We start from the raw sequence: 70,937 nt of genomic DNA, 5'->3' as shown, positions 1-70,937 counted from the left end.
ACTTGATAAAACCACTGAGGAAAAAACAAATAAGTTAAAGGAACACGTTGCCTTGGATCGGACGAGTTGGTCTAAGCGTTTGTAACCGTTTGTTATGAAATTCATATGGTTGGAAAGATGTTTTAAAAGTAGAATATGCTTTGAAACTGCGTGGTTTTCCTTTTGCTTTGCAAACTAACACGGTCGACAGCCATTTCGAGGCATATTTGTGTGGATCATTATGTTCTACTTTTAAAATATATTTCTCATCATATGCATTCTATGTAACAAACGGTTACAAACGCTTTTTAAAGACCAACTCGACCGATCCAAGGCAACGTGTTCCTTTAATCTTTTCGAAGAGAAGAAGTGATTGTGATCTAGGAATTCTCAATTTTGGAAAAAAATAAAAAATCAGCTGTATTTGTATTTATTTATTTACCTCAAAATGGATTGCAAGGTCTCTCAGGTAGTTGAAAAGGGAAATATAATTATTTAATAATTTCAGAGCTCGATAAATGTTAGTCTTGGACCAAGAAGTTAGTGATCGATAGTGGATAGTGTTATGTACTGCAACAGACTCGACTGGAGAGCCAATCAAGCTGGTTAAATTTTGCCGCAAGAGGGCGCGCTGTAACGATTTACAACCGAGCGCAGTAAGTACAGTGGCCCAAATCAATTACTGAGGTCTTGGGCCAAGACTACTTGTTTGCAGACACGTTTTCGTTCTTTGTAGTTTGTAAACAAGTAGGTGTTGACAACTTTTAGGAGATTCGGTTCTGAGAGAAGGGATGGGACGATAAACAATTCACTCACCACCTCGTCTGGGCAGGGCAACTCTATTTTCTTCGGCTCGTAGCATGCATTCACGCTCAGCGAGTTTCGTACTCATGTTTTCAAGGATTTCTCCATCGTCAAGTCGATTGCCATGCAAACATAAATCACGCAGCTTTTGGAGTTTGTTAAGCTGTTAAAAAATGTGATAAAAAGATGATCACTGTGTCCAAGTTGACAAAAAATACCATTTAGGCTTATAGGTTGGGCCAGAATTTGGTAATATCATACAAAAAGTGTAACTGTATCCGATATTCTATTCAGTAGACGGTAATGGTAACAATAATACCATAATACCCATGAAAATATACGAACATCTCATAATGTAAGAAGTTATATAAAGCAAAGCGAACATCAAGCATCACCCAAGGTTCCTGTAATAATATCTGTTTCGAAACGAAAATTTGCTAAAAGAGAGAACATATTAAACGCACTGGAAACGTTTGGTAAAATAAAATCTCAAATACCAGTATTTTCACTTAGTGTATCCCAACCTGCGAATTCAATTTTAAAAAATGTGACAAACGGGAAAAGAAAACACCCATTATGTGCTTTCAGATGCTCGAGAAAGGCTTCAAGCCTGAAGTCTTTTTCAGAACCAAATTTTTGAGTGAGAAATTACCCCTCTCTCAAAAACTTCAAAGGAAGTTGTTTCTCACAATGTTTCATAGCAATATAGCTCTTCGTTGCTCGTTACCAAATAAATCATATTTTGAGTTACCAAGCGTGTCCAGTGCTTTGAGACAACGTACCTTTTCAAATGGAAAAACCGTGATCATGTTTTGAGCAAAGCATAACGATTCCAAAGATGTTAGGCCACCGATCACACCGGGAACACGTTGCAGTCGATTGGAGCGCATGGTTAGGACCGTCAGATTCTTTTCAAGTGAAAAAACAATGAGGAGGAAGGAGTGCGGCCATAACCCACGAGGTAATAAGTCATTTGCCAGTTAGATTTGAAAATGTCTGGTACAATGACTTGTTTTTAATAGTCACACCTACCGCTACATTTGAATTCCTCAGACTAAAGCAAAATAAGTATGCATTTAAAAATGGTTCCTGGCAAGCTTTTGTATATCAACCTCCAGATGAGCCAACCCTGGTACCATTGTCCAATACACACCCATTCAGAATTGTGTACTGGATCTTCATCGTCTCTTACGTAACTACGCAAATCTTGCACCGAATCGTGTGACATAGCAACTGTCTCTTATACAGTCTGATGAATTCAAGTTTAACCGGGGTGATCAAGCACGTCATTGTACCGGACATTATTCAAATCTAACATGCAAAAAATGTTTCAGGCAATCTCTATGATGAAAAGCCATCCACATTTCAACGTTTTCACATCAATTTTCTGAAGGGATGTATAGAGTTTGCTATCAAAAGTGCTCCTTGTTGATTTTCGTTGCCCTATAAGTTGCCAGCAAATATACGTGCAGCAAATACCTAAACAAAACGTCTGAGTATCGATGGAATAAAAACCAATAATTATTTCAACGAAGGAAAGGTGCGCATATAACTATACCAAATAAACCTCAATTGCGATTTTCTCAGTCGAAAGGTTCAGTGCGTCAAATAAAGTGTACCTTCTCATGACTGAGAATTGTCGAGTGTTCAGTAAACTGGACGACAGTTTTGTTCGGCAAGTTAGCAGGGTTTTGGTTCAAATCCAGATCATGACACTTGTCCAGTACAGCACAATTGCAGGTAACACACTGTACCTTGGCTGAGAGACGGCACGGAATAAAACAGGCTTTTTAATGGCCGAATGATAACCTTGACAATCAAGTGACGCGCACGGAAACTGCAGATCAGTCAAAAAGGGTGCCTCATGGGTTGGTAGGAAACCTGTTTTTGTTTTGTTTTACAGCAAATGCTATGAAAAGGGCTCATCGACGAATACCGGTTTAGTCATACCTTCATTTCCTTGATAGTGGGTGGAACCTCCCTTATCCTATTGCTGGAGAGAGAGAGAAGGCGAATTTCCTTCAATTTGCAGGCTGACTCAGGAAACGTTTTCAGTTGGTTGTTTCCAAGATATAGTTCTTCAAGATTTATCAAATTCTGTAAATGAGGACCTGAAATGCATCAACAAAAATGATACCCTGAAACAAGGCTATTTTAAGAGAACGTTAGATTGGTGGAAAAGTGGCGGCGATAGCGTACCGAATCGACCCTCTCCGCGAATTTCACGACGGTGGTCTCGCGAGACTGCTCTCCGGAGAGATCGCGACTACGGCTCTCTTAACCACGGACACTTTGGGTAATTGTCAAAGACCAGTATACCCTCACTTGGTGTATCCCAACACATGCATTCAAACAACAAACCTGTGAAAATTGTGGCTCAATTAGTCATCGAAGTTGAAGCTGCCTGGTTGCCATTTGTGTATATGCTTCCAGATATCTAAAAAGAGGCTTCAAGCCTTGTAATTTGAGTGAGAAATTACCTTTTCCTCAAAAAACGTTATTTCAGAGGTAGACGTTACTTACAATGTATTATACAATCAACAGCTTTCCATTGCCCGTCCAGTAAGTTTTATGCTAACAATTATTTTGGAAAATTACCAAGTGTCCATTTCCTTTAAATGGGGCAGTAGTTTTCGCACGAGAGCAGTAGTCTTACGAGAGAGAAGTCTCCAAAGACAACGGCAGTATCGCGAGAGTTGCAGAAGAGCTGTTAGAATGCGCTACCACTGCGACAAACACTAGCGATGTGTCCAAAAGGGCACATGTGCACGTCAGTTCAACATTTCAAAAGAGGGCGCCACAGTTTGAGAAAATGTTCATGTTTACACTTATTTATATTAAAGGCAGTGAACACTATTGGTAATTGTCAAAGACTAGCCTTCACAGTTGGTGTATCTCAACATATGCATAAAATAACAAACCTGTGAAAATTTGAGCTCAATCGGTCATCGAACTTGCGAGATAATAGTGAAAGAAAAAACACCCTTGTCAGACGAAGTTGTGTGCGTTTAGATGGTTGATTTCGACACCTCAAGTTCTAAATCTGAGGTCTCGAAATCAAATTCGTGGAAAATTACTTCTTTCTCGAAAACTATGACTTTTCAGAGGGAGCCGTTTCTCACAATGTTTTATACCATCAACCTCTCTCCATTACTCATCACCAAGAAAGGTTTTATGCTAATAATTATTTTGAGTATAATTACCAATAGTGTCCACTGCCTTTAAATCTACATGTATCCCATGTGAATTCGAAAAATGGTGGGGATTTGAGTAAGACCTACAAACAATTCCGTTTTCAGTTTGGTCTCCACGTCCTCACCTACTCCATCAGATGTGATTGAGTTGTTCTTCAAGTACAACACTTTCAGCTCCCTCAACTCAAACACCACATCTGGGATTTCCTTGAATGAATTAAATCCAAGATTCAAGATTTGAAGATTGATCAGGTCAGCGAATTCTTTAGGTAGCTTGGACATATCGTTGTACGTCAGGTAGAGCCGGGTTAGTTGCGTCATGGATGCAACCGCAAGAGGAACTGTCGACAGCTTGCAATCGGACAGAGAGATGTCATGAATTGTCTTGAAGATCTTTATATAAACACAGAGGGAAAAACCTTGTGATAAAGAAATGAAGTGTTTTCACGTCTTCATTCAGTCCCGTTCACTCACAATTCCAAACACCGTTATCACCACAATATTCCCACTACCACAATTAGCCAAATTCATTCTGACGTCATTCCTGACTGGCCGTTTTCGAAACCCAACTTTGGCATGGCTCCGGCTTAAAAACAAAACAAATAACGCCATTTAACACCATTGGACATATTGGACATTATTGTCGAATAATTCGGAATATTATCGTTATGATTTTGTCATTAATGAATGACACAGCTCGACGTGCCAGTGTTTGGCGCAGGCCCTATAACGCCCATTCTTGTTCGTGTCAGCCACGCCCACTTCAAACAAACGGGCCCCCCCATAGAAGAATCCCATAGAATACACAAAAAAAATATGAAAGTCCATAAATAACATGTGAATGGTTTTCAAGGCTCCTGTAAATCACTTGTGCTGTTTACTTGCACATCCATTAAACATTAGTTCACCTTCACTTGCACATTTTGACCAGTGACGGAACCTGATGCACCATCCCATTTAAGTTTCCTTCGAGAACTGCTACAGGGATTACTTGACTCAAGACTCAAGAGTGGTGGTTCACATCCATGTCGTCCCCGGTAGCACAATCGGTTAGCGCGTTGTACTTATAGACAGTAACCAAACGCGTTGCTGTGAGGATATGCAAAGGTTGTGAGTTCGAGCCTCACCTGGGGAAGTATCCGGCAATTTTTTTTATCAAAAAAAAATGAGATAATGTTTTTTTCTTATAATGGACAGCCATCTTCATTCCACCGCTACAGTGCGGTAAGCCTATCACATTCTTCATCAATGACCGCACAACCCAGAAATCGTGTTCACTCCCATCACATTTAACGAGGTTGCTCAACTCTCTACAATAAAATAGTCGACGTTGCCTAGTTAAACAATATAATTTAAAATATACCTCATTTATAGAATCCTCTAATCCGATTGGTTAAAAATGGAGTCTATGCCCGCTTTTCTATTAAGATGACGTCATAGTTGACTATGCCCAAGGCATAGTCAATCGACTATACTATGCCCGCCCTGAAAACAACGGTCGCAAATAGGTTGTTCGTGTGTACTGATAATGATTATGGTACATACGACGTTCCGTGTCACGTCGCGACTCCTTTCTTCGCAGACGACCTTTCACCTTTGTCAGTTTTGTTGATTACAGGAATCTTTATTCGGTATACAAAATAAATATTGACTGCTTAGTAATCGGGGCACAGTTAAAATTATAGGCCCTCGGTGATTTCACAACCATGGCTATTCCCTCAGCTTCGCCCTCATGGTGTTTACATCACCTTGGGCCTATAATTTTAACTGTGCCCCGCATAGCAGTTAATATTTCCATACTAAATTCTAAGAGAGTGCAAACACCTCGCAAAATAAAATCAATCTGTTTTTGTGCGCAACGGCAAGTCTTTTGGGTGTATATCTGATAATAAAAAAATACACTAGGAAAATGCACACGTGGATAGGCTTAAAACACAAACAGTATTATATTTATTTATTTTGATATTACCTCATCGCTTAGACAGTCCCAGTTGGTCTCTTTCGTGACTCTGAACGGTAGATCGGTAGTTGCATAAAAGCCATTTGATCTGACAAAAGCTGAGATGTGTTGGGTTTTGCTCTCCTGCACCGGAGTGCATTCACGAATCTCCCGCCGCGCCATCTTAATTAATATACTGTGTGGATCCCGGAAGCTGCTTTTTCAGTGTCGTCCGTGTAAATGTTTTGGTAGAATGTACGTCATTTTAGGCCCAACGGTTGCTTGGAAACAGGTACAAACAAAAAGAGTATAGGCACTAATTAACAAATGAAATATTCATATCAAATTATCCCATATGAGCCACACATTGAGGAGAACCAGACCCAGTGCTGTAATAATGGTGTTGCAATTTGTGTTGAAATCGTTGTGACAAACCGCATGGCCAACCCATTGTATTTATCCAATTCAAGGGATTCTATGGAAATTCCCTACAGTGGTGGGGTTTCCCCAAGCACCACCGCAGACATAAATAATAGCTCTTTGCGCACGACATAGGATGACACAGGTATATGCAATTTGGCACACAGTGTAAAGAGTGTGGCGGGGAATAGGTATTTGTCCTTTGAACTTAGCATATAATACCAGATGCAAAGTCACGATAAACTAATGGTACTTCCCCAAATATTTCCCAAAACTGCTCCACTATTCGCTTGAACAGATTTGCTGTGTAATGGGTCTCTTTATGTGTACTTAATTCATTGAAATTAAATAATTAATGGTGGTTTCGGTTCACTTGGTTAAGTGTACAGGTACCGACTAGGCCTATACTTTCTAACTGTATTTTCTTATAAATTTGTAATATTTCTTAAATTATATTAATTTTTGGTTTTACCCATATACACTGATGTCCTTTCCCCGAGTCCTGTGAAAAAATCACAGGCATTTTACTCGGGTGGGATTCGAACCCACGACCCTTGCAATTCTAGAGCAGTGTCATACCAACTAGACCACCGAGATTGCCCGGTAGCTAGAGGCAGTTCGAATCCTATTGTTTAGCAGCGGGTACTGCAAACGATAATTTCTTAAATTGTTGTGCGCCCAGGAGCACAGTTTCATGGACGGATCGTCTGCATCTATTGTCAAAACGTTTCTCATTAATTACGAGACATTTTGCTGATAATTTAGAAAACAAATTCATGGCTTATGATTGTAATTATTGATTCACGTAACACCCTTGTCACACGAAGTTGTGTGCTTTCAGATTCTTGATTACCAATTAAGTTTTTATGCTAACAATGGTGAACGTGGACTTTCGTTGAGTAGTTACCAATAGTGTCCTCTGCCTTTAAATTGCAATTTTCCCTTTCATCACTTTTCTCACAATGATAAGATACAAATAAATCAAATAATATTCAATCAGCTTCATGGTTTCATGTGGTTAGCAAGTTCACGGTCACGGTTGAATACTTGATTTGTTTGGGTGAATAGGGTGTTTACCGTCATTGTACGTGTTACCAAGTTACTCTCTTATTGTACTACTGGTTTTTACTACTTATTGCTAAGAAACGGGACTTGTTTACGGCCATGCCACTCGAAGTGAGACAAGTTCAATACCGGTACGCGTACAGACTAAAACCCATACAAAATCAACGTTTTTAAAAGCGGCTCTAGTATAAGGTTTATGGGGGGTATTTTTTGTCTGTGATAAGTTGAATAACAGTACAACACAAAAAGGCATTGCACATTGTTATACGCCGACACCATAAGCGACTAGGCCTAATTGCGGCTGCTGAACTGATGAGAGGATTTCACATTGCGGAACTCCGATAATGGGATGGGTGTCCCTTTTCAAGGCCCTTCTGGCCCGGTCTCTCTTCGCAATCCACGGCATCATCACCGTGTGGCGAGTTACGGACATCAATTTGGACCCCTTGTACTATTTGCTGATCATTCCGGTTTGTCTTCTACCATTGGAGATGATACTGACGCTAAAATTAACGGACGACGGAGAGTGGAAATGGTAAGAACGTTTCTATGTTTACTACCCTTGTCATATATAAATAATAGATGAAGCATGAGATAATGTACAATTTATACAAATTGATTCAATCAAAACATACATTTTGTCATCGTAGTGGTCATGATTTAAATAGTTTCCCAGAACTGTTAAAACAAACTGTAATTGTTCCTCAAAGTTATGCGACTCAGTGACGCGGTATCGTGTATTAATTTTCTCCAAACCCCCAGTAAAACTGTATTGTACGTTTTCTAATTAATGTTCCAAGGTTTTGTCCAAGTGTGTTCCTGTATCTGAGCAGCGTTGTGCCTGGAATTTGGTTTCTGAACTTCGACATTTACGAAAAGAGGATTGAGTATAGAGACTCGATGGGCTGGGAAGATTGTTCAACGGACACCGCTTATAATGAATCTTTAGTCAGTGCTGACGTAGCTGGGGTAAGTTTACATATGGAACTTAAACTTTTTTAGTTCAACAAGAAACCTTTCGTTGCATGTACGGTACTTTAGAAACGTTTAGCAGCGACGAAAGGGCCACAAGGGCGGTCACATTGGGTGCTCCATCCTTTTCTTGGGGTGCACTTTCCTGGCAAATTCAAACCAGTTCCTCTTTGCATTCCCCAAAGTGTATATACGTTTTGACTTACTAATTAAGACACTTAAGCATGAAGTTACCACAGAAAGCTTATCACCGTAACATTGTGTTCTCTATATTTTAAAGGGGAGCACTACTATCCAAGATGTTTTTAAACTTTGTACTTTGAGTTGCGAAGAGAATTATAATTTTAAAATTTACTATATTGAGTACAACAGTGTGAACTGCAATCATATGGATTTTTGTTTTTGACGGTGTATCCTCTCAGTTCCAGGTTGTAGTTCCACTTGCCTTGTCAGACGATTCATGGAGCTTGGCCCTGGAGCAATTCCTTCTTGCTCTTCTTCTCCTGGGAAGATGGCTCCTCCCCAAGGGCGCCCTCACACGTGACCAGCTCTCACAACTCCTCCTTGTGTACATCGGCATGGCGGCTGACATTTTGGAGTTTTCCTTGGAGACATTGAAGGAGCAAGCGGTCATCTGTAACCTTTTCTTGATTATTTTGATCCTGGGTCTATGGAGCTGGAGCTTGCTTCAGTTCACCCTGGTCCTCACCTCTGTGTCTGCCCCGAGAGCCAGGGCAGCTAAGATCTCTGGGGGCAAATCTTGCAAGGGATGCTTGGGATGTTGCGAGAATGAAATCTGGGCTCTATGGATCACCATCTTAATGCAAGACGGGCCGTTCTTGGCTATGAGGCTCTACCTTTTGATTGAGTTCAATATCATCAATCAGATGATGTTGTTCTTTACCCTCAAGAACATCTTAGTAATTATTTTGCAGTTGTATCGAATGATCATCGTACGATGTGGAGACACTAACGCTGTAGAACCACTGCAAAATGAACTTTAATGAGTGTTCAGCTCATGTTTCCCCAATGCATGGAATTCAATTTAAAACTGACGCTCAGTTACCTCCTCACAACTTTACCCAATAGGAGACTTTTGGGACGCTTGGTGGCAGCAGCCCTACCAGGTAAATTCCATTGTTCTCGGTAATGTGCGCATGCTCAGAGCTACGTAAACAATGGAAATTTACCTGGTAGGTCTGCTGCCACCTAGCGTTCCAAAGTCTCCCATTAGATAAAATAAGTGCTGAACACTCACATTGAATGAGGTTAAGTGTTATTCGTATCATTTGAAGTGTTTTCAATCAGTATGAGTGGAAATTAAGTTCACAAGAGGTTTTTAAACAGATTCTAGTTGTAAGAAAAACAATAATTTTAAAAAACTATTTTTTCTGAGCTTTACAGAAAGACTCACGAAAAGCTCTGTTACATTTACGTTATCACTCATGTTACGCAATTCGTTGGAGCTCCATTTTACGGTATAGTCGCTCTGTTGCATCAGCGAGGTGTAACAAAGCAAACGCCCACCAATGACGTCAAATATTAGACTATATTTATATCATTTTGACGCTCGCATCAATGGCATTTAGTGTGTTAGGTTGGGGCTATTTTTTAACGGACATTACGAACAAATCAGACATGTCAAATGATCAATAAATGATAAATACACACATTATAAGCAAGCCAAAATAGAATTTTCTGTTAACAAAGTTTTATCTCAAGTAGCTGTTGAAGACATTACATCACATTGATATTAAAGGGTGTGGGTATTTTTTTTGTTTAATGTGCCTAGTTATAGCATGATTATTTATTTACATACAGCAGAGCACCAGTCTACTTGAAACAGCTTGCTCAACGATGTCACATTAATTCGACAGTTGCTTCGGTTGATTAAACGTATATACACTGACCTAAACAGGTTTTTTGTCTTTTTGTAACGTTTCTTGTTCGTTATATAGGCCTACGTGACATGTTGCTGATAATTTTAAAAAGCAACTTCATTGCACATGATTCTACATCACACAATCACATGCTAAACCGGAATGCTCCTTTAAATAGGGACTTTCCCTTTCATCACAAGCATTTCAATAAATCAAACATCGTTCAGTCAACTTGGATGGGCTTATGGTCTTGGTTGAATGCATGAATTGATTAGTGAATAAGGTGTTTACCGTCAGCGTACGAGTTACCAAGGTACTCTCTAAATGTGCTACTGATCACGTGGCATATGTTGCTAAGAAACGGAACTTGTTTACAGCCAAAGTAGAAATAAGTTCAATATCGGTACGCGATACACAATGAAACCCTTTACAAATCATCATTCACCTCTATAATGTTCACTAAGAAATATTTGTTTTGTCAGAGCTATACTTTCATCATCGACGTATTTGTGCTACGAAGTCCAGGGGGTATTTCGTCTGTGAAATTGAATAACATACGAAAAGGCGGGCATCACATTATACGCCATTCACCATAATGTTGGTATTGCGGCTGAACCCACCAGAAGATGATTGTCTGCATTGGCTGAACGCTAATTGCAAACAAAAAACACACCAAAAACACCGGCCATGGGATGGGCGTCCCTGTTCAAGGCCGTGCTGGTCCGTTTAGTGTTCGCAATACACGGCATCGTCACCGTATTGCGAGTAAGGAACGTCGTCGACCCTTGGAAAAGATTTCTGTTAAACCTTCCGGTCATTCTTCTACCATTTGAGACGATACTGACGCTATGTTTAACGAAGTACGGAGAGTGGAAATGGTAAGACAATACATAGATTCAGCAGTTTATGTGAGGCTACTCTTCTCATAAAATAATTTACCCTAGCTGAAGCACGGAAACAGAATGGAAAAATACATCAAATGTTGGTTTCCTTGTAGGCTTGATAAACAAACAAGAAACATTAATATTTTGTTTACTAATAAACATGATATTAACGTCGAGAACCCTTTTTTGACGACACTTTCCCAAACTATTAAAACTAACTGTGATTAAAAGTGTTCTACGAAGTTAACATTATTTTTTTTCTTCCAAGGTTTTGTCCAAGCGTGTTCCTGTATCTCAGCAGCGTTGTGCCTGGAATTTGGTTTCTGAACATCGACATGTACCAACAGAGGATTGCGTTTAGAGACTCGATGGGCTGGGATAATTGTTCAATGGGCATAGCTGGGGTAAGCTTTACAAACGTAGTTTGTTTAGTTCAACAAGAGAGGGCTGCGTTGCATGTAGGCGAACTTTTATAACATTAAATTTTTGTAAATTTGAACTGAGCAATTTATGGTAGGGTAATGTTTTATGGATCATGATATTGGGTGACTTGTGTGGCCACTGAAAACTGCAGTTTTTGTTTACGCCATTCCCCGTTCTATCCCATTTGTTATGCCACAGTGTCTACATAAAAATAGAAAACATTGAAACTGCCAAATATAAGCTGATAATAAATTGTATTTTTTGTATATCAACAACGGGGGCACTAGGGTGGTGGTGGTGAGAGGGGGGGGGGGGGGGAGTTGGCGGGGGTGTACAGGGTGAAACATTATACATTAATGTGTCGGGCGACATTCAACTTTGTGGCATACATTTTGGTCGGGCGACATTTAGGGCTCGGCTCTATTTAGGTGCCGCACAGGTGACATGTAGGTACAATTTTGGGGGTGCAAATTTGGGCTACATAATTTCAGGGTGGTATTTAGGTACATCTTTGGGTTTTTCATTTAGGTGCCGCACACAAGTGTGATATGTTTCCTTTCTGCTGTTCTAGATTGCACCTCAGTTTAACTATTTTTGGGGCCTAGCCCCGGAGCAAATTCTTCTTATTCTGCTTCTCATGGGAAGATGGATTCTCCCGAAGGGCGCCCTCACACGTGACCAGCTCTCACAACTCCTCCTGGTGTACATCGGTATGGCGACTGACATCTTGGAGTTTTCCTTGGAGACATTGAAGGAGGAAAAAGTCATCTGTAATCTTTTCTTGATCAAATTGATCCTGGGCATATGGAGCTGGAGCTAAGTTCAGTTCACCCTGGTCCTCACATCGGTGTCTGCCCCGAGGGCCAGGGCAGTTAGGAATGATCCAGGGGGCAAACCTGGCGACGGATGTTTTGGATGTTGCGAGAATGAAATCTGGGCGTTATGTGTTACCCTCCTTATGCAAGACGGGCCGTGCTTGGCTATGAGGCTCTATCTGTTAATTAAAATCAAGGTCTTCAATCAGATGATGGTGTTCTTTACTATCAAGAACATCTTAGTACTCATGTTTATGTTTTACCGAATGATCATCGTGCTATTCGGAGACACAAACCGTGTCGCACCTGCATAGAACCATGTTTCAATCCAGTTGGTTTCGATAGCTCTTTTTCTCAAACGAACATAATTCAATTTAAAACTGGCGCTGAGTGCTGACACAGAATACCGCGAAGTTACTATAAAGGCCCAGTGATGATATAACTTCCCAAATTAAACTGAACTCAATGCTTTATTCCAACACATATGTGACTTGACTGTGTCGAGAAAAACTTGTTTTGCCTTGTGAATCATACAATATAACTAGACTTGTTTTCACAAAATAGCCAATGAGATTAAAGTTGTGTTTAACACCTAACATCTTATTAATGCATGTGGGGGGGGGGTAAGTATTTTGTAATTTGTTTTCGTAAATTCGGACTCATTGGTCATCGAAGTTGCAAGAGAACAGTGAAAGAAAAACCACCCTTGTTTCTCAAATTGTATGTGCTTTTAGATGCCTCAAAAAAAGCTTCAGGTCTGAAGTCTTTGATATTTGAGAGAGAACTTTTTCTGATAAACTGTTTCAATTCAGAGGGAGCCGTTTCTCATAAGTTTTATACTGTCATCGGATCTCCATTGCTTGTTTCCAAAATAAGTTATGCCAACAATTATTTTGAGTTATAGTGTTCATTGCCTTATGGTCGACACAATGGAAATTAAGATTTTGCATTAAAATGAAGGAATAAGACAAAACAAGATTTAGAGGCAGTGGACACTATTGGTAATTACTCAAAATACTTATTAGCATAAAACCTTACTTGGTAATGAGTGATGGGGAGCGGTTAATAGTTTAAAACATTGTGAGAAACGGCTCCCTCTGAAGTGACGTAGTTTTCGAGAAAGAAGTAATTTTCTACGAATTTGATTTCGAAACCTCAGAATAAGAGGTCTCGAAATCAAGCATCTGACAGCACACAACTTCGTGTGACAAGGGTGTTTTTTCTTTCACTATTATCTCGCAACTTCGATGGAGTTATGTACACAGGTTTGATATTTCATGCAAAATGTTGAGATACACCAAGATAGAAGACTGGTCTTTGACAATAACCAATAGTGTCCATCATTGTCTTTAACTGGACTGTGTTTTTAAATTTTATTTTTTATTATAATTGGCAGATGGTGACTGTATCCATTGGGACAAAGCTTTCCGTAGTTACAGTGGTATCGCCTTAGGATACCATGTTGTGAAGTGAATTTTTTTCTTTGTATTTTACAATAATAATTATTTTTAGATTTTAGATCTTTTATATTTTAATGTACGCAGTTGGGGGACGTTCTTTGGAACGTTCTCCATGGCATCAGACCTTAGTCGCACGAAATATATCCATAAGTTTTGTGTAAATCGGACTTATGTGTGTTTTATATACAGGCTGGTTTAACATGCCTTGTCAATTATATACAGCAGGGAACCAGAGTGTTGTTACAACATTGCGCAACAAGTTGTACTATTGAAACCGTAAACCTGCGACATCTTGGATTACAAACGCAAAAGTTTCAGATAAGAACGTCCGCCATCTCGGTTTTTGGTGCGCCGACTTCCATTCTTTCTCCGGTGCGGTCCCCTGATGTGATTGCAGACGGTTCCCTGGATTGGTTCACTCCTTGCCCTTTGCCTTCTGACCCGCGACCTTTTGGTCGAGTGACTCCGGTAATGTAGCCCGTAATCGTCGGGTCGATGAGGGTGCTAGAAGTTACAAGAAAACAAAAAAACTAAAACAGAAAACCTCCGCCGAATTGTGTAATTGATGTTTGATGGTAGAATGTGGTGATTTTCCCTCATGGCGCCCTTCAAGTTCGGTGACTCCTCTGTTCTACTTTAATTATGGGGTCGAATATCAAGACAAACAATATAAAGTCACCTGGAAATAGAATTTTTTTCTTTCAAACCTAAGAGTATATGCTTACGAACAATAAAACAATTTTTTTAGTAATTGTTTGTCACGATTTATATGTTTAAAAAATATATAAAGTTGTTTGGGGGGCTGACTCCGCCTACCCCTTTTGTGACGTCAATCGAGGCAGAACAGCGCCCTCTCGGGTCGGGGTCTACTCTTAAATTTGTAAACAACATAAGAACTGATTTTTTAAAACCTTAGTTAACTGTTTATTCACATTCCACTCATCAAAACACATTATATTAGTGACAAAAGCTTTATTTTGAAAAAATACCACTTCCAGGTGACTTTAAATAGGCTCTTACACTCTAATCAAGGAGGAAATAGCAAAACTAGCCTAATACGCCCACAAACAGAGAAACAACAAGACAAAATACACGCCAGAAACACAGAAATAAATATATAAAAAGGCCGAAATATACTGAGAAAGAAATTAAGAGTAGGCCTACAAATTATGCTTCGTATCTGAGAAAAGGGAACAAAAAGGGTGAGGAGGGGGCTACGTTTCGACTCACAACTTTTGCATGCTCAAAAATGTATCATGAGACAAAACAGCATTGCGTTCTAACTTCAACTACCATTACCAAGCACATTTACAATGATTACCTCTGAGTGTCCGTCCAATTACCTATCTCATTACGAAGGAATTTACGTGCAAAAATCGCTCCCAACTAGCGGCTGCCGCGCGAGGCGCGGCATCCCGCTCGTCTCACAATGTCTTCTACCATTGGAGATCATAATGACGCTAAAACTACTAACGGACAATGGAGAGTGGAAATGGTAAGAAAGTTACAGAGTAGACTTAACGGTTTCTATGTATACTACCCTTCTCACAACAGCTGATGAGGCACGAACGCAAAATGAATCGATACAAAGTGATTCAGTAAAAAAAGAAACATACACTTTGTCATCTTGTTCATTTTACTACATGTTAATGTCATATTGTTATCTAATTACTGTTCTTTAACTGGATCAGGTTTTCATTTGTACAAGTTCTTATATGTTTTACGAACAATATTACGATGCTATGTAATGATTGATTTTGACATGAAATAAATGTATCTGAAATGAAATGAAATGAAATAATTGTTGACGTCAGGCAACCAAAACAGATTGTTATTGAAAGAGTTCTTAAAAGTTAACGAGTATAATAATAATAGACTCCAAAATTGACGCGCTTAACAAACAAACAAAAACAAAAAAGTAATTAAACACACTTATAGCAGGAATAGGTTTTGAGATTGCGTTTGAAAGCATCAACTGTTTCCCAAACCCCAGTAAAACTGCAAATACTTTCTCTTATTTCTTCAAAGGTTTTGTCCAAGCGTGTTCCTGTATCTGAGCAGCGTTGTGCCTGGAATTTGGTTTCTGAACTTCGACATTTACGAAAAGAGGATTGAGTATAGAGACTCGATGGGCTGGGAAGATTGTTCAACGGACACCGCTTATAACGAATCTTCACTCAGTGCTGACGTAACTGGGGTAAGTTTACAAATGGAACTTCAACTTTTTTAGTTCAACAATTAAGAGAGCGTTTCGTAGAGGGGGTCACATTGGCTGCGCCATTTTTTTAGGGGTGCACTTGTCTGGCCTTTCTTTAATTTTTCCAGCACTCTTGTTTTCCCATGTTATTTACATTTTCATAAATTTATCAACACCTGTCTGCATATGAGCGTTGAAATTACCACAAAACTGATATTGTGAAGGACTTTGGGTGCCAGGCCGCCCTCTACTCCAAACAGATAACCAATGTGTAGTGTACCACCAAACGGTAAAACTGAAAGTTTAATGCAGAAAGTACAACAACTATAAGTACAGAACAATAAATTTAAGTACAAAATCTGAATAAAGATTAATAGCACAATAACAACATCCGGGATAACAAATAACTAAAAAAGATCACAAAACCCCCACTTATTTAAAGAAATAAAAATTTCCCAAGCATGAAATTATTCTTAAAGAATTGTTCTCTCTGCGGGCTCAAGATGTCCTCAACTATAATAAACCTCTGCTCAAAACACTACTCTTCTCGTCATCTTCAACCAACAAATCTTCATAGTAACTACAACAAGTCCAAAAAAGGCCTACAAGGTGAAAAAGAGGCACTTTCTACGGAGTGGTTTGAAGAAAACTAAACACTTCAGAAAACTTATTGGCGAAGAGCACTAGGGCAACACGAGAGGGCGTTAGACCAAAAAGGCGTAACTTGCGGACAGAGATGAACATAACAGATATTACAGACAAACAAGATTTGTTTTGACAAAGTTGACTGTGTTAAACGAGTACTTGTGTGATCTGCACTAACATTGGTTTGTATTGTTGGCGTTGTGTCCTCTCAGTTCCAGGTTGTAGTTCCATTGGCCTTGTCAGACGATTCTTGGAGCTTGGCCTTGGAGCAATCTCTTCTTGCTCTTCTTCTCCTGGGAAGATGGCTCCTCCCCAATGGATCGCTCACACGTGACCAGCTCTCACAACTCCTCCTGGTGTACATCGGTATGGCGGCTGACATCTTGGAGTTTTCCTTGGAGACATTAAAGGAACAAGCGGCCATCTGTAACCTTTCTTGATTATTTTGATCCTGGGTCTATGGAGCTGGAGCTTGCTTCAGTTCACCTTGGTCCTCACCTCTGTGTCTGCCCCAAGAGCCAGGGCAGCTAAGATCTCTGGGGGCAAATCTTGCAAGGGATGTTTCGGATGTTGCGAGAATGAAACCTGGGCTTTATGGATCACCATCTTAATGCAAGACGGGCCGGTCTTGGCTATGAGGCTCTACCTTTTGATTGAGTTCAATATCATCAGTCAGATGATGTTGTTCTTTACTCTTAAGAACATCTTAGTAATTATCTTGCAGTTGTATCGTATGACCATCGTACGATGTGGAGACACTATTTCTGTCACACGTGATGTAGATCCACTGCAACATGAACTTTAATGTTTTTTTTTTAAATTAATGTTTTCCCAATAAACGGAATTAAATTCCGATAAAGTTCATTTGAAATTGTTCAACCGAAATCAAGCATCTGAAAGCACACCACTTCGTGCGACAAGGGTGTTTTTTCTTTCACTATTCTCTCGCAACCTCAACGGCCAATTGAGTTCAAATTTTTCACAGGTTTGTTATTTTATGCATATGTTAGTTACACCAAGTGAGAGACTGGTCTTTGACAATATTATCAAATGTGTACAGTGTCTTTAATGAGAATGTGCTCTTTTGAAATGCAGTTTCGAGGAGGATAGTACCTAAGCAGCAGCCGCAGCTAAAACAGTGCATTAGACAAAACCTTGGACCCGTGGACGTCCAGCACGGTTGTTTTTATCATTTTTTGTTTGTAGATATTAATGTCGTTTTAAAGGCGCTCTATTAATCTGTTTCTTTTCAGGGCAGTCGCCACGATTGAAAAGTACGAGCTTGAATTAAAGGAACACGTTGCCTTGGATCGGTCGAGTTGGTCTTGTGAGCAGCGTTTGTAAACGTTTGTTATAAAATGCATATGGTTAGAAAGATGTTGTAAAGTAGAATACAATGATCCACACAAACATGCCTCGAAATTGCGTGGTTTTCCTTTTACCTCGTCGACTGAAGCCCGGTTCATACTTCTTGCGAATGCGAATGTGATACGAATGTTAACGTCACAAATTCGCAACGAACAACTCGCAGCAGTTGCCCTCTGCTCGACTCACTTGCGAATATTGCTGCGAAACGATGGTTGTGACGTCAATTCACGTCAAATTCGCTTCGCATTCGCATTCGCATGAAATATGAACCACTCAATTTCGAAGCAAATTTGTGTGGATCATTGTATTCTAATTTTAAAACATCTTTCCAATCATATGCATTTGATAACAAACGGTTACAAACGCTTTTAAAGGCAAAGTGTTCCTGTAAGTGTTGCTTGCATACACCCCGTTTACTAATCGTATTAATGTTATAGAGATATTCTTCTATTGCGATAATCGTATTTTACAGATTAGGGTTATTTGAAAGCGTGCGTCTGCTCTGATCGTTTGAGTGAGCTGGTGGTATCGATGTTTGACTTTAATCGTGAATTTTTGTTGTATATATAAATAATTGTGGTAACCTTCCTGTGCGACAAATCGTCGCCATTTCAAGGTAACTTATTTGTGTTTTAGATTATTGTAAAATTATGTGTACAACAAAAGCAAACCATAATGAATGTACAAACAAATTATTTTTGAACGAAATTGTTGAGAAGGAGGAAAAAAATTGAATTTTTTTTCAGTCCGAAGTTGGGGATTCGTTTTCATTATCAGCACTGGTTATCAGTAAATGAGACAATCACCTTCAAGAAGAGTTTTTTAAAAGAGCAAAACGTAGTAATTTACGGAAAAAAGGTCGTGTAAAATATGCCCTCAATGCGTGCCATTCGACATCGGACCAGTCAAAAAATGGAGCCCATTAGAAAATTGCGTCACCACTCAACACTCGTCCCATGATAACAGGACAACACCACTCTACACTCGTCCCATGATAACAAGACAACACCACTCTACACTCGTCCCATGATAACAGGACAACACCACTCTACACTCGTCCCATGATAACAGGACAACACCAATCTACACTCGTCCCATGATAACAGGACAACACCACCCTACACTCGTCCCATGATAACAGGACAACACCACTCTACACTCGTCCCATGATAACAAGACAACACCACTCTACACTCGTCCCATGATAACATGACAACACCACTCTACACTCGTCCCATGATAACATGACAACACCACTCTACACTCGTCCCATGATAACATGACAACACCACTCTACACTCGTCCCATGATAACATGACAACACCACTCTACACTCGTCCCATGATAACATGACAACACCACTCTACACTCGTCCCTTGATAACAGGACAACACCACTCTACACTCGTCCCATGATAACATGACAACACCAATCTACACTCGTCCCTTGATAACAGGACAACACTGATCCTATGATAACAGGGACAACATTTTGCAATGATCAGATTATCAGCCCCAAAATGGTTTTACTATCGAACTGAAACTTTGAAAGGGTAAGTTGGCCCCAACGGATTTTCTAAAGTGTTGTCTGCTGTCCGCAATGGCATTCTACCTCCATGGGTCAACAAATGGCCCGGGCAGTGGGACGGGCATGCAGTGGTGGGCACTGTCGCATAGCGACCGTATTATTTACCGTTGTTGCCCCTTTATTGTGGAGCGGCCCATTGAAAATCGATTGCAACCCAAAGTGGTCGGACTTTCAATAAAAAACCATAACCTCAATACCAGACTGCTCAATACCTAGAACATGCGTAACTCCATGATCCCTCTCTTACAAAAGACACAATGACGTAATCTCATCCTTCAAACTTAATGCTCTACTGGCTGCCCCGAGGTATTTACTGAACAGACATCAATTTTTCGGATGGAACTTTTAGATGCCTGTGAGTGAAAGTTTGAACCTCTGTTCAAAAGTGGTATCGCAAATAAAACGAGAACTACAACCGGATATACAAATATATACGTAGTAGATCAAGCGTTGACGCCGACGGTTTACAAGGTTGAAAAGCAGAGACTAGCAAACTAAGTTGCAACAGATGTGTGAAGTAGAAGTTGGAGGCGCATTGGTCAATCGATTTTGTTTACTCGTGGTTAGTACAACAAATCAACCACTGACTTAAAATCACACTAAATTATCATACACAACAGACGATCTGCACCACAGCCACCATTTCAGTTATTGGAAAATTGCTTGCAGGATACGTGTTTGAGAACGCGATATTGGAGTTAGTTGCGACCCGACAAGTGCGATGGGGATGATATCTGTCATAAAGGCCATCCTGGCCCGTTCTCTCTTTGCAATCCACGGCATGCTCACCGTGTGGCGAGTTACAGACGTCAACTCGAACCCCTTGTTCTATTTGCTGATCATTCCGATTTGTCTTCTACCATTGGAGATGATACTAACGTTGAAAGTGACGAAAAACGGAGAGTGGAAATGGTAAGATAGCTGGAACAAAGTGTACTCTGTTGGTTTACTACAATGCCCACTTTATTTCTTTGATTATCAAATTTGTAAGACAACGTTCCTGGTGACGAGACTCTGTAAATTGGATAAAACCTCGAATATAAAATCCACAATAATTTCACAATGATTTGTTTTTTTTAACAACCAACCCAATTGGTTTTGGACTAGGTCTTGTTGCTTTTCGGAATTTTTCGAATGCAATCCATTACTTTGATTGCATACGTAATTCAATATGTATACGCCTTTTAGTTTTATAGACAAAATTTTAAGAAAGTCTCAAATTTTTCTGTCTAGCCGTCGTTTGCGTTGGTGTAAAATGTTTGGAAAAAATGAAAGATAGAATACAGATGTATAGATGAACAGAAGATAATCAATAACCATTTAGCCACTGTACCGCCCAGCCGCATATAGCGATACACTGTATGCGGTACGAGGAAACCTCGCTAGCTTGTGTTTGTAGAAAAAAGGAACATCACAAGAAAACTCGATAGTCATTAGTAGGTCTACGCATTTGTTAATATATCTAGTTGTTATAGATCGTTATTAATTCTCCCTTCACAGTTGACTTGTCGAAGCTAATGATGATGAAATAGCTCTTACGAAAAATAAAACGCTCATTAGTAACCAGGAAACTGTTCATCATTTATGATGATATTGTCGAAAATTAACGCCTTCGCATTTAATCAGTATGAGCATCGAGCCAGACAAAAGCCTTAACAAGCTATTGTGTCCATTTTATCCGTGCACAAAAATATTTGCCATAAAAATTATCGTAGCCGTTTAACGAGAGGCATTTATTGTTCCCATGAGAACTTGTACTTTTATACAAATATTACCGAAAGGGTAAAAAATTGTGCATACACATTAAGCCATGGCCATCTTTTAAAATTTGAACTAAGATTCCAGTAATTTACTGCAAGAATCTTGAGAAATTGGATTTCAGCAAACTCGGGCGGTGCAGGGTTTAAAGGGTTATAGACAAAGTTTTAAGAAAGTCTCAAATTTTTCTGTCTAGCCGTCGTTTGCGTTGGTGTAAAATGTTTGTAAAAAATGAAAGATAGAATACAGATGTATAGATGAACAGAAGATAATCAATAAACCTTTATTTGATGGTTGTTCTTTGTTTATCTAGAGAGTGTAAATAAAACTACACGAAGCAAATAAAAGCCTACAATTATACAGAAATCATACGTTGAATGAAATATTTATGGGTTGAACAAGAATATAAACTTTGCCACTCCCGAGCTAGGATGATAGACACGACTCCACGATGACGACGTAACCGGTCTTTCCTTACATAAATTAATTTAAATTCAATTTAAATAATTGTATTTTTCCCCCCATAAAACAAAAATGTAAATCACCATCACGTTATGCAACGCCGGTATACACTTAAAATTGTGCTCCTTTATCTCATAAATAGTTGTCCATGTGTTCAAAATGGAATTAGAATTGTGTAAATTTAGACACATTTTTGAAGATGTAATTCTCAACTCTCCTGGTAGGTTTTGCCCGAGTGTGTTCCTGTACCTCGCCAGTGTTGTGCCCGGGCTGTGGCTCCTCAACTTTGACCTTTATGGAAAACGGATCGACTACCGAGATTCGATGAACCTAGAAGATTGTTCATCTGAAACAGTGTACAATTCATCTTCACTGAGCTCCGACGCTATATCAGGGGTAAGACACAATCATTTATTTTAAATGTACCGTGAAAGATTTTTACCCACATCTTGAGAAAGCCTTCATATATACATGTATATGGCACAGGACAGGGAATAAGATAACATTTCACAAAATCTAAGATTGATTTACCACTTTTAATCGTTGAGTGATGACACAAAGAATTTTACAATGTTGACAGCTCTTCTTGATGTTCAGAATATTTTGAAGATGAGCTTAGGAGGAAAACCTGTATACATTATAAAGACAAGATTGTAAGACGGACGGAGCAAAAACAGACTGGCTCGGCTTGAAAGGGGTGAAGAAAAGGGAAGCGTGGTATTAAACAATAAGATGTCCGGGAAATAGTATAAATAGTAGATCCGGACCAAAAATAACAATTTCAAACTCTCAATTCTGACCGGAGAGTATAGTGTAGGCTATACATTGACCCAGCACGGTGTATAAACTTCTCTAATAATTATTTGTGTATTGTTGTGACTGCAGTTGCAGATAAACATACCAGTTGCTCTGACGGACGATTCTTGGAGCTTGGCCTTGGAGCAATTCCTTCTTGCTCTTCTTCTCCTGGGAAGATGGCTCCTCCCCAAGGGATCGCTCACACGTGACCAGCTCTCACAACTCCTCCTGGTGTACATCGGTATGGCGGCGGACATCTTGGAGTTTTCCTTGGAGACATTGAAGGAGCAAGCGGTCATCTGTAACCTTTTCTTGATTATTTTGATCCTGGGCCTATGGAGCTGGAGCTTGCTTCAGTTCACCCTGGTCCTCACCTCGGTTTCTGCCCCGAGAGCTAGAGCAGCTAAGATCTCTGGGGGCAAATCTTGCAAGGGATGTTTCGGATGTTGCGAGAATGAAATCTGGGCTTTATGGATCACCATCGTAATGCAAGACGGGCCTTTCTTGGCTATGAGGCTCTATCTTTTGATTGACTACAATATCATCAATCAGATGATGTTGTTCTTTACTCTTAAGAACTTCCTGGTCATCATGCTGCAGTTGTACCGCATGGCTATTGTGTGCTGTGCCGACGATAACAAAGTCGGCACCGACGTTGAAGAAATTGTGGGAAAAGACAATAACGAAGAAGATTCCCAGCAAGCTGTCGAAGTAGGCCAACCATAAAATGCATTTTCATTAACTGTCATTTTCTATGAAGAGTCAGTTAAGAGTTGCCCTATTCCCCAAGTAAAGCAATACATTGATAATTTTTTTTTAAATATTAAAATTATTAAATTTTAAGTATCAAATAAGATATTTAACATTGGTTGTTAATGGTTGTGGAATGCAGTGAGATGCTGCCGTTTAGGATGTGTTAGAATTGCATGCATGCACCGACTAGGGCGCCATCTATAGCTGTGATGACGTGATCAACCTCCGTTTCGATTAGATTTTTAAGTATAAGTAGAGAGTCATTTAGACCTTGTCTTTTTTTGTACAATACTTATGGCCAAATCATACTCCTCATCTTTAGTTATTGTAATGTAATGATGTTCACTTCCGACCGATGTTTTAAAGGTGTGTGATACCATTGGGTGTGCGTAAATTCGAACTCATTTGGTCATTGAATTCGAACTCATTTGGTCATTGAACTTGCAAGAGAATATAAAAAGATTAGAAACACCCTTGTTGCATTACGTTGTGTGCGTTCACATGCATAACAAAAGGATTCAGCTGCAGTCTTTCATTATTCGAGTGAGAAATTTTCAGTTTCACAAAAACTATACGTTACTTCAGAGGAAGCCGTTTTCTCAAAATGTTTTACCTACAACAAGTTCTCCATTGCTCATACGAAGTAATTATTTGGAGTACATGTAGTTACCAATGTAGTAGTGTACAGTGCCTTAACTTCCGGGTCCGAATTGATCCGAACTCCGCGTCCCAGATTGACTGAGCCAATTCCGGCCGAGGAAAGTTATAAAAAAGATGTGATTTTAACTCGGGTTCTCGGAGTCACATTACCCATCAGTCAATTCTGACCGGAAGTGTTTTGTACCATCCAGGAAAATTAATGTATTGTCTTTGATAAAGACGATAAGCCCTACCCGGAGTCGATTTCACAAAGGTAGTCCTAACTAGGACTGTAACTTAGGACTAGTCCTAGGAGATATTCAACACTTAAGGCCAATCCTAAGTCAGGACGAGTAACTCGTCCTAATTCGAGATAAGACTAGTCTTCACTCTTTGAAATACACCACTGGGAGTTTAGACTAGTCTGAAATCTTCGTGAAATCGACCCATGGTTTGTAAGCCACCAATGTTGCCGCACGTGCAGTCATGATAGAATGGCACACTATGTACGTCCTGCATTATACGGTGCCTTATATTATTGCAATTTTGTTCAAAATGTTTCTTTTTATCAAACCTTATGTTTATCTTATTTGATTTAGGGTAACACCATTTGTGTATCTACTTGCCAGGTGTATTATGTTGGCACCTTTCTCCATGCACTATAATTATGTTTTATGAGATAAAGACTTTTCGGGCTTAGCCTAGCATTAGCAAGTTTTTAGCCCTCAATATAAAATGGATATTTTCAATTTTTCTGTTTTAAAAAAAAATGAAAACAGTATGGATAATAAATGATTTGCACTTGAACTTGATGTCATCATTCCAGAGAGATTTATTGAGTCCAAATTCACGTAACCCGCATCTTCGACACTAGTGTAATTGTAGCAAGATTCTGACCGAGTTGACTTTGCACCGAGTTGACTTTGGACCGCGTTGACTTCGGACCGAGTTGGCTTCGGACCGAGTTGACTTCAGACCGAGTTGACCGGTACCCTACTGGCTTATATTCTGGATGGGGTATTTAGATGCTAGTGAGTGAAAGTTGGAACCTCTGTACAAAAGTGGGATCGCAAACAAACGATAACTTTAACCGATTATACAGATGTATTAATACCAATACTAGTAGACCAAGCACTGACGACGAGAGTTAAAAGGTTGAAAAGCAGAGATTAACAAATTAAGTTGCAACAGATGTGTGAAGTAGAAGTTGGAGGCGCATTGGTCAATCGATTTGTTTAATCGTGGTTAGTACAACAAATCAACCACCGACTTAAAATCACATTAAATTATCATACACAACAGACGATATACATCACAGCCACCATTTCAATAATTGGAAAACTGTTTGCAGGAGACGTGTCTGAGAACGCAAATTATTGTGTTTTAGAGTTAGTTGCGAGAACCGAATAACCAGCACTTGCGATGGGGCTGGTATCTGTCATAAAGGCCATCCTGGCCCGTTCTCTCTTTGCAATCCACGGCATCCTCACCGTGTGGCGAGTTACAGACGTCAACTCGAACCCCTTGTTCTATTTGCTGATCATTCCGGTTTGTCTTCTACCATTTGAGATGATGCTTACGCTGAAAGTGACGAAAAACGGAGAGTGGAAATGGTAAGAAAGCTGGAACAGAGTGGAACTCTATAATAACCGTTTATTTACTACAATCTTGACTACAATGTCTATTTTCTTTCTTTGATTGTCCAATATTGGTGAGACAAAATTCCTGGTGACGAAACGCCTGTAAACTTGATAAAACCTCAAATATAAAATTCACAATGATTTTTGTTCCCCCTAAAAACAAACCCAGTTGGTTTAGGACTAGGTTTTGTGACTTTGGAGAACTTTTGTTTTGTCGAATGCCGATCTTTATTTTGTATGCATACGATATTCAACATGTACGCCTTTTATTAATAGACCGAATTTTTTTCAAAGAAAGGCTTACATATTTCTGTCCGGCCGTCGATTGCGGTGGTATAAAATGTTTGGACACTAATGAAAGATAAACTACAGATTTATATGTGAAAGGAAGATAATTAATAAATCCTTTATTGATGTTTGTTCCTAGATTGTTTAATTACACCTACATGAAGGAAATAATTATAGCCTACAGATACAAAAATCAAACATTGAATGAAATCATTTGGGGTTGAACAAAGAATTACGTAAATAAATATAAACATTTGCCAGTCCCGAACCAGGATGAGAGAGAAGAATCACAATGACGACGTAACCAGTCTTTCCTTACATCAATTAATTTAAATTCAATTCAATTAATTGCATTTTTTGCATAAAATATAAATGTTAACCTTCATCACGTTATGCTCTTTACCAAGGAGAAAATGCCTTGCTGCCCTTGCCCTTTCAAAAACCAAGCATACAGGCCTGGTTATCTGTCCGTTCAATGCAAATAATTAGACACATTTTTGAAGGTGTAATTCTCAACTCTCCTGGTAGGTTTTGCCCAAGTGTGTTCCTGTACCTCGCCAGTGTTGTGCCCGGGCTGTGGCTTCTCAACTTTGACCTTTATGGAAAACGGATCGACTACCGAGATAACATGAACCTAGAAGATTGTTCATCTGAAACAGTGTACAATTCATCTTCACTGAGTTTCCACGATGTATCAGGGGTAAGACATAGTTATTTTCCTTAAATGTACTGTGAAACATTTGTATCAAAGTCTTGAGAAATCCTACACATAATATTAATAATAACTATAATATCTTTTATAGCGCACGTATCTATCAAACAAGGTACAGGTATTCAATGCGCTGAGTATATACAAACTTTCAGAAGATAGGTTACTGCAATGATGAATTCCGAGACCATAGCACCTGGGCCCAATTTCATGGCTCTGCTTACCGTAAGCACAGAATCGACACGTACGGAAGCATGGAATTCTGTGCTTACGGCAAGCGTATTTCACGGGTTAGCGGCGAATTTTGGCTTCTGCGCGTCCGTACTTCACATTACTAGGCATTCTACGCTTACAAGGCTAGCGCAGAAATTCTGCGCTTGCACGTAAGCAGGGAATCGCGATCGTAAGCGCCAAATTCGGCGGTAAGCAGAGCCATGAAATTGGGCCCTCATAATGTTTTACAAGGTGCTACGGCGTATACAGCAGCCACAGCCAGGAACACCGGGGCGAACCCCCTTCTCTTCGATAAAGTGCACTGGGTTATTTTACATAGGTTACACAACACATGGAACCAAAGGGTTTACGTCCCATCCGAAGGACGAAGCAATGGTTAAAGACACTTGACACTATTGGTAATTGTCAAAAACCAGTCTTCCCACTTGGTGTATTTCAACTTATGCATAAAATAAAAAACCTGTGAAAATTTGTGCTCAATTAGTCGTCAAAGTTGCGAGATAACTATGAAAGAAAAAAACACCCTTGTCACACGAAGTTGTGGGCTTTCAGATACTTGATTTTGAGACATCGAAATCTTATTTTGAGGTCTCGAAATAAAATTCGTGGAAATAACCTCTTTTCTCGAAAACTACGTCACTTCAGAGGGAGCTGTTTCTCACAATGTTTTATACTCGTAATCAAGAAAGGTTTTTATGACAATAATTATTTTGAGTAATTACCAATAGTGACCACTGCCTTTAACTATTACCCGGGCGGATGGTATAGAAATAAGGCTTATAGGATCGATGTACCTTTCAATAATTTTCTGATACTAAGGTGGTTTTCAATATTACGTGGTAATCAAAGAGTGTGATGACACCACGAACATGGCAATGTTGACAGCACAATTTGATGTTCAGAAAATTGCGAAGATGAGCTCAGGAGGAAAACTTTGATACTTTATAATGACAAGGTTGTAGAACGGACGTGGCAAAAACAGACTGGCTCAGCTTGAAAGGGGTGAATAAAAGGGAAGCGTGGTATTAAACAATAAGATGCCAGGGAATGATTTAGAGATCCGGACCAAAAATACACTCAATTACACAACCAATATTCTGACCGGAGAGTTTATAATAAAGTGTAGGATACTTTAACGCAGCACGGTGTGTAAACTTCTCTAATAATTATTTGTGTATTGTTGTGACTGCAGATGCAGATTAACATACCAGTTACTCTAACAGACGACTCTTGGAGCTTGGCCTTGGAGCAATTCCTTCTTGCTGTTCTTCTCCTGGGAAGATGGCTCCTCCCCAAGGGCGCCCTCACACGTGACCAGCTCTCACAACTCCTCCTGGTGTACATCGGTATGGCGGCTGACATCTTGGAGTTCTCCTTTGAGACATTGCTGGAGCAAGCGGTTACCTGTAACCTTTTCTTGATTATTTTGATGCTGGGCATATGGAGCTGGAGCTTGCTTCAGTTCACCCTGGTCCTCACCATGGTGTCTGCCCCGAGAGCCATGCCAGCTAAGATCTCTGGGGGCAAATCTTGCACGGGATGCTTAGGATGTTGCGAGAATGAAATCTGGGCTCTCTGGATCACTATCTTAATGCAAGACGGGCCATTCTTGGCTATGAGACTTTACCTTTTGATTGAGTTCAATATAAGAAACCAGATGATGTTGTTCTTTCTTTTCAAGAACTTCCTGGTCATCATGCTGCAGTTGTACCGCATGGCTATTGTTTGCTGTGCCGATGATAACAAAGTCGGCACGGAAGCTGAAGAAATTTTGGGAAAAGACCATTACGAAGAAGATTTAGGCCAACCATAAAATGCATTTCCATACTGTCAATTTGTACAATAAGAGCCAGTTAAGAACTGGCAATATTCATGTTACAATTAAAAGGATGACATTTTGAGTATAAAATAAGATATTTAACATTGGTTGTTAATAGTTGTGAAAGTGAGATGCTGTCGTTTATGATGTGTAAGGATTACATGCATGCACCGACTAGGGCACCATCTATATATAGCTCTGGTGACAAGATCAACCTCCGTTTCGATTTGATTTTTTGAAGTAAAAGACTTTGTCTTTTTTACAATACCTATACGGCCAAATCATACTCCTCATCTTTAATGATTGGTATGTAATGAAGTTCAATTCCGACCGATGTTTAACGAGTGTGCAATAACATTAGGTAAGAGTAAACAAGTGTTAATGTTCACTGATTTAGGCCTACACAAAACGTATTTATAGGCCCTACATGATATACAGATGGTTATGGTGGCAAACTCCCTTGACATATCACGTTTTGCTTGAAATGCATATAGTTTATAAAACAAATCAGTAAAAAAAAAGTAGATCACGCAACTCCAAAACTCAATGTTTATAAACAGTTAAAACGTTGAAGGGTTTTTCCACTGGTGTTCTCGTGACTACAATGGGCAAAATGTGCTTAAACCTTTAGGCTTGCAGTTCAATAAAAACGTTCTTCGCCTTCTTTCCTTATAAGACTTAAAGTCTTCAACTAGCCATAATAGGTGATATAAGGCTAGTCCTAAAGTCAGGACGAGTTACTCGTACTAACTCGAGATAAGACTAGTCTTACTCTTTGAAACCCACCCCTAGGGGTTAAGACTATGTCTGAACTCTTCGTGAAGTCGACACATGGTTTGTTAGCCACCAATTTTGCTTAACAGTCATGATAAAATGGCACACTATACATGTAGGGGCCTCGTCCTGCCATAACACGGAGCATTAAGGGATTTTAGGCATTGCATGATCTGTATCAATTTTTGTGTGGTTTGCAGTAACACTGTTTGTGTACCTACCTGCTTGGTAGATTATGTTCTTTTGAGAACTTGTCTTGCTTTATTTTCGTAATTCGGGACTCAGTTCTGAAAAGAACTATCTTGCCTTGGTAGACAACCTGCCGGGACTGTGTGGAACTTGTTGTTATCTGTTTAAAACATTCATGCGGTCAAGTTCGTAATGCGGGTACATTTTGTTGTTGTTCCAAAAGTGTGACTTTTTGGTAAGAATATCATTATGATTGTATATAATATAATATTCCGTAAAAATAGACATCAGACACAAGCCTATGTAACGCACCATCTGGTCCGAAACACTAATTGACGGTGAATTTCGGCCGATTTGATTTACATATTAATTTGCATAATAATGAGTTTATTGGGAGATGACACGAAACGGTTAACACGTGCTCATTTTCAGACCTGTTTGTGTTAATTGGGTTAAAGGTTTCCCCTGTTCGCTGACTGAATTATAACTTGTGTACGGTGTGCGCTGCGGCGGCCCCGGCCCGGTCATGAGTTTCTGATATGACACCGACAGCACCATTCGTTATACACGTTGGTGTGAATGCTATTAAAGGCAGTAGACACTAATGGTAGTTACTCAAAATAATTATTAGCATAAAACCTTACTTGGTAACGAGTAACGGGGAGTGGTTGATAGTATAAAACATTGTGAGAAACGGCTCCTTCTGAATTGACGTAAGTTTTCGAGAAAGGAGTAATTTTCTACGAATTTGATTTCGAGACCTCAAGTTTATAATTTGAGGTCTCGAAATCAAGCATCTGAAAGCACACAAATTCGTGTGACAAGGGTGTTTTTTCTTTCACTATTACCTCGCAACTTTGACAACCGATATAGCTCACGTTTTCACAGGTTGGTTATTCTATGTGTATGTTGAGATACACCAAGTGAGAAGACTGGTCTTTGACAATTACCAATAGTGTCCACTGTCTTTAAGGCTATGCTTGATGTACGATACGCACCACTTTACGCACTACTATACTTTTTAATGTGCGATGTCCTTTCAAGGCCACCTTCTTATATGTATCTGTATCGTTGGTAGTTCGTATAGCCTTTTGAAGTACGGTGGCACTATCATGATCAGGAGTGCTATCAGGAGTGCACTGTGTGGTTGCCGGGTACATACAGACATCCTCCATGCATAAACTAAAACCTTAGTGTTGTTGTATTGTGTCCACCATACCTCAAAATGGCTAAGGTTGGTGTTCAGGGGTAATTTTATAAATGTATATGCCGGTCCTGTTAATTTTTTGGTAATCAATATTTCTGAAACCCGGGTGTGGGGCAAAGGTAGATACGGAAGCTGTGGGCCAACGTTATGTCCTATATTATTATTTCGATTCGAATTGTGAAAGCACTCACAGCGCCTAAACAGCTATATGATTATGCTTATACGTATTATCAGTCAATAAGCTTAGCAAATGATTTAGGTGAGAACAATAGAAATGGCTGACTAACGGGTGCCACTGTGACCTATTACAATATGAAATGACATGACATTTTGTCTGATAATCTAATCCTAATTTCTGTGTAACAATATTTTGGTACTAAGCAATTTTGTTTTTGTGCTCACCACCTTGATGACATTTTATTCCGTATTCAATTTTACCTTCACAATTCGTACTTCAACCAATAGTACAAGTGTTAAAAACACAGTTGGTCCAAAAGGGCGGATGAAGTAAATAATTTTTTTTTATGATATTTTGAGAAGAAAGTACAAATGTCACGATTTTGTAGTACTTGCTTCGTTATCTATAAAAACCTTACTTTCATCATTAAATACAGGTTTTACGTTTGTATGGTACACATGTACATGTAGTAGGCTTACACTTTTTTGTATTTGTCTTCGCAGATTGCACACAATTATTAAAAGAGCACATTTATTATTATATGACGGAGAACTTGTGTCATTTTTCAACGATGTTCAACCCCAAATGAAACAAGTTTTAACCTTTTTGTTTTAATACGACAACGGATACGATTTGACCTAATTTACAATGACCCGCTAACGCACTAAAAAAACACCACAATCCACACCATTATCATGCTCCAATGCACACGATTTGGAAGACTCCCCTAAATCAAGTTTGATGAAACATCCCCCTGTACCAACGAACATCTCTTTAAAGTCTTTTCAAGAATCACTCTCCACTTCTGGAGATGATCCGATGAGATGACGTCACAACTTGGTATCCCTGGCGGGCGAACTGTGCTGTCCACAAAGAAGACGATACACACACAGCACACGGAAGGTACAAAACGACTCGGTGAGGCTGGGATAACTAGATTGCTTATCATTTATATTGGAAGATTGCTATCGGATGCTATAGCTTTATTTTCAAGACCACGGTGTGTGGTGGTTATTTTAGCACCAATAAGCTTCAGAATTCACCCATTTGGCCATCGTGTACATTACGTCTGAAATATTAACTTTCTTGTAGACCGGGAATTTGAATTTACCGTGGACGATCTTTGGAGGTACGCGGGAGGAACTGTACCATTTTCACGGCGCTCGTCATGTTCATTCACACGGTCTGCTGCGGAGGCTTTGGGCACTTTCCATTGATGCAGGACGACGTGTAAATATCAATACAGATTGACATTTTAAGATGAGATGAATTTGGCGACTGTTTTTTTGTTTGCGACAAAAGCGAGTTATGGATTGTGTCACTTTATATTAAAGTTTCATCTCTGCAAAAAAGTGTTGACATCACATTTTTGACCAATCCAAATATGTACGTCCCGTTTTAATGAGCAACTGAAGAAACTGAGCCGGACTTCGGATTTAAACGGTGACAGTTTGGGAGTAAATGGTATTTAGACAGTGGTCCGTTTTGGACCCAGGCCCCCAACGTTTGCTGCTTCGACAGTCCCTTGGGAAACGGAAAGTCGTGTCGTCTCAGTTGCATCTATAACATCGTTTTCTATCGTTGGTGTGCTGTAAATTGTGGGTTACAAAACATGACTCTGAAACTGGTTATTTTATCGATGCACTCTAACTTAATCATGGACAGAGAAGTTGACGATTGTATCGAACCGTCCAAAATGCTGCGTTCTTAATGTAGTGAAGGCCGACTTAAGACTTTCCTTGGATGTGTTCGGTTAATCAATGGAAAATACGAATGACAAATGTGAAATTTAAAAGAACAAAGAAACTAAAATACGCGTAAATTTATTTTACATAGGCCATTTTTATTGACTCGAGGAAGTGAACCAAATGAATGCAACTGGAAAATCTACGAAAACCCGACCACCAAGAAAGAAGAGTCTTCAATCTGTGTTGGTCCCATCCAGGAAATCCTGGGTGAATATGGCCTTATTCATGATGTCTATCACGAAGGCCTTAGCGGCCCGGTTACTCTTCGCAATTCACGGTATCGTTACGGTGTGGCGTGTGGCGAGCGTAAAGGGCAGTGCTGCTTACTATCTCATGTTGATGCCGGTGGCCCTGATGCCTGGTGAGATGATATTCACTCTACAGACCACAGATGCAGGGGAATGGAAATGGTAAGCAAAAAACAAACCAAAATACTACTAGTGTCCATTTAATGTCTGTCTGGAAGACAAATCTGGCACAGGAGAGATACAGAAGCAAGTAGGCATAAATAAAGACATCTTGAGTATCTTTGCACGGTGGGGGAGAGACCGACAAGGGGGGGGGGTTACTGGGTTATCACGCTATGTTACTAGTCATTGGTGAGACAGCTCGAATTTTCAATAAGTGATCAGAGCGATTTATCGAAACATCGGATTTTCAGAGCAAACATTTATTTATTTATTTTTTTTTTAGAGTTGTACAATCTAACATATCATGCAAAGTGTTCAAACTAAAACATGCAACCGGAAACTTATTTAATTACGTATATTCAGATATCATGCAAAGTGTTCAAAATTTGCAACCGGAAAACCTTTTAATTGCATGCCGCCGAAGGTATTGTTGGATTGATAATGACTGACCGAGACAGTGACATCCATGCAAAAGAACACTGCCCTCTCTCAGGAAGGATTTCTGGGGACGGTCTTCTGAGGAAACGAGCTGTGACCCGTGGCTTTATTTTTGAATATTACAAATCTTTATTGTGTTTATTTAGTTGTTGCCTTTAATTACCCCAGGGTGACCAAAAATCAGTAAAATAAACTTGTTTCCATTTGGGTCATGCGTGTTACAGTACGATATACGATGTACAAAGCAGAAGTTGGTATTCTACTAATATCTACAACATAAAACTCTAGCAAAAAGGAAACATCAAGATAAGTGAATACATGTCTACTCGTACACATACTATGTGGAAACATGTTATGACAATGTAGAAAGCAGATCGCAGGAGCATTTGGTTGCCTTGGCCTAAATGTGGCCCTTTAGTTGAAATGTTGAATGACACAAAATTAGTTCGACTATACCAATCAAATAAACCTGATTGCTTTCGATTCAAATCTCACACTGTGCTGCAAGCTCATTAAAGGTATTATACAGGGTTGACTGAAACAAATATAAAACTGTGTATTTTTAGTCTGAACGCTTACACTTATGAAGTTCATTATAGAACCATTTTTTCTGTGAAATGTTCCCCTCTGAAATGAAGACATAATTCGGGAACTGTATCTGAACACCGAAGAAACCAGCAACACCTGATTTTGGTTGTTACAACTATCACCAAGAACAATGTGCTTACAAGCTGAAAAGTGTGCTGAACACTTTTCCTCGACTCACACAACAGCTGGAGCCAAATTGTTTGTTTGTTATTTCATGCATTTTTTTTATGGTTGAATCACATCATAACATGAACACTGTCTGGAACTATTTTGTCAGCTCATATACCAATACCTTTAAACGATAATATTTGCGTGCAAAGAGTGTACCCATCGTGACGTGATGAGAGACGGGATTTCAAACTCTGTAGACGAGTCTGAGCTGTCTTAGACGTAATCACGGACTGCCTTCTCGGAAAGGTTTCTCTAAAAGAAACCTCAACCGGAGAACATGTATACATGTATATGCATGCACGCACACAACCTAACGGATCCGGTTTGTGGGGTACATAGGCCTAACTGTCTTGTGGGGTACAGGTTGAACAAATAATTCCCCTGTGGGGTCCATTGCTCGTTCAGTCAGACTTGAGACCGAGTTAAATTGGGATCGAGGACATGACTACGACCGCGATAACTTGGGACAGAGACGAATTCGACCGATATGACTTGGAACTGATTTGACTTGGGACCGAGATAACTGTGGACCGAGATGACTTGGGACCGAGTAATTTGGGACCGAATTAGACCGAGATGACTAGGGACCGATATGACTTGGGACCGAGTAACTTGGGACCGCGTTAACTTGGGACCGAGTAACTTAGGACCGAGATAACTTGGGACCGAGATAACTTGGGACCGAGTAACTTGGGACCGAGTAACTTGGGACCGAGTTGACTTGGGACCGATATGACTTGGGACCGAGATAATATGGACCGAGATGACTTGGGCCGAGATGATTTGGACCGAGATGACTTGGGACCGAGTTGACTTGAGACCGAGATGAATTTGGACCGAGTTGACTTGGGATCGAGACGAATTAGACCGAGATGACTAGGGATCGATATGACTTGGGACCGAGATAATAGGACCGAGATTACTTGGGACAACTTGGGACCGAGTTGACTTGGGACCGAGTAACTTAGGACCGAGATATTTTGGGACCGTGATGACTTGGAACACCGCCTATTGAACATAATTTACATCTATACCACATTGATTTTGTTTTTGAATGACTGAATATCTTTATAGGGACCGCACGTCAAAAAATTTAAATTGCAAGAATTTATGTTCAGTATAAAACATGACAAGTCACGCGTGTGTGCGGCACCTAAATGTAGCCCGGGCCCTACATGTAAAACCGGGTTCCAATCAAATGGCTGTTTAGAAGTAGGCCTAACTATAGATGGCCAAACAAAACCATGACAGTAAAGTCAGCTTGGTATTGGACATTTGACATTCACATGGGTTTATACAGCGAATGTGTACATTTTTGTTTCGACATTGGACATTTGACATTCACATGGGTTTATACAGCGAATGTATACGTTTTGTTTGGACATTGGACATATGTCCATCAAACTTACTTTACCGTCCTATTATTACAAATCATGTATTTTTCTTCCTCCAAGTCCATCTCGAAATACGCAGAAACATAATTGGTCATGGGTTTGGTACCGCAAAGCTCCATTTTGCTCATACTATATTAGATTGTCTGCACTGTTGTGATTTAATATACATTATCGTCTGAGAGAGAAGGATAGGGGGCAATCCTTTTATACAATAAGATTAAAGTCTGTCACATGCAACCTTTGATATAACGTCTCAACTGCACTCCTCCCGAGCCAGGTTTCCCTTTTGGAAAATTATCAGTTTCACGCATTTATCAGACCAATTATTAATACCTCTGAAGTGACACACATACGAGAAGTTCCTGCAGTGGGCCTCATGGCTTTACACTGTATCGTCCATTAGATACATCACCGCCTTTGAGATCCACATTGGAGCATAACTTGTGATCTGCAAATTAACGTACATGTGTTCTTTCAACGTGATTATGATGGCACTAGATGACAGGCTTTGCTTGGAAGCACTTTTCATCGGGTTAATACAAACATGTTCTGGAAGTGTCTCCTCCCATGTGGACACGTAAATGGGTAGATGGGTGAGGCGGGTCTGAAAGTGTGTCTCCCCCCCCCCCCCCCCCCGTGTGGGCACGCTGATGGGGAGATGGGTGAGGAGGGGGTTATTGAGAGAAGTCAAGTCTAAAGATAGGAACCGTGGACAAAGAAAAATAAAAACTACGCGCGGGGTTTCGTGCTAAGTGCTGACGGGCACACCACGCGGAGAGATGCTCGTAAGGAGTGATAACGTAAGCTCTGCTCGGCTTGAACATTTTAAAGGGGTTGCTTTGAGCTAATTCCGAAACCAGTCATTTCGGTCTGAGATATTTTGTCAAAAAATTGTGTTGATAAATGTGAAATTGTGACACACTTGTAGCAGTACATGATTTTCTCGAACGGTAGCCAGAAACTTTGGGTTTGATGTTTAAAATTGTTTCAAACTCCATCAAACTGAGAAATAGGTTTTGTATTATTTGCTGATAATATTTCCTGTGCTTGTTAAAGTATCCTTTTATAGATAAATCACCCTAAAAATAAATGAACTGCAATTTGAATATATTTAGACGGTCGCTCATAATATGATGGTTACTTAGCTCATATCCTATACCAGACTACCACAGTTGATTAAAGGTTTAATATGATGACACGGTATTAACTCAAACCACCACTACTAACTGATCCCAGCCCTCATCGTTTACATTTCACAAACACACTCAGCGTCCAGTTGTATTAATTTACAATAATATTGTAACAACAACGATTTCATAACGGTTGTTATTCGAAATGTATGGCATTTTGACGTGGTGGTAATAAAGGTTGATTCTTTACTCGTGCATTTGACGATTACGTTTATTTGTACGACACTTACACACGTAGAAGGTGAAAGCCTGACCACGACCTGTCAAGATTATGACAAAAGATGGTCACAATCAGACACAGTATGAAAAGGCTATAATTCGCCATGGTCGCCCTACGGGTCATGAGAAGGCAGAGTCAGATGCAGATCCTAATTATTGAAGGAAACTCCCAGATGGTTTCACACGGGAGAGAAATGTAAAGTTGTAAGATGCAGGATAAGTCTTTATATAGTGGGATGCGGTTAATTTAATTTGAGCGCCCGAAGGACGTGATATCTTGGGCAGTGTGTGAACGGCGTGATTAGACAGCAGTGCGGATTCAGTGCAGGGAGACCTGACCCAAGAATTCATTTTTATTTCTCACGTACGTTTTCCTGTAAATACATGTTGGGTTTCGTCCATTTTGTATCCACACTTTTACTAGGATGTAGGACTCAATTTAGATTAACATGTATACTCGAAACCAACTAGTAAAGTTTTCCTCGGTGTCACGGTGATCGGCACGCTAAGGTAACTCGGTTCAACTAAATCGTAAAAAAAACCAACAAAACTAAAGCCCGGTTCATACTTCCTGCGAATGCGAATACAGAGTTTATAGACATAAAATAATTTGAAAATATTCAAATTACCACTATAAAACCTATAAGATGTAACGGTTTACTATGGTCATGTTTAATCTAAAAGGTCTAGATTTCAAATGGGGTGGGTTGGGGGGGGGGGGCGTGCCCCCAAGTTGGTTTCGTCACTAGATTACGATAGATCTCATTAAAGTTGTACCGTTGTTGGTTCTGCAATGATTTTATTGCTGTACACTGCGTTTATTTTGCTACCCCCCCCCCACTCAACTGTATTGTTGTTTAACCTGATACCTGGCTAGAAATTACATGGTCCGAATTGGTAAACAGAATAACCTTTGAAAATGGTAAAGGTCTAGTATTCTACACAAACAATAATATTTGTTATCAAATAATTCATTAAAACGTATAATACTCATTATTCATGTTAGAAAAGAGGGTAAATAACTTAACTGATTTTGACGTAAAGATTTACAAAATAGTTATGAAAAACTTTACCGAATCTGGTAAAACGTTACCAAACTATTCGGAGGTTCGTATACAACATTGCAAATTTGAAAGATTGTAACACAACCTGTGTGTTTTTTTTTGTCTTTGTGCACCGATTGATCAATAGCGATTCATCTTCCATTTTCATTGGTTCCCAACAGGTTGTGCCCAAGCGCCCTACTTTACCTAGCCAGCGTGGTACCAGGACTGTGGGTGCTTCAGCTGGACTTGTACCAGAAACGAATTGACTTTCGAGATAACATGAAACTGATCGAGTGTTCGGCAAAGATCGTCTACAATCACACTTCATTTACAAACCTCCAAGGGGTAAGTTGACACAACTACTTTATATTGTTGGTTTATTAAAGGCACTGGACACTATAACGTTTAAAACAAAAACTTAGTTGGTAACGAGCAGTGGCGAGCTGTTGATAGTATAAACATTGTGGTTAGAGAAAGAGGCAATTTCTCAATAAAATATTAGCAGACTTCATGAGGCCTGAAGCCGTTTTTAGGCATCTAAAAGCACACCTATTTCTGCACAACGGTGTTTTTTTCTTTCATTACTGTCTTCCGAACTTCGATGCACAGATTTGTTGTTTTACGCATATGTTGGGATACACCGGTTTTTGACAATAACCAAAGGTGTCCAGGACCTTGAAATGGAATGTATAGTTTGGTACTCACTCTTAAATGTAATGGCAATACAAACCTATAGGTAAGAAGCCTGTCTGCAGCTTTCAATGGTCTAGGCATTTTAAGAAGCATTTCACTTCGAAGTAATGTGTTTATGGAAACAGATATTAGTTGTTATGCCCCAAAATTTGATCATAGAGTAATGCTTTTCAGATTGTGTGGTTATGAATAGACATACAAAAAAGCAGAGTGTCTTCTGCAGTTCAGAGCGTGGTGGTTTTAAAACTGTGGGAATTCTTTCATGATTGACCTTTGAAGATTTACTAAAAACAAGGAGTGTATAGACCACTGTGAACCGTGTTTACAATAAGTGTGACCTTGTACATTTTTTCAGTATTCTGACAGGCAAGATACTACACTGGTCCTATAGGAAAGTTGACATTTTGTGTAATAATTTCCACATAAAACCAAGAGTTATGAAAGTAAAAGCTGGTCAAGTTTTCTTCCATTGAGCTGTGTACAAATCGTGCCTGCAGGAAGTCCAGGCTCTGTGGCTCTTTTGTAAACATGTAATGTCACAGGTCACATCGTCTGTAATAAGACAAACAAATTTTATTGCAGTTGCTCCAAAATGGTAATGACCAGCGATACAAATCTGAAATATCTATTTCATTGATTATTTTGGTTTCAGCTCCAGATCCCCGTGATTCTTGCTGATGACGAGTGGGCATTGGCACTGGAGCAGATCTTGCTTTGTCTTCTCATCCTCGGAAGGTGGCTTCTCCCAAAGGGCTCCCTCACACGGGAACAACTGTCCCAGCTTCTCATGGTGTATATCGGTATGGCTGCTGACATCTTGGAGTTTTCCTTGGAGAATCTTCGCGAAGAGCAAGTTGTGTGCAACAAGAGCATTATCATGATAATACTCGCCTTCTGGAGCTGGAGTCTGCAACAGTTTGCTATGGTCCTGACCTCCGTGGCGGGTCCCAAAATCAGGGTCTTCAACAAGCGGCAAGAAACCCCTCGCAGTGACCGGGAGGATGCCGCCGGGTCGGAACCGGGTGAGTCTCCGCCCGAGCACCACGTCAATCATATGAATAAAGGGTGCTGCTCTTCGGAGATCTGGGCCCTGTGTATCTCGTTGATCATGCAGGACGGGCCGTACCTCGGCATGAGGCTATACCTCATCATACGCTTCCAAATCATCAATCAGATGATGCTCTTCTTCACATTGAAGAACATGATGATCTTCCTGCTTACCGTGTACCGGATATGCGTGCTGCACACGTCGAAGGGCGACAAGAAGCTAAAGGTCAAAGTTCGAGTTGACCCAGGAGATGGATTAAAGGGGCTGGTCCTACCACTGGATATTGGGCTGGGTGTGCCGCAGACGATTGTCCTCAACGGGAAGAGGTCAAAGCAGATCGAACCGGAAGTAGTTCAGAAGAACGGAATTGTTAATCAGGACATAGAACATACGTACGTTGTTGCTCACGTTGATGAGCGGATGAGAGGAAAACCGATGATCAGTGATGACCAAATTGAAGAAATTGAACTTTGAGTCTGAGAAGCTGACGTCACCAGTTAATGGATTCCAAACCCCACCTTCTTCGCGTGATAGCCTAGCCACAGTTGAATTATACTCATCATAATCACCTCACAGTACCGCCATAAAACTATATTTTTTGATTAAATTGAGGCAGAAAATACAACCAACGAAACTCCTACAAAACAACAACTAAGGTTTGGATCTCCCGTAAACAAATGAACGTTGGAGCGGGAGAGGACTTGAAGCTGCTACCAAATCCGATCAACTCGGGCTGTTTTGGTTTTTGAAAGTGCATTTCTTGCTACTCTGTAAACAAAATTAACCACACAATAAAGTAGCGATAGTGGTGGAAAAATCATCTGAATTTCAGAGGTAATTATTGCAGAATGACAAAGGGGACGTGACGCATGTGAGAGCAGACTAAGGCCGTGTCCAAAACAGCGACTTCGGCTACAGCTACGGCTAGATCGCGCGCGTCTGCCTATTCTTCAACACTGGTAGACGCGCTGATCTAGTCGTAGCTGTAACCGAAGTCGTCGTTTCGGACACGGCCTTACCAGCTAAATCTATTGTTCTCGGTAATGTGCGCATGCTCAGAACTACGTAAACAACGGAAATTCACCTGGTAAGTCTGCTGCCACCTAGCGTTCCAAAGTCTGACATTCTAAAATTATATTGTTACGAGCATAATTGCACATCTGCATTGACAACTCAGGGTAAACAAAACAACTTAACAATAAAAAACAATTATACTGAATCCGTACAAAAAGCTAGCTCGTAGAATTTGCGTTCTTGGAGAAATGCCAAAATGTGCCAATAACGCCTTTATCAGTCTCATTATCCAAGATTCTTTGCTGTGTATTTCATTGTGGTCGTAGAGCTAGCAAAACATACTTTAATCTGCTTTCTGTAAAATTAATCTTCAATTGGTGTAATATTCACAACATTTTGTTAACTTCATTAGAAGTAAAGTTTAAAACATGAGTTATACGTTTATACTTTGATGATCTCTTTGACCATCCATGATAAGTCGCACTTCACGCTCTGAAAATTCACGTGGTCAGAATTGACCTGGATACTGGGTCCCTGGGTTCTTGACCCTTTCTGGGTCAGTATGACCAGGAACTTGTGTCAAACTGACCCCAGATGTGTCAACATGACTCATAATCCTCGTCAAAATCACATTTTTAAAGTACAGTTTTTTGTACACTTTCTTTGTCAGTCTCAGAATCACAACAATGCCAGTTTTGGAGCCAGATGTAGCGAAAACTTTGGGCGTGCATCACATGCGTGTGAAACAACACCGCTGATGAACACGCAGTAAGACGAGTGCCAGTTTACCTGTAGTCACTATGACCATAGAGCAAGGATGGCTATGACTTTTGCTACGGGTGTTGCTCAGGGACGTCCTATACTTCAACGCATGACAACGCGGCGATCAAACCGTAGCCACAGCCGCTAACTTCGGACACGGTCTTAACATACAATTTTGGACTCAAAAAAATGTCATAGCTGCTTGTGACGTAGCTGGCTGTGACGTCATTACAAGGGATCAACAGCATTACAATTATTTTGTATGTAGCATTTACTCTCAATCTGACAGTGATAGCTTTACGTATTATAACTTTGATAATAATGAACTTTATAATAATGAACAGTTTTTAAAAGCGCAAAATTACAAAGAAGTACAATGAAGCGCTTTTGGAAAGTTAAAGAGTGAAACCAGGACTATTAATAAAAAAAAAATAAAAAAAAATACAGAAAGAACTACAAAATGCATACAATGAAAATACAAGTTACTAAACTTGAGTCTTCAAATAAGGCTTAAAATTTTAATTGTTCTAGAGAGGAGCTTTCTTTTATGCTATTTTAGGGAGTGAATTCCAGAGTTCAGGAGATGCAACCTTAAAAGCTCTTGCCCATATTATTTGGTGGAGGATGGGAAAGGAGTGAGGAGATTTTGTGATTCAGAACGAAGCTTTCTAGTAGGGCAATAGTCGTGGAATTATTCTTTGAGTCATTGAGGAGCTATACCTTGTTTGCATTTGAATATCGTAGGAGTTCGACAATTATTCTCTGTTTAACTATTCTCTGCTTTCGAAACAAAATCAAAACAATCGATTGACTAACTTTCTGAGAGCCATGGATTGTGATGTTCAGCGAAGTCAGTATACTTTTCTAGGTTAGTTATTGTATTTAGGCCTATTATTAATTTATAAACTAAATTAAATAATATTCGTTGTTTGATTGGTTCAAAATATGTATGTTTCTGTGTCATAAAGATGTTATACTAACCATTATTTGCAATAAATTGTTACATGAAATAATTTATAATCACAATTGTCAATGTTGAGAGAGGTATAGTTAATATCTCTTGTTGCGAAGGTCGTGGGTTTGAATCCCTCGAGCAACATGCCTGTGATTGTTAACATGTAATGTACCATGTAATACCGTTGTCACAAATAGTAATTATGAATACCAAATTAATCAAAATGTGATACCTTTAAATAGCTCAAAATAAGTAAGCAATAAAACAGGTAAAGGTCCCCCAACTAAACTAAATTACACAATGACATGAAGTGTAGCCTACATGCTTAAAGACACTGGATACTATTAAATGACCACAAATTTGGCCAAATGGCGGAATTTTTGAATGCTGTAGCATGCCATTTTTGCTATCAGTTTTTGGTACTGTCTAATACTCTACACCGACTCTATGTTAGGTTTATTATTAAATCTGAAATATCATAAATATTCATTGTGTTTGTTGATTGCCGGAAGAGTATTTGCGTAAACAGAATCTAAGCGTGCCTGATATCGTCAATAGTAGGTTACCTGGCGGTGTGGTGGAGTGGTGATGGCCCCTGTTGCGTACAGTCAATCAATACATGAATCAATTAATCAATACAGGTAAACACATACCAATATGAAGACCCCCCTGGTGGGGGGGGGGGGGGTGACTTCCACTATCAAAAAAATGAAAATAATTGTAAAGCGCAAACTCCACAAAGTATGTTTTGCCGTACGCGGAACCGAAGGAGGGGTGTATGACTCTATACACGCCCTTCTTCCAGACACACAAAGTACTTTCCAGTAACAGAAGACCGTAATCAATAAATGGCTTTTGACCAAAGCATGGTATCTAAGTATAACACTTCTGTCGCTAGAAAATACCCCAAAGACGTTAAGTCCCATTCCCATGCAGAGTTTAGCCTCCATACGAGGGCACAAAATCGATCAAACTTTCACGCTCGGTTTTGCACATTGGTTGCCAACGCCCTTCTACTTAGTAAGGAAATGAGGTAATGGTGTACACAAAACTATGACATTTATTACAAATAATATTAGGTTTGGGTAAGTTTGTCCATATCAACCAAACCAAACAGTACACTTCACCCAGTAGTGCCCACCATATCTCAAAAAAGAGCTGAATAAGCACAAGTATAGCCAAAGCAATGCTTACCATCAGAAAAAAAGGTTACCAGCCATGATACCACGGCACATTAACAATTTGAGACTGGTATGCTGCTCATTTCTGCAATCAGACCAACTGTTAAGACTATTGGTAATTACCATAGGGCTATGGTAATTTCTTAAAATAATTATTAGCATAAAAACTTTCTATGGAGAGCTATTGATAGTATAACAAATTGTGAGAAACGGCTCCCTCTGAAGTAATTTGAGAAAGAAGTCTTTCTCAGTAAAATATTTGAATTGAATTCGAGACCTCAGCTGAGGTCTCAAAGTCAAGGTATCTAAAAGCACAACTTGTGCAACTTGTGCGGGATGACTGGTCTTTAACAATTACCAAAGGTGTCCAGTGCCTTTAAGCTATGTATGAAACTGGGCACAGGTTGTATACAGAGAACACAATTCTACAATAGAGCAAAATACAGCAGTACGAGTCTTCACGAAGTAGTCATCCCTGATATTCATGGCCAAACTACCTCACGTGTGTAATTCATTAATTGAAAACTGTCTCGACTTTGGAGCCTTTGAACTGTCATTTCTTACGCAAAGGGTGAATATGAACATCTGATGCCATGTATGTGCCAACCAGGCAACAAAAGAAAATACAATTTTTCTGGACCCATATCATCTCTATTACAGTTTACATAACACTTTAAGAATAGGCCTATAATAGTAGTTTTAGCGAGCGAAATGGGAAGGGCTGAAAGCTACGTGGGTGCTTTAAAACACAGATGCAGACATTATTATTACGGGCAAGCTAAAAAATATAAGGGAAAACCAAAATGATAGAATTTTTCCACGATTCAATAAGACATTTAAATAATAGTAATATGAATGGTTACCGTAGCAATTTGCATGGGGAATGGATGAATGGGAGTTTGGTGGTGGATAATAAGTATATCTCAATCATGACTACAGGCAGTGGACACTATTGGTAATTTAATACTCAAAATAATGATTAGAATAAAACCTTACCTAGTAACGAGTAATGGGGAGAGGTTGATAGTATAAAACATTGCGAGAAACGGCTACTCTGAAGTAATGTAGTTTTCGAGAAAGAGCTAATTTTCCACGAATTTGATTTCGAGACATCAGAATTATAGATTTTTGAGGTCTCGAAATCAAGCATCTGTAGGCACACAACTTCGTGTGACAAGGGTGTTTTTCTTTAATTATTATCTCGCAACTTCGACGACCAATATTGAGCTCAAATTTTCACAGGTTTGTTATTTTATGCATGTTGAGATACACCAAGTTAGAAGACTGGTCTTTGACAATTACCAAAAGTGGACTGCCGATTGGGTGCAATGCTTCGGGGTGTGGTGCTTTGGGGGCGTTCAGACGGTTTGAGGATTAAGTATTAAATAGTGGGGGCTTCTTACTAGGTGTACTTTTAACCAAGTTTGACTATATCGTCGTGTGCCCGGCAAAAGGGCGTAAGGCCTTACGCCCTTTTGCCGGGAACATAAAGTAGTTCGTCCCAGTAACAAAAGGACGTAAGCAACAAAATGGCTCCTGACATGAAAAATATGTCATTTTTGTTTGTTCTTTTGCTAGAATTACCCTGAAGACATGTTTCCCCATTCCCCATGCAGAATTTAACCTTTCTAGAATGACTTTTGCATAGCAACAAATTTACCAAACTTTCCCGCTCATAATTCTTGAAACACAAATTTTAACATAAATTGCTTACGTCCTTCTGCCGGGAACTTTCCCTTACGTCCTTTTGCCGGGCACACGACGATATCATAGTGAAGTGAGCTTTGTTGCTCAAGCTAAGACGGCCTATCAAAGCGCCTTGCATAATCATTAGGCCGGTGTCAGATGCAATTGTGTCCGCCATGCAATACTGTCCGCCCCAGACACTTTTGCATATGCAATCGTGTCCGGGGCTATGCAAAAACCGTCCGGCGGACATGTACATGTGTGTGCGCGCGTAAGAGTGTGCATGCCCTGAACCTGATGCAGCATGAATATTCACGTATTTTATGATTGCAGCGAATACCAAACGGCCGAACATTTCCCACGTCATTCATGACATGCACTTAGCTTGTAAAAAAGGGCGAACGTGTTCCGTCGACCAAGGGCGTTTAATTTAGTGCAAGGACGGTTTTGCAAGGGGGCGGACACAACTGCATATGCAAATGTGTCCGGGCGGACACAATTGCATTATGCAGCAGCGTCCGGGCGGACACGATTGCATATGCAAAATCGTCCGGCGGACATTATTGCATATGCAATAATGTCCTCCGGATAGTATTGCATAGAGGACATAATTGCATGCGACACCGCTACCACCTTTCATCTTGAAACCATTGCAAAAACTGTGGTGTTAAAGTATACTCATGCGTGTCGTAACATTTAAATAGGGCGCACCGAAGAAAGAAACAAAATTAACATCATATAGGGTGTTAAACTCGACACCAATGTAATTGTTTGTGTAGAAAGTTATGTTGTTTGGATGGTGTAAATTTAGATTTTTGGTAGTACAATGTGACAACAGTCACCCATGGTGTCAATTCAACGCCCATTCCGTTTGCAGTGTAAACACCACCCAATATATTATATGGTAAATTGCATTAGATTAGGCCTTTATAAGTACTGATGAAGTAAACAAAATAATATGCACATGTTCAGTACTGTTTAACAAACCTTAATGACAATTATAGAGGACCGCATTTTGAGACATTTGTCCAATTTTACGGAGCTGCCAAAGCAGAAAGCATTTCTTAATTATAAATAACGTTTTATTTAATTTAACTGAATTGAACTATTTCCTGCTGGATACCAGTCACGGGTAATGTACATGACATGATATTTTAGATGAAAACCATATTCTAGTAAGCATAACCTTTTTGTGCTTAGCTACTTTTGTATGTAAACAGCTCTTTAAAAATTGGCACCTGATAAAAATAGAATGATAATAATGTTGTGTAGTGTTTTGTTTTGTGCGTATTGTCTAACTACTAAATTTACAATTAAAACATATGTAAGGGAAGCGATGCAAACTTTTTACATTGTGCCGTTGTTATTTTTTCCAATCTATTACATGCTACCTTTTTTTTCGTTTACTCGACAAAATGGTCACTCTTTCAATACATGGCCTGGGGTCGTAGCGGTAAAGGGCCGGTAAAAGGATCATTACGCAAGAATAACGTCTCAAACTAACATCGAATGTTAAAGAAGCTCTTTGAGATAAGAAGTTCCTCCAGCAGACACAAAACCCGAAGCCATTTCCACCTCTAACACCGACCACATGAATAAAACATGAGAGTAAATCTTGAAGAAAAGTCCACCTCAAAGACCGTGTAATAAAATTATCCCTGCTTTATCGAATTGTGCATACGACAATTACGGCGGTAATACCAATTGCCTCGCACGCCACTTTCGCATAAATTTACAACTTCGCGCCCTTGTATATAGGGAAAGTTGAAGAGAGTATCGTGCCCGCCTGATTCGGTGATAATGATTTGAATTGCAATAACAGGCACATGGTATCGCGTAGCTTGACCTAAACTGTCTTGAGATTTGGCCTGTGACGTCAAATATGAGTAAAAATGTATGCCCGTATATGGTCTGGCACTGTTTTAGTCACTTAATGTAAAACAGCATCACAGTTTGTAAGAAATAAAATTGGCAAAATATAAAGAAGATTGGATATCGTAAAAGAAATACAAGTTTTTATAATCACAAGCTTGAGCCCCTTTTTCTGAATTAACTATTGAAAAAAAAAAAGGGTTATGGTGAAACATGAAATTACCATAGCCTTCTATAGTTCAATGACCATTGACGTCAGTGGTACTTGCACGGTGTTTTCATGGCACCATCATCGAATAAAAACAATATACGAAGAGCAACTGACTTCCCCCGTCGGGACCCCTCCCCGTCGGGACCCCCTCCCCGTCCGGACCCCCTCCCCGTCCGTGGAAAGGATACCGTACCCACGGCGTTTGGGCGTGTGAGTACCTTCATAATGACGTTAAGAGATCAACGGCTCCCTTGTTTCTGACATTGTTTCTCTGAAACCAAAACAAAAGTGGCGATGATAAGATTGCACTCAACTTGCTCGAACAAATATTGCACGACCTGAGGGGTCCATGAGTATTTAGCTGATTTATATTATGCACAGCATGCACTGAAGAAACATGTTATGCAAGAAACTCAGTGATACAAAATTGGATTAGATCGTATTCGAGAAGACCCGTAGTCTGCAGACGACTTTCCTTTGTTTCGGACGGGAAATCTAAACGTTTCCTTTTGATGATTACAGACAACCGATATGTTGAATTAGAGACTGCTTGCGGGACTCAACTATATAGCTAATTTGTATTCTATTAACATTTCCAACAAATAGAGAGATTGTCAACATAAGGCAATAAATAGCTCCGCTTGCAAAGTGCCGGCACGTTCAAACCGAAGCTCGCTGGTTCAAATCCCGATCAAGTTCAGATTTCTTCGTTTAAACCCAAATTATCAAAAAAGTTCCTAGTCAGTAGTCATTGTGATTTTACAATTTAATCTGAAAGTTAACCATCAATGACAGGCCACTATCATATAAAAACACTTTGTATGACGCACTGTGATGTATTAAATGCTAATAATATATAATGACAATCTGTTAATGTCTTATTCCAGAGTTTACAAATTCATCATAACTTGAGTCATGGCCAACTATGTATAATTCCATTTAGATTCGCGGCAAATTACCGTCTGTTCTTTAGTCACAGATGACTTTAAAAATCTAACATCAGTGTTTTCTGATGCTCATAAATACTTTGTCGAAGGGGCCATGTTGTGTATCGTCAGTCACACAGCCTGAGGGTAAACGGTTCGGAGTAACTAACACACAGCCAGCGATGTGAGACTTTATTTCATTAGGTGATAATTGCCGTGCTTACGGTGTGTTTAAGCAGAATATCTGGACGGAGGAGGCCGACGATGGGGCAGGATAAATCTATGTTATGGTTCACAGATCGGGACTTAAAGGGAAAGTACGACACTGTGTTATAGGGGGGGGGGTCAATTAAATCTCTAGATTTTAAAAACATAACATGTTACCACGCATTGGAAATGGCATTAAATTCGGTAAAAGGAAATACTCTGTTTTGTAGGAGACGAGCATTATCCCAGAGGACTCCAGGATACGATATCACTGAGTTGGTTTAAGTAAATAAAAAAAACCTCCGATACTTGAGAAGGCTGAAACAGCTACTTGAGCAAAACATTTGTAACGGGAATGTTATTTTAACTTGTTTATAAAGTGTTTATTTATTTATTTATTTTGATAACTTGACATGTCTAAATATGTTTGTATTATCGATAGTAAAATTTAGACTCGACCTCAAGTTTTTTTACTCAAGACTATCTACACTTCTGCCGTTGACGGCGTTTGTAAAACTGAAAATACTTTGACGTAAAGGTAGATGATTACTTTTTTTTGTTTACAGGTAAAATCTTTAATTAATCTCATGTCAACTAAATTTCCATACCAATTAAAAACATTTAGGCTAATCTTTAAATCTATCACAAGTAATGTCATTTATAATGTCTTTGTCAGTATAATGTTTACATGTGTTTTAAGTTAGTACTGTCTTCTAAAGAAACTGGGAACAAGAACAAACTATATAATCAGGTATGATTATTAATTTCATTCTTCTTTGACGCACAACGTGGAGAAAAACGCCAAGTCAATTGTGATAAAATCGTAACCATCTAAATCAAACGCTTAATATTCCACTAAACATACAGTAGCGACGTTTACATTTTTGTGGTGTTTTCATGTTTTCTGGATGAGGGGTGAGGTCTTGTTCAGACTTGTTTACAATGTTGATGTTTTGACTATGCATTGCCCCGGGCAGTTATTTACAGGGTGAACTAGATCATTTACCGCTATGGCATATCGTACGGTAGATTTAAACTAGAACTGGGACAAGGAACACAGTTATCAACTGGTCTTGGTCTAATTAATATTTCTGTTGGAATATGTACACTATCAAACAATGATCTCTAACTTACCCAAGAGAGGCTCAACGGTCAGACAAATGTACTCAACTCCCAACACGGGCTCTAAGGAAAGTCACACATCTTTAAACCCGCAATAAAATTATGTAAATTAATATAATTTTATTTGAAATATCTACAACACATATGTTTACACCAAAGAGCGTCAGTCGAAAGGTCAAACTCAGTGCCATTTTGATTGAACATCACAACAATTCAGGAATAAAATACGTGTAAACATTTCCTGTACACAGTGTATAGACCGTATCGAATCGTGACGTCAGTGGATGTTGACAAATATCGCTTTGGGATACAGTGGTATTTTAGTGGTATTTTACACAATGTTAAAGTGAAGTTAATAGAGACTTGTATCATTGCTCCCAGTTTCATAAAGTCTCTACCTACTGGGAAAATGATTGCATCACGAAACTGAACTTAATCTTAGAGCTCACTTATTATAGTTGTCTTGAATGACTTTCATTTTGTCAATGTCAACGTAGTCACCGATATCGCAACACGAATCACTAGCGAAGAGAGAGTGTACGCACGCACAAGCTTCTGGCTTAGATTCGTATAGACCCTTTACGAAACCACGGATTCGGCTTTGGATTCGTCTAGCTTGGCGCCGCGGTTGTTTATGGCAATTTTGCGCGTGCTTTGCCAACGCGCTCGGGCTTCAGAGCAGACGAGAGGACGGAGCCTGAATTCGAATCCGCGGTTTCGAAAAGGGCAGAAAAAACGTCTGGCTCAGATTCGTAGACTCGTATAGTCCCTCCGAGCCAGTCGATGTTGCGCCCTCTATCGGTGACTTATACAAAAAGCAGTGTCGCTAATATTGGGTGCGTTCGATTACCTTCCCTGGGTCGACCCCGATGTGGCGTATTTTATTTTTTTCCAGGACTAACGTGGGCACACAATTACCCCACGTTCGTCCTCGAACCTGGAAAAAACCCCAGACACGTCACCACGTGAGCCTTCCCGTGGTGACGTCATTGCACCTCGGGCCAGCCCCTTGAGCCCCACTTCTGGATAGGGTCACTTGGGGCTGACCCGAGGTGCACTGACGTCACCACGGGAATGCTCACGTGGTGACGTGTCTGGTTTTTTTTTCCAGGTTCGAGGACGAACGTGGGGTAATTGTGTGTCCACGTTCGTCCTGGAAAAAAAAATAAAACACGCCACATTGGGGTCGACCCAGGGAAGGTAATCGAACGCACCCTAAGACTAATTTTCAGTGATCAAGTTTATAATACCATTTGGTCACGGTGCTTAAAAGGAAGCACCAACAATACAAATGGAAATTCCTCTTCAACATCAGAAACATTGAACACGTAACAAATTAACATTCTAAAGTAAATTTTCAACACGTCTGAATTTCTTTGGTCGTTTTAAGGAAATATAAAAAACAGTTAAACATTGTTCTTAAAAACCAGTAACCACTTAATAAATAATTGAAAAGTGTCATACAAATAAGAGGTAGGCCTAGTCATTTTTCCAATACTAAATAAGTTATTTTGTTGTTTAACAATAGTTTCCAAGACTCTCACAAAAAAGGTGAACACTATTTTTGTTTCATTGTTTTGTAAATTTGTGCATTAAAAAACTATGGTATTTTCTGAAACTTTGCAGTCTTACTCTCGTGAAGTCATTCAAGTTTCCCCCATGTGACTCTGATAAAATATTCATCTTAATCTGTAACATGCTTATTTCATTAGCATGTTGGTTCACATCAAGTGCGAATACTGGCCTTTGACAATTACCAATGTTACTCACATGCTTGAAAGTTATTACACCGAATTGGTCGAGCTGACAAACTAGTGGCAGATCGGATAGTCTTTATGTTTTGTGTGATCAACCACATGAAGTTAACAACCTGTGAAAATTGGAGCTTAATCCGCTGTGTAAGTCAGGAAAAACTATTGAAAAACCATGCATTGCACAATCAGCATGTAAACAAAATGTCCTTGATTTTGGTTGCACCTATCGAAATCAACTGTAACATTTAATAGCTTTCAAGATTTGTTGTTTTACAGGACTTAATTTTAGAGGGAAACATTATACAGAAAATTGTTTCCTAGTATGAGCTTCATCATCAGTGAGCTTTCAGACTAAAATGAAACAATGATTTTTAAAAATTCTTATCAATCCTGTTTGATACCTTTAATTATCGGGGTGACATTTGTTTCTTTTTTCCCCTCAACTTTCAATTATAACAAAATGTGAGACCAACTTTGAGCCAAATCTGATGAAGCTTTTCGAGATAAAAGATTCACAAAAAAGACTCAAGAGTGTCAACAAAGAACTTACGAAGAACAACTTGAAGATGAAAGTAGAAGTAAATAACCTTCAGCAAATCTTTCTGAATAAAAAGAGAGGTATTGTGTAAATTTATGGCAGTTTTATATATTTTGGGCATCCAGATTGGCTTTCCAGTACTTTCCTGATTTCTGTGACAAAAAAAATCTACAGGCAAATTACTTGGGTGGGATTTGACTCCGGAGTTTTCATAAATCTATAATACACGTGAACTTTTGCTTAAACCAGTACTTCAAATAAACATCTAACCTATTTACAACCAACAAAATCCTTCACAATCCAGCTAATGGATCTGCTTAGGCAAACAAAGAACCTGTTATGTGCCTACCAATCTTGTTTATGGATTTGCTTAGCAGACAATTCAACATGGCAGCTGGGCCCAATTTCATAAAGCCTGTAAGCACAAAATCTTGCTAAGCAAAGAAAAGTATTGCTTAATAGAAACAGGTTACCAGCCAAATTAAATTTAAGTTAACATTGTTCTGACTGGTGCCCCACTCAATAATTGCTTAGCAAAGAAATTTGTCAGCTTTATGAAATTGGGCCCAGATGAGTTGTGTTCCTCTTACTTCCCAGAAGTAAGCAAGAATTTAGCCAGCAACATGAAATGATCCGAGGACCACACATGGTTAGGCAGTCCTCCCATCTCATTTGCCTCCTCGTCAGTCAGTAGAGACCTGTAGCCAAGGAGCTTCAGCCCACCAAGCCTGTTCGACGGACAACGTCTTGAAGATGCCGCCTCGTCATCATTTCCAGACTTAGAGTAGAAGATGTAGTCCACGGCACAGTTGGTGCTGGAATGGTTGGTGGTCACCTCCAGAAAGCCCTCCTTGTGGGAGTGAACGGATTCTAACGGAAAGGAGTGACGTATACTCTCTGCAAATTCATTCTCCCAGTTCTCCGATAACACTGGTGTGTCTCCTGAACCTGAATTACAAATAGGTCCTCATGTTATTTTAAAAAGCATTGACAAAATTTTCAATCAGTGGCATAGACCTCAGTGGAATAATAGAAGGATTATTTTGAAAATATTGTCGCACTTAGCAAAGCTTTGTATCACCGTGTAAATGCAAAAACTTTGCATCTTCTAAAGTAGCACTTACATTAGTTGAGAGTTTGAAATTGTCAAAGTATCATAACAATTTGTCTGGATGTACACACAAAACAAGTATGATGACATTCTTGCAAAAGCTTGATACAACATTTTTGCTCCGACACGACTATATGTCATTTTCCTTACACACTTTTAAAGCAAAGTAAGTTTATCAATCAGCTTTATTACAGAGCCAAAAGAAATGAAATATATACAACACACGTTCTCAAGAGACAAATCCATCACTTCATTCCCATGTTTTGATTGTTTTTCAAGCATTATAAATCATTGTTATAGCAAGGAACATTCAGGGATTGGGTGGGGGGGGGATTCCAACTCCTCTCTAAGAAAGTGAGAGAAAACATTTTACTTTGATCACCTCCTTGTGATTTCAGCAAATATGTTTAGAGTTTCTACATAAATAGTCACACTATTGTAATTATTGGTAACAATAGTTTTTAATATGTTAATATTTTTAAATATTGCATGATTTATAAAGACTTAATTCCATTTCCAACACATAAATTTGGACAATTTCAGCTCAGAAAGTAAAAAAAAAAAACAAAAAACACTCACCTGACTTTTTACCGTACTTCATTTTTTTACGTTGATCATGTCTAAGGCGTTCTCTGATGACACTTCTGAACTGGCAAGTATCTGTCACCCCAACTTCATAGGGCCATAGGGGCCAGTATAATGAGTCCCCTATCCTTCGACCGGTTTCTTGACCTGAAACCTTGGTCCGTGGCAGACCTACATAATTCAGCTCTCTGTACTTAATGAAGTTAAAGAGTGGATAATGTGGAGTGCTGTTGAAGTCACCACAGAGTATGACCGGGTAGTATGAAGGTTTCTGATGGTGGGTCGGCGGTGGGGAGGTGATCGCGGCCATACTGTCAATCTCGGCTAGCAGCATACCCAGCTGAGCCAACTTGATGTCACCGCGTCTAGGGTTGTATAGAAGGTGGGTTGTGGCCACACAGAGCTTGGGTCCATCCTCTGGCCACGCCTTTGGGCGGAGCAGTGCTATGAGGGCAACATTGTCCCGATCCATCAACTGAATGTTTGGCATGTAGAAGCTAACCCTTCTTGTTTTGTCCTGGACCAGCTTGTCAACTTTGTAGAAGATGGCACACCCGTCATTCTTGTCTCCTGTGCGCTTCTGATAAATACCCGTATAGCCTGGAAAAACAGGCAAACAAAACATGATTAGCACGATTTCAATTTGAAATGTTCAAAATAGTATACTAAAGTACCCTTCAAAAAGAATTGGACATATGAAATTCACAGTAAACACTAAATGTTTACAAACTGATGTTTAGTTTTACAAACTGTACAAATTGGCCTAATTCTACAAATAAGTAAAATAGATTTAACTGAAAACAGCACATTTATCAAACAACCACTTTAGGTCAAGGACGTAAATAACAAAATAACAATTTTAACAGTAAACATACTGGAATAAAATATAGAACAATTAAATCTGTAATAGCCAGTGACAACTAAACAAAGACAACAAACAAAATCAACGTAAACAAAAAAGAAAAGAAAAAATGAAGAAGAAACGACTTAACGCTAAACAAGAACTACAGATAAGCCTTCTGAATCAAGATTTGTGTATAATGCAACGTAGACAAAAATATAAATAGGGGTGTTAGTCTGTTAGATAAATAAAACAAAGAAAAGCCTTACTAGTTACATGAAAAACATAATATTTTTCGTAGCAACTACTTTATTGAATGCATGGAATTATCATTATTATTATCTATTCGACCAATACAAAACAAACCAAATTTACAATAGTACAAGAAAGAACAGATAAGGAAAAACAGTTAGAAATAAAGCAAGTAATAAAATAAATTTATAATCAAAAAAACCAATAAATAAATGACTGAGGGCGACTGGGCGTGGAGCATGCAGGAGGGGAACAAAACCAACTGGGTAGGACAACCAGAAGGGATAAAAACAAGGACAAATCATGCCGGTCAGGGGTAACAAAAGTAAACCAAATTACTGTTGCTCAGAAGCATGCTCTGCCCAAACATGACCAACAAACTCAATGAACTTAGAAACAGCAATAGGGAAGGGCAACCAAACAAAGGTTGGTTCATGACCAGCAAGCAACCAAATTCAACATCTATTACACTGTGTGATTTAAACAATAATCCTTAATAAGGCAGAGAAATGTCATAAGGGTGGAAAGTGTCACACAATCTGTAAATCGATGGGAGGGTGAATGAAAAAATGAGTCGGTTCGAGCGGCATTAGTCAGTCTGCAAGTGATACCACTACTCTTCTTTAATATATGCAAACTCATAAACATGTTCCAGTGCTGCAGTTGTACGCCATTTTTCTAACTGAGTTCTAGAGACTAAGGCCTATATCATACATGCCTTATCATCAACATATTGCACTCGCTATCTTTAGAGTAATGCGATGAATGTCCATCCATGATTTGCGAGGCCAGAGATGCGGTTGGTACCCTCCGTCACCTTGCTAGAGTATGTGGATGGATTCCATGTTATTTTGAAAATACCATGACAGTTTTGTTGTTGAAAGTAGAAACTGTCAGCTGAAACTTTCAAATGTGACTTTGATTGCATCTTACTTTATTTCTGCCTATAAATAAGCATTACCATGACACTACTACTCTTGCTTGAATGTGTACTATTTATAAACAACATTGTGTGCACACATGGCAATTTTTACAGACAACTAACGTGCTGATTCAAAAAAGAAGAACTTGGTGACAGCTCAAGATAACATGTTAAATAATGTTGTGTCATGTTGTGGCCGAGCGGTCTAGAGCATCCGACTGAATAATCTAAGCGTAGGATCAATTCCCTCACATGAAAAATGTTCTTGAGCAGGGCACTTAACCATAAATTGCTTCTTTTCAACCATGCGTTATAAATGGGAACCGGCGAGAGCTGAGACGGTATTATGTTGGATTTTAACCCTAAGGGCTAATATGTGGTAAGTGGCTTGAGATTGTTTGCTCCTCTGGAAGATGAGAAAGTTTGGAGAGATGGTCTATTAGATTGTGGGCCAGAAATTCTATCCTGTCTAGAAAATGAGGCTCATTCTCACTTTCTGGTGGCAACTTGAACGTGGATGATCTAAGATGCTATGCTGTCAAGTAAATAACAATCAGTTTGAAGACACTCTACATAGTCAAGTAAGTCACAGTGCAAATAGATTAACAGTGATTGTCATGCTCCCAAAGCAACCACAAGAGGGCGCTGTTACCAATTTTGCACACTTGTTTCCTTATTTAAGCTTCCTTTAAACGAATTCAAATCATGCATTCTTCCCTATATCATTCAAATATAGGGTTTCTTTTTAGATTTGTAGTATTCCATTCAATTTTTTGTTCACACATGATTTCGTTCTTCTCATTTGGGTTCGTTTCAGTCATTCTTTTTCATTTGTACAGCCATTTAAGAATACACTTTGACCATTCTTCAATTGAATTTCGACCTATTTTTATAATTGATGAAACTGAATGGTTGACCATCCTCTTGTTGCTGGCTTTTGTGAAATTGAATGATCTTTGCGACCTAATGAATATTGAATGACCTCTGACTAGAGGATGCCAAACTGTCCTGCTGTATTGATCATAGGAATTGACTGTATTGAATAACCTCTTTGTTGCTATGAAAGTCGCCATCTTGTGGGGCAAACCGTTTGCGCTTCCAAACGAGTACATCAATGAAGCACACAGCATTCCCGGTTAGATTTTTATGGCACATGCAAGCACACACACACACACACAGACGCCATGTTGTAGTGCAGATACGATGACGTCATATTCAATACGGTCTATTGCTTACCTAATTTCTCCAACTGAGGTGCGAAGAAATCATATAAATGGCAGGCCTGGATCTCCTGGAGGCAAAGTATCTACAAGAACAAAAGAAAACAATTCAATATTGTTTGAAGTTTTGCATGGTGTGGATAATTAGGAACAAACTATAAATAAATAGAAAACCTGCGGGTACAACCATGTGTAAATCTCTTTAGTGTTGGCTCTGAAACATTGAACAGGTCTGATGTGAGATTCAATAACAGAACAGGGCACAATTTTATAAAGGAGATGTTGTCTGCTTACGGAGCGGCTATTAATAGCAGAATTTATTTGTCATTAATCCTGCTAATTGTACGCAAAGAAGGCCCGTCTATCTTGTCAGCGGTTTCTATTATACATACTATGCAGATGAGTGTCACAACAATGTGAATCCAATGTGATTGTGCAAACATGCTTTTAAATGTTCCAGATCAGTAAAGAAACACACTTTTTGGTAATCGCATGTTTCTCTGCTATACCAAAACAAATATTTTGCTTAGCAGTTAGCACTGCTTTGCAGTGAATTTTTAAAGCAATATTTTCTGCTTTAAAGGCAGTGGACACTATTGGTAATTGTCAAAGACTAGCCTTCACAGTTGGTGTATCTCAATATATGTATAAAATAACAAACCTGTGAAAATTTGAGCTCAATCGGTCATCGAACTTGCGAGATAATAATGAAAGAAAAAACACCCTTGTCACACGAAGTTGTGTGCGTTTAGATGCTTGATTTCGAGACCTCAAGTTCTAAACTTGAGGTCTTGATATCAAATTCGTGGAAAATTACTTCTTTCTCGAAAACTATGGCACTTCAGAGGGAGCCATTTCTCACTATGTTTTATACCATCAACCTCTCCCCATTACTCGTCACCAAGAAAGGTTTTACGCTAATAATTATTTTGAGTAATTACCAATAGTGTCCACTGCCTTTAATGCACCTCAATAAAATAGAGCCCACCCTGTCGACAAGTGTTTACCAACTAAGAACATGCAAGTAAAAATCAGCTTGCACAAAATGAAAACTTACATCAGCATCAGCTTCTTTGATTTCTCTTAATAGGTTTTTCTTCCGAAATCTCCAGCGGAGGAAGTCACTATGGCAATGCTGGTAGAGTGTCATGTTGCTCTCAATGAGGCATTGAGCTAGCACGTTGTAGCTGAGAATGGTCACCTCAAAGTCCGATGTCTGCCCGGGTTCTCTCCGTTGACGACCGAAGGATGTGGTCGTCCATTTCCGACAAAATTTCGACAAATCCGGCCTTGGAGCTTTTTCTGCAGTTAGGTAGAGGAAGTGGGGGCGAGATGGTGGAAAGTCAAAACAAATTGGAGCTTATTGTTACTGACTGTCTCATTTTTTAGTTCAAGTTTGCTTTTGAAAATGTGGTTCAAGACTTAGAACTCTACAGTCATAATTTTTTTGCTGAACATAACACTACTTCAACATAGCGTCCTACATTTTTAAAAGCAATCTTCAATATGCCCAGACGAAAAATTCTGAAGGTCTCCATTAAAGGGAAGGTATACATTTGGTAATCACTCTTTAAAAAATTTGAAATAAAAACTTGTTTGGTTAGAAGATATCTATGGACACAATCAGGAATTTTGAGAATAATTTCACTTAGAATAGGCCTAAATGTGGTTATGGAAAACAGTATCGATTTTTATCCCCAAAAACTTGAATCTGAGAGAGATTTTTGTCAGAAATGTTTCAAAACCACTCTGGATTTTCAGCGATATATAAGTCAAAAAAATCACCATCTTTTGAAATGAAATGTTCACAGGTATTTTTTATTGTATAGTTTTAACAAAACAATTTTGGTTCCAACAACAATAATTATAAGCTCCCTTTAACTAAGACAAGTCACAGGGATTGATTGGATATCTTATACCTGAAGGGTCTTCTTCTCCTTGGTTATCCGACGCACTACTTCCACCCTCAACACCTCTTTGATCACTGTGGGATGATGATGCTCGGTTAGAGCTTGAGGTGGATGCAGATTTTCCTGTGTCTATCTGCTTCCTCCGGTCTGTTGAGCTGCTATGCAAGCTCTGCCTGGACTGCGGCTGCTCATAAGGAGACCTTGGACGGTGGCTTCTAGAATGAAACGAGGTAGCTGGGGGATGAGGAAAGTAGCTGGGTGGCCACTTTGACTGCTGATAGGTACATGGTCTTGCGTCTTTCATGGTGTTTGTATTAATGTTCTCCTGACTTGTCACACCTTGTCCAAAGACGCCTGGAGGATTGATGCCTGGCTGTGAAGACTGATTCCTTGAGGAGCTTCCCCGAGGTTCATGGAGATTTTGAAAGACCATTGCCGACTGGCTTTGGTTACATCCCTGCATCTTGGATGATTTCATCAACAGCTTAGGCAGACTGATGCAGCCAGCTCTACTGCGACTCGACCAGGTAGCTAGTGTTGTAAGGCAGAACATTCATGTACTATGTATTCATCATCTCAAACTGGTGATCACTGCAAGTGCAAAGAATCAAATGAATAAATAAGGCTTATTGCATGCTGGATCGGAACATCTGGAGAAAAATCACTGGGCAGGCTCGAGCTTCTAGATGGCGCTCGACATGATGATGATGAAATAAGGCTTTGTGACCACATCTAGCATGTTCAAAAGACCCCTTGCAACGCGAAATGCTACAGGGACACTGAGGTCACGAGCATGTTTTTACGCGCAAAGAACAGCTATCATCCTATGATTTGCCTCGTTTGACCCCAGTGAGGGCACTTTTTGAGTGAGATGTCACATGCAAGAGGTCTATATATAGCTTTCAGTCAGAGCTTTCAGTATGAGCTGACCCCAAGTACACCCAGCATGCAAAATAACCAAGAATGATGGAAGGCCAGGGTATTTATCGCTTCCTGCACTGTGCTCCATAAGTACTAGACGCAACGGCCAACGCCATGTGCCCTGACCAGGCCTGTTGTATGCTTTGGTGTTTGAAGAAAGGGCAAGGGCAACAACAAGGCTATTTCTCTTTGGTTTAGTAAAGGGCACCATGGAGCATTTATGTTCCCTAGAGCATTTCAAGGGCACCAACTTGACCAAGGCAATGGCCAGGGGGAATGCAGGAGTAAAATAGGCTGCTTAGTTGATTGACTAAAATAGCACTCAAAGTTCAGTTCAAGTCAATAATTGTATACTGTTCTAAAACCAGTAACTGTGGCGCTGTACTTCTTTTTTTGAAATCTTTCATTAACAGTCGTCTCATCATAGGGCCTACGACTGATAATGACAAATTTCGAAAAAAGGAGTACCGATAGTACTACTCTAGTGTAGTACGTAAGACAGTGAGTAGTGACAACTACGCCTACAGTCACACACTCACAGTTTAGTGAGATACTGGGTGGGTCTACATCGCAACTACACCATACACTCACTGTACTAGTACTACTCTACTGTAATACTCCAGCTAACACAAGTAACAGGTCCTGTTCTGTTGTTTTGCTAAAAGCAGCCAAAATCAGCCACAGACTCAACGTTCAAGTCAGAGTCAATGTCAACCGGTGACATGTTTTTCTGTTAAAAACAGCCAAAATCAGCCACAGACTCAAGTCAGAGTCAACCGCTGACATGTCTTGACATCCGTATGATGAATGACTATGTTTATTATTAAATAACCTGATAAAACTAAGTTAATATCTAACTAACGGACGCGTGATGAGGTAGGTATTGCCGGTGTGGTCGGCGGGCGTGCGTGGAAAATTCCGCGGACGTCCAACCTAAATTTAATTAATACCACAGTTGCATTTATACAGTAGCTATCCTAAGTAAATAGTAATTTTTACTTTACCTTTTTAGCCGCTTGATGTCCTCCGAAGTCCCAATGCGTTTCGACACAAACTCTTCAGCTATAACAAATACCGGATACCCACTTAAATAGTGAAATATTTCAGTGTTCACTTACTTTACAAATAAATGATGCAACACGACCGACATCCAAGTATAGCACACACAGGGCGCTGCCATCTTCTCCCGGGATTTATTATCATAAACTCGCACAAGTCGCCTGAGTTTCATCATCCGTCCCTGGAAATTTTAGACTTGATTCAAGTCCCGTTCTCAAGCATAAGCCAACTATCAAACAAGCCGTATATCAGTACAGTGTGTCCTCATCGGACGACGGATTTTGGAAAATTATATATTTGGAGGGCGTTTTGGCGACCCCAACCAGAAACATACCCTAACTAAAGGAGGCGCACATTGCGACTACCACTCATCATGTTCAGTTGTTGAGCGCGGTGACGATTTCTACCTCCATGATGTTCAGACAACAGGTGTCGCATGCAATTATGTCCTCTATGCAATACTATCCGGCGGACATTATTGCATATGCAATAATGTCCGCCGGACGGTTTTGCATATGCAATCGTGTCCGCCCGGACACATTTGCATATGCAGCTGTGTCCGCCCCCGTGCAAAACCGTCCTTGCAGTAAATTAAACCATAACGCCCTTGGTCGACGGAACACGTTCGCATTTTATTTACAAGCTAAGTGCATGTCGTGAATGACATGGAAAATGTTCGGCCTTAGGGTATTCGCCGCTGCAATTAAAAACACGTGAATATTCATGCTGCGTAATCGTAGGTGCAGTGCATGCACGCTCGCTTACGCACGCACATACATGTACAGTCATGTACATGCCCGCCGGACGGTTTTTGCATAGCCCCGGACACGATTACATATGCAAAAGTGTCCGGAGCGGACAGTATTGCATGGCGGGCCCAATTGGAAGGCACTAAATACTAAACTCCACAGCGGTTCGGCCCATCGGAGAATACCCGAGCGAGAATGACCTTATGACGTCATTTTGCATATGCTTGCATCTTTTAGACATGAAAATATTAACAACCAGGTCCTAGTGGTTAGTCCACTCTTATGTAACAACTCCCCAAACCTGCTGCTACAAATGTACTTTAATATAGAGGTCTGAAGCAGTGCTTGCATCTTTTAAACATATAACCAACCAGGTCCCAGTGGTTAGTCTACTCTTATGTAACAACTCCCCAAACCTGCTGCTACAAATGTACTTGAATAAAGAGGTCTGAAGCAGTGCTTGCATCTTTTAAACATGAAAATATAAACAACCAGGTCCCAGTGGTTAGTCCGCTCTTATGTAACAACTCCCCAAACCTGCTGCTACAAATGTACTTGAATAAAGAGGTCTGAAGCAGTGCTTGCATCTTTTAAACACGAAAATATAAACAACCAGGTCCCAGTGGTTAGTCCACTGTTATGTAACAACTTCCCAAACATGCTGCTACAAATGTACTTGAATAAAGAGGTCTGAAGCAGTGCTTGCATCTTTTAAACACGAAAATATAAACAACCAGGTCCCAGTGGTTAGTCCACTGTTATGTAACAACTCCCCAAACATGCTGCTACAAATGTACTTGAATAAAGAGGTCTGAAGCAGTACTTGCATCTTTTAGACATGAAATCATTAACAACCAGGTCCTAGTGGTTAGTCCACTCTTATGTAACAACTCCCCAAACCTGCTGCGTGGGGGATCGTTGCGAACCGTGCCGGAATGTTCCGAGAGCACACGAAAAGTTCCGAACCGCTGTAGAGGTTATTTTTTGGAGAATTTGATAAATTTCGGCGATCAAGTTTGAAAACTGTCACCAACAAGTCAGTTTTAGGAAACACAAATGTTCGATTTTTTCGGGGCTGTGGGGGGGGGGGGGGTGGAATCCAACCTGACCAGGCCATTTATTCTAAAAGCATAGTATTTATACGAAGGTGTGGCGATTCCGACATCGCGGGAGGAATGGTAATCTCCGCATTAGTGTTCCGGAAGCCAATGGTTTGTACGGAGAGGATGTGGTGATATCAAGTCTATCTACCTGAGGGCGGGCGCCTGGACTGACAACGTAGGCATTTCCTCTCTACAGTGAAACCCAGGGAAAAAGATATCGAATGTTAAAACAGAAAGAAATTGACAGCAGCCAAAGTGGCCCTGTATCTTCCCCACTCGTTAAATTTCCCGAAATGAGGAAATTTTGCAGTCATTATTATGTTAAGGTTGTCGCCATTCAAGTTTTGTACTAAGGCGGCTCATCAACCTTAGCTGGATATATATTTATTGTCACAACTTGGCCTATGCCAAGTATTTCTCTTAAGAATCACAACTTCCTATTTCTTCCTTTTTATGTCGGTTTTAACGGCAAATCTTCGGAACCATGAAGGTCTTGTGAAATGATGCGAGGTCAAAGGTGATTGTGGTACGTGCCGTGGGCTCCCGGCAGATCTCTGGCGTAATTCACGAGCCTCGAAGTGTGACGTCCAAATGTTGAGACTTCGACCATAGCTGTTGATTGACGGTCATCCACTGCGATGCCACACCCAGAGTTCATCCACTCTTATTGAATCATTATAATCTTCTTAATCAAGGCGTATGCAGATAATGTTCCAGGTTTCGAACGTTGATAAACCACAGAGCAGCTCCATCAATACACTCCGTCTCACCCGTTCAATGCTCAGTCTGGTTTCAGGTTCAGTAATGTTTGGACAGGGTGCCAGGGTACAAGAAATTAATGATGTTTATATAACACCCAAGCAGATCCTTGCCATTTGATTGGAGGATTGTCCGTCACGTGATAGCAAATAAAAGTACCATTGCACGCTGAGTCACTCGCCGTGCTTTTTCGTTCCATCCGAAAAGTACCATGGCACGCTGCCAGCGTGCAATGGTACTTTTCGGATGGAACGAAAAAGCTGAGTAAAAACATCACTGCGTGCGCGTGTCTTTGGTAACACAGCAGGTGTTACTGCAAGAAGGCATAGTAAAATTACTAGCATTCGGCTTCTACAGTTGAAATTGTTTGTTTTGAAAGTTGTTTCTTTCAATCAAAATGACAAAGTTCTACTTGGATGTTATATAAAACAAATAATGAATGTTTTTCATTCGTGCAATGGTGCGAATATGTTCATTCGTTGAAAGCTGGAATGTTCCATTCAACTCGGCTCCGCCTCGTTGAATAGAACATTCCATCTTTCAACTCATGAACATATTCGCACCATTGCACTCATAAACATTCATTATGTGTATAATATTCCACGTAAAGAAGCAAGAGTTGCTGAATACAACAAGAGACGGACATCTGTGGAGAGCCACGGCCAACCGATGTACTGAAGGCACACGGGCAAAATTTCAGAAAGCTGCTTAAGCTCAAAACAAACATCAACAAATTGTTGAACAATGCTCTGCTTAATATTATAGCAGAAATAAGCAGGATACCAGTATACAATTGTTGCACGCTGTGACGGGTTCCATGGCGTTTTGTACACTCGAGGGGGGAAATGGCACCCTCGCCTCGGGTGCCATTCCCCCCCCCCCCCCCCCCTCGAGTGTACAAAATGCCTTGGAACCCGTCACAGCGTGCAACAATATTGTATAATGGTACATGTCACATGGTAATTTGGATAATAATAATATAGGAAACTTATAATGCGCCATGTCTATCACAGGTGGCACTCCTGGTAAGCATAATTTTGTTGTGCTTAGCATTTGTGTGTGTGCTGAAAAGCAGTTAGCTCTATAAAATTGGGCCCCAGTACATGAAGAAGTTCACAGCAAGAAGAAACTTTTGGTTTTTAGCTCCCAACCTTGGGTCAGTTTGTTTCATGTGCAATACGATACATCACTGGAATTGGCTAAAATTTGAGACTAGAGTCAAACCATGGAGGTACAAGTAGACCTCCGATGTCAGACACAACAGTCCAACAGGGGGAGGGAAGATCATCCAGGCTTGGCGTTAGAGCAAGGAATGGAAATCAGTATTTTGGCGCGGTATCCGTGTGGTTGCCTCGTATAAAGTTTCTTGGTGCTTTATTTTCTGCAGATTCATTCTCCGAACTCACTGCTGGCCCAAGGGTGTCTGGATTGTATAATGTGGAAGCTCAAACTTCAGACATTTTCTTTTTGTTTCCTTGCTCAAGCTAGACCCCATGACGTCATCTGCTTAATTCACACCACCTTCCGGCGGCAAAGTTCATTGACGCAGGTTGAAGTAGAAGGGGGATGTCGCGTCATTATGTAGAAAATAAAGTGATATTTTAATTAGCATTGACCTGAATTCCCCCTTCTTGTAATCTTCAAGTGGAGCAGCGGATACGTTGTCTGCCTGCATTGGCCTGGCTTAAACCTAAACCGTATATCATATTGACGGGCCATCCAGGGACTGGTGAATTTGTGTCAAAAGAAAGACAACGTCTGACCAAAGAAGCAGTGGTTTTTGAAGAAATGAAATTGTGGCATTTACTCCCCAGATGCAGTTCTATTGTTTTGATTTCAAAACTAATCGCATTTCGCGGGTTTTGCCAGTCAATGTTAAGGTATAGACCACGTGAATTTGGATTGAGTTTGTTCGGCCGCAAATGAAATTTCCGAGCTGGGGCCCATACCTCTGTCGTCACACTGTCGTTTGAGGCACACATCGCAGTCAGACGGCATGGGGGAAACACGACGCACCTTACGGCTAGCGCGGCAGAGAGTGGTTCGAGGGGCAGACAGTTTTCGGACTTTATTAATTATTTCCCTCGTAATAAATAAAACCATATGCAGAAAACGTGAGTCACTTCTTATAATGTTGTTTAAGTGTGGTAACAAATGCCTGAATATTATATATATTTTGGGGTCCAAGATTTCCACAAAACCAACCATCACCCACTTAAATGGATTTGCGTTCAACCATAATTATAAGAGCAACGTTATACTGATGGTAATTGCTACACAAAGCCACAAGAACCACTTCACAAAGAGAAGACACGAAAAGGGAGCCACTTTAGATGTGGGAGGAAAACCCACGCCACCATAGGGACTGAAAATCCAATCCGCATTTAGCCCCGTCGGGATTCGAACCGGGCTCCTATAGAGGTGGGAGGCCAGGAAAGATACCGCAAACGCAAATCCGACCGCTCAACAATGTGATAATAGGAAACGAATACATGCTGTTATTTTAATCAGAATCCTATGCATGTAGTCGTGACAAAACATAAATCAACTCCCCTGGCTCATCACGTCATCATTTAAGGACATTTTTGCGAGGTTTTCTCACTTTCCCCATGTTGTGAAATTTGATGTAAAATTTAATGAGCATACGACTTGGTCCTCATTGACCTTGACACCTTAACATACGTGGACCTGATTGACCTCGACACCTTAACATACGTGGACCTCATTGACTGTACGACCTCCTGCACTGGACACGCACCTTGAAGACAAACACTTATTGGGAGAAGTTAAAATCAAACGTCACGATCTTGGGAATTTGCTTTTTTTTTTCCATGGAAAGCACTTTTTATGGATATGGAGGTCAACATTTTAAGTTAATAGTGTCTCGTCGGGCTATACTCGTCGGCAATGTTAATGAAGCCATTTTTAGATATGGTGGACACCTTGCTATATCAGCATTTGACTTGGGTTAATTTGTCTCATATCATACACTAAGACCAAACAGTGAACTCAAAGCGGCCACCATTCACCTCGAAAAGGCTAATGACGTGAAAGCATGCATGCCTCCAACTTGCGGCCGGTGTCAGATGCAAGTGTGTCCGCCATGCAATACTGTCCGCTCCAGACACTTTTGCATATTATGCAATCGTGTCCGGGGCTATGCAAAACCGTCCGGTGGACATACATACCCCCCATGACTGTACATTGTATTGCGCGCGTAAGCGAGCGTGCATGCACTGAACCTACGATTATGTTGCATGAATATTCACGTAGTTTATGAATGCAGCGAATAACGCCGAACATTTTCCATGTCATTCTTGACATGCACTTAGCTTTTAAAACAAAAAATGGCGAACGTGTTCCGTCGAGCAAGGGCGTTTAATTTACTGAAAGGACGGTTGCATGGGGGCGGACACAACTGCATATGCAAATGTCCGGGCGGACACAGTTGCATTATGCAGCAGCGTCCGGGCGGACACGATTGCATATGCAAAATTAACCGTCCGGCGGACATGCAATAATTGTTCTCCGGATAGTAATGCATAGAGGACATAATTGCATGCGACACCGGCAGGTGAAATTCAAAGTTCACGATCCAAATTTCAAGTTAAGTGGTGTCTCTTCGGGTCATGTCATACTCGTCGGCTATGTTTATTAAGCCATTTTGAGATTATGGTGGACACGTTTACTATAACATTATTTGACTTGGGTAAAATTTGTATGTAGGCCTATAATATACCCAGACCAAACTCTTATAGTGAACACAATGCCTCATGCTTTCAACTGTTGTTGCTTGATACTTCACACAAAGATGGGGGTCAAGGTATCTGAGGAGAGGTGGGGGGGGGGGGGGTCATTGACAAATGGGTGGTTTTTGACATCAATCTAAATCGCACACAGTAAAGGCCCACGAGGAAAACATTTGAAATGTAAATAATTTGATTTCCCCACTCAATATATAGTTTTGATAAACAACACCAACTGCGATTAATGACTTTAAAACCAACACATTTCTCGGGCATTCTATGCTTATAATTAATTTGTTGTAACCAATTTTCCCCAGGATTTCAACGTTCTGTCATTTTATTTTGCATCTATACGTTATGAACTCAGCCCAATATTAAGCTGGCACAGAGTTAAAGACACTGGACACTACTGGTAATTGTCAACGACCAGTCTTCTCACTTGGTGTATCTCAACATATGCATAAAATAAAAAAACTGTGAAAATTTGAGCTCAATCGGTCGTCGAAGTTGTGTAATAATAATGAAAGAAAAGAACACCCTTGTCACACGAAGTTGTGTGCTTTCAGATGCTTGATTTCGAGACCTCAAATTCTAAATCTGAGGTCTCGAAATCAAATTCGTGGAAAATTACTTCTTTCTCTAAAACTACATTACTTCAGAGGGAGCCGTTTCTCACACTGTTTTATACTGTCAACCTCTCCCCATTACTCGTTACCAAGTAAGGTTTCATGCTATAGTTATTTTGAGTAATTACCAATAGTGTCCACTGCCTTTAAGGAAAAAAACTATGGCAACTTCCAAACGGATTAGCTTAAATAAGTAAATAAGTACACCAGGAACCCATTGCTATTTTCATCAGACCACACAAGATTATCTCCCATCATGTTGAAAATTCTTAATGCATCCTGTAAGGCTAAGAAAACTACGAAAATATAATCGCCTTATAATCACTCCTCGACAAGTGACAACCGTGAATGGGTGTGTTCCCTAATGTTTCCCCCTATATCCCGAGACTCGAGTCAATGGATGTTCACCGCTGTGCCAGCTGTCTATTAGGTCGTATAATGAAAGCATCCTCTGGCTGGAAAATCGTCTAAGCGCTTCATTGTGGGCGGGAGTTGAGGGGGGGTATTGCGGGGGCGGGATGAAGACTGCAAGAACCTTTTCGAAAATCTGCGCAAGCGTTAACTGCTAGCTAGCGACCAAACCAGATTACTAGCTAGACCAGGGCACAATTTCATAGAGCTGCTTAAGCAAAAAATTTTGCTTTAGCAAAAAAATCCTTGCCTAGTAAAGTCAGATTACCGGCCAAGAATCCACTCAATTATGATACTAAGTAAACAACAGCTAAATACCAGTCACAAGCAATGTATATGGCATGACATTTTGGCCAGTAACATGTGTAAATAAGCGAGCTATTTTCGTGCTTAAGCAAATTTTTTTGCTTAAGCAGCTCTATGAAATTGGCCCCAGCATGCACATCACTCCACGCCTAACGCGCGCGTGCCGATTTGCAATAAGGTCTATGACCCTTTCGAAACTACGGTTTGGCCTTGGGTTCCTTCTGCCCATTATTTTGAGTCGTGCGCGTTAAGTCGTGTGCGTTTTCTAAATAGCCGACGGTGCCTTAAAGCTCAAGCCAAAGCAGTGGTTTCGAAAACGGTCTATTCTTGGAAACCGCATTATTATGGTACGTCTGGATCGGTTTAGATCAGTGATTATTTTCGCTTTTTGGTTATCCGCAGGTTTGTTCTCTGCGTAGTCTTATTTTTAGTGTTATTTCTCTGAAATACAGTTTGCCTGGAACGAAAAAAAAAAAACACTCACACGTTGTTATTTGGTATTTCATGCCACCTGTGCCTGCAATGTAGGCCCTTGTCGTCATAAACACCGTTATACGTTCAATGTTTGAAACAAATAATAAAAAATCAATAACCATGAATGGAAACATTTTCTTATTATAACTGTTAATATAATTTTAATAATCTTCGCCAAAATATAAAAATACAAAGGCAATGTTTTGTATGTACAAAAATTCCTTCGAAATGAATAAATAAAACAGAAATATTAGAATTTAATTAAGTTACACGACAGGGGACTTAATGTTCCGACGAGTGACATTCAGTCTAACTCTTTGTAAATTTCTCCAGTCATTGACAAGGTCCAAGGGCGGTTAGAGCCTGAATCCGGTTTACTACAAAGATTCTGTTTCTTGTTGATCCGGAATGTGAGTCAAATTTCAGAAGGAATGTTGAGCCCTTGGTATATTGATGCACTGGTCTGCCAATAGGCATTATGACCAGGCACAGGGCGTAAAACTATAAAGTGCTGAGTTTGTGAAGACTATGGGCTGATACAATACAATGCATTAATTACCATTGATTAGATTAGAATAAGTAATGAGTAACAAAATTGCATCCCCACTAGTCGACACAAAAACAACAACAGCAAAACACTTTAGACGTTTCTATTTACTGGAAATATCACCGTACCAATAGCGGGAGACTTTGTAACGCTAGGTGGCAGCAGACTAACCAGGTAATTTTTTTAATTTTTTTAACGTAGTTCTGAGCATGCGCACATAACCAAACAAATTGATTTACCTGGCAAGTCTGCTGCCACCTAGCGAAGAATGTTATCCCACTATTGAACATCTCTGTGAAAGTTGGCATTATTATAGAATTTGGATCACTGACATGTTCCCTACTCTTTATTCCTACACCTTAATCATGTCCTGCATGAATTCAACTCATCAATTTTTTTGTATTGACCATGTAACTTGGGACATCACATGTTTACAAAAGGGCAATAGCCTGGACTTCCTGCAGGCACAAGTTTTTGTACACAGCTCAAGAAGAAAGAAACATTAAATCTTACATGATTTATCTATTTCATGTATTTTTATATGCTTGACGAATAAACCATTCAATTCATTTCTTAAAGAGATTGCACTGTCTGTTTTTTTGTCAACTTTTGATAACGAAAGTGCATGGGTTCATCTGAAAAATTATATGTGGCCAATACAAAACAAAATGTACACTTTCCCATAAGACATGTGCAGTGGATTGCCTGACTGGAATGTACGTGGTCACTTTATTTTTGGAAACAAAGGTTTCATGGTCTGTATTCACCGAAACCCCAATTATTGCAGGCCGTTCCTTAACAGCGATAATAATCATTAGACCTATACGACATCATAATAATCTCTACACAATGTACTGTTTACATATAAATTTCATTGCATAGTGCAGTTGCAATACGGAGTACTTTAAATAAGATTTCACAATAAGAAAAATATAAATATGTACAATAAAACATGTTGTACTGTAGCAACAGCTACCCCCGCCAAACACAATACTTTGTATGGCATTGTAAGAATCTATCATTATCTTCATTTGTCAGAAATAAATTCTCAATTCTCAAACAGCTTATTGAGTCCTTTTGGTGAAATTCGTAAATTTAAGCTTCGAGACCACGTGACACATGTTTTACATGTTGATGTCTTC

General features: G+C 39.8%; 6 protein-coding genes, 1 non-coding gene and 2 pseudogenes across 9 annotated transcripts in view; 7 read left to right on the top strand and 2 right to left on the bottom strand.

The window, feature by feature from the left end:
• LOC117300644 (leucine-rich repeat-containing protein 40-like) overlaps positions 1-6,335 on the bottom strand; it is an 8,409-nt gene extending 2,074 nt beyond the window's left edge. The window contains exons 1-5 of the mRNA XM_033784338.1: positions 5,947-6,335; positions 4,103-4,370; positions 2,734-2,894; positions 1,566-1,691; positions 796-946 (exon numbers count right to left, since the gene is read on the bottom strand). Of these exons, the coding sequence (XP_033640229.1) occupies positions 796-946; positions 1,566-1,691; positions 2,734-2,894; positions 4,103-4,370; positions 5,947-6,099 (859 nt within the window). The 5' untranslated portion in view covers positions 6,100-6,335. The remainder of the gene's footprint in view (positions 1-795; positions 947-1,565; positions 1,692-2,733; positions 2,895-4,102; positions 4,371-5,946) is intronic.
• Trnai-uau lies at positions 5,009-5,112 on the top strand. Its single transcript has 2 exons — positions 5,009-5,046; positions 5,077-5,112. It is a non-coding gene; the product is annotated as a tRNA-Ile (tRNA).
• A 1,199-nt stretch (positions 6,336-7,534) lies between the features above and the next one.
• Positions 7,535-9,530, top strand: LOC117304003 (transmembrane protein 26-like). Its single transcript, XM_033788512.1, has 3 exons — positions 7,535-7,936; positions 8,202-8,370; positions 8,796-9,530. Exons 1-3 carry the CDS (start codon positions 7,746-7,748, stop codon positions 9,375-9,377), a joined length of 942 nt encoding a protein of 313 aa, XP_033644403.1. The 5' UTR covers positions 7,535-7,745; the 3' UTR covers positions 9,378-9,530.
• A 1,314-nt stretch (positions 9,531-10,844) lies between these two features.
• On the top strand, positions 10,845-13,062 carry LOC117301521 (annotated as a pseudogene).
• Positions 13,063-14,804: 1,742 nt separating this feature from the next.
• LOC117297727 lies at positions 14,805-17,482 on the top strand (annotated as a pseudogene).
• A 2,865-nt stretch (positions 17,483-20,347) lies between these two features.
• LOC117297716 (transmembrane protein 26-like) lies at positions 20,348-23,376 on the top strand. The gene is made up of 3 exons (XM_033780867.1): positions 20,348-20,544; positions 22,077-22,248; positions 22,738-23,376. Exons 1-3 carry the CDS (start codon positions 20,354-20,356, stop codon positions 23,374-23,376), a joined length of 1,002 nt encoding a protein of 333 aa, XP_033636758.1. The 5' UTR covers positions 20,348-20,353.
• Positions 23,377-25,464: 2,088 nt separating this feature from the next.
• On the top strand, positions 25,465-29,192 carry LOC117300323 (transmembrane protein 26-like). Its single transcript, XM_033784071.1, has 3 exons — positions 25,465-25,655; positions 26,499-26,670; positions 28,106-29,192. Exons 1-3 carry the CDS (start codon positions 25,465-25,467, stop codon positions 28,724-28,726), a joined length of 984 nt encoding a protein of 327 aa, XP_033639962.1. The 3' UTR covers positions 28,727-29,192.
• Positions 29,193-32,034: 2,842 nt separating this feature from the next.
• LOC117301217 (transmembrane protein 26-like) lies at positions 32,035-44,103 on the top strand. Of its 2 annotated transcripts, XR_004520273.1 has the most exons (4): positions 32,035-33,238; positions 38,464-38,629; positions 39,630-40,859; positions 41,710-44,103. XR_004520273.1 is itself a non-coding variant. In XM_033785110.1 (3 exons), exons 1-3 carry the CDS (start codon positions 32,949-32,951, stop codon positions 40,497-40,499), a joined length of 1,326 nt encoding a protein of 441 aa, XP_033641001.1. In that variant the 5' UTR covers positions 32,035-32,948; the 3' UTR covers positions 40,500-40,881. The 2 variants fall into 2 exon arrangements, 1 of the variants encoding a protein (XP_033641001.1); XM_033785110.1 differs by lacking the exon at positions 41,710-44,103 and having other exon boundaries at positions 39,630-40,881.
• Positions 44,104-52,762: 8,659 nt separating this feature from the next.
• On the bottom strand, positions 52,763-61,203 carry LOC117292458 (protein angel homolog 2-like). Of its 2 annotated transcripts, none has more exons than XM_033774503.1 (6): positions 61,134-61,203; positions 59,104-59,685; positions 58,242-58,486; positions 57,201-57,270; positions 53,944-54,549; positions 52,763-53,201 (listed from the first exon to the last, which is right to left on the bottom strand). In XM_033774503.1, the coding sequence occupies exons 2-6, from the start codon at positions 59,645-59,647 to the stop codon at positions 52,840-52,842; spliced, it is 1,827 nt and encodes a 608-aa protein (XP_033630394.1). In that variant the 5' UTR covers positions 59,648-59,685; positions 61,134-61,203; the 3' UTR covers positions 52,763-52,839. The 2 variants fall into 2 exon arrangements, with proteins under 2 accessions (XP_033630394.1, XP_033630403.1); XM_033774512.1 differs by having other exon boundaries at positions 61,020-61,196.
• Between the last annotated feature and the right edge of the window lie 9,734 nt (positions 61,204-70,937).

This window comes from Asterias rubens, chromosome 1, assembly GCF_902459465.1.
Source record: "Asterias rubens chromosome 1, eAstRub1.3, whole genome shotgun sequence".
Classification (NCBI taxonomy): Eukaryota; Metazoa; Echinodermata; class Asteroidea; order Forcipulatida; family Asteriidae; genus Asterias; species Asterias rubens.
Note: the sequence above shows the minus strand (reverse complement) of the source record. Positions and strands in the feature narration are given on the sequence as shown.

What these genes read in the sequence shown, in the direction of transcription:
- LOC117304003 (XM_033788512.1), top strand. Translation starts at nt 7,746, where the DNA reads ATGGGATGGGTGTCCCTTTTCAAGGCCCTTCTGGCCCGGTCTCTCTTC. An exon ending in GACGACGGAGAGTGGAAATG is followed by an intron (nt 7,937 to 8,201) that starts GTAAGAACGTTT and finishes TAATGTTCCAAG; the next exon opens with GTTTTGTCCAAGTGTGTTCC. An exon ending in TCAGTGCTGACGTAGCTGGG is followed by an intron (nt 8,371 to 8,795) that starts GTAAGTTTACAT and finishes GTATCCTCTCAG; the next exon opens with TTCCAGGTTGTAGTTCCACT.
- LOC117297716 (XM_033780867.1), top strand. Translation starts at nt 20,354, where the DNA reads ATGGGGATGATATCTGTCATAAAGGCCATCCTGGCCCGTTCTCTCTTT. An exon ending in AAAAACGGAGAGTGGAAATG is followed by an intron (nt 20,545 to 22,076) that starts GTAAGATAGCTG and finishes CTCTCCTGGTAG; the next exon opens with GTTTTGCCCGAGTGTGTTCC. An exon ending in GCTCCGACGCTATATCAGGG is followed by an intron (nt 22,249 to 22,737) that starts GTAAGACACAAT and finishes TTGTGACTGCAG; the next exon opens with TTGCAGATAAACATACCAGT.
- LOC117300323 (XM_033784071.1), top strand. Translation starts at nt 25,465, where the DNA reads ATGGGGCTGGTATCTGTCATAAAGGCCATCCTGGCCCGTTCTCTCTTT. An exon ending in AAAAACGGAGAGTGGAAATG is followed by an intron (nt 25,656 to 26,498) that starts GTAAGAAAGCTG and finishes CTCTCCTGGTAG; the next exon opens with GTTTTGCCCAAGTGTGTTCC. An exon ending in GTTTCCACGATGTATCAGGG is followed by an intron (nt 26,671 to 28,105) that starts GTAAGACATAGT and finishes TTGTGACTGCAG; the next exon opens with ATGCAGATTAACATACCAGT.
- LOC117301217 (XM_033785110.1), top strand. Translation starts at nt 32,949, where the DNA reads ATGAATGCAACTGGAAAATCTACGAAAACCCGACCACCAAGAAAGAAG. An exon ending in GATGCAGGGGAATGGAAATG is followed by an intron (nt 33,239 to 38,463) that starts GTAAGCAAAAAA and finishes GGTTCCCAACAG; the next exon opens with GTTGTGCCCAAGCGCCCTAC. An exon ending in CATTTACAAACCTCCAAGGG is followed by an intron (nt 38,630 to 39,629) that starts GTAAGTTGACAC and finishes TTTTGGTTTCAG; the next exon opens with CTCCAGATCCCCGTGATTCT.
- LOC117292458 (XM_033774503.1), bottom strand. Translation starts at nt 59,647, where the DNA reads ATGTTCTGCCTTACAACACTAGCTACCTGGTCGAGTCGCAGTAGAGCT. An exon ending in AGGAGAAGAAGACCCTTCAG is followed by an intron (nt 58,487 to 59,103) that starts GTATAAGATATC and finishes ACCTAACTGCAG; the next exon opens with AAAAAGCTCCAAGGCCGGAT. An exon ending in GAAGTACGGTAAAAAGTCAG is followed by an intron (nt 53,202 to 53,943) that starts GTGAGTGTTTTT and finishes TTTGTAATTCAG; the next exon opens with GTTCAGGAGACACACCAGTG.